At 41.7% G+C, this 72,089-nt stretch overlaps 3 protein-coding genes across 5 annotated transcripts in view; 2 read left to right on the top strand and 1 right to left on the bottom strand.

Annotated features, from left to right (window-relative positions):
* Positions 1-2,145, top strand: part of pdk1 (pyruvate dehydrogenase kinase, isozyme 1) — a 4,393-nt gene extending 2,248 nt beyond the window's left edge. The window contains exons 7-11 of the mRNA XM_080019814.1: positions 109-179; positions 287-385; positions 757-867; positions 1,684-1,797; positions 1,908-2,145. Of these exons, the coding sequence (XP_079875940.1) occupies positions 109-179; positions 287-385; positions 757-867; positions 1,684-1,797; positions 1,908-2,048 (536 nt within the window). The 3' untranslated portion in view covers positions 2,049-2,145. The remainder of the gene's footprint in view (positions 1-108; positions 180-286; positions 386-756; positions 868-1,683; positions 1,798-1,907) is intronic.
* Positions 2,146-3,497: 1,352 nt separating this feature from the next.
* ppp1r9ala (protein phosphatase 1 regulatory subunit 9A-like A) lies at positions 3,498-30,416 on the bottom strand. Of its 3 annotated transcripts, XM_080019441.1 has the most exons (20): positions 30,280-30,416; positions 27,719-29,763; positions 17,727-17,859; positions 17,334-17,454; positions 15,183-15,287; positions 14,715-14,847; positions 13,921-14,079; positions 13,730-13,783; positions 13,298-13,527; positions 11,719-11,812; positions 11,499-11,628; positions 11,209-11,360; positions 10,703-11,021; positions 10,557-10,614; positions 10,400-10,471; positions 9,595-9,790; positions 7,901-7,945; positions 7,036-7,152; positions 5,763-5,951; positions 3,498-5,048 (listed from the first exon to the last, which is right to left on the bottom strand). In XM_080019441.1, the coding sequence occupies exons 2-20, from the start codon at positions 29,588-29,590 to the stop codon at positions 4,890-4,892; spliced, it is 4,338 nt and encodes a 1,445-aa protein (XP_079875567.1). In that variant the 5' UTR covers positions 29,591-29,763; positions 30,280-30,416; the 3' UTR covers positions 3,498-4,889. The 3 variants fall into 3 exon arrangements, with proteins under 3 accessions (XP_079875567.1, XP_079875568.1, XP_079875569.1); XM_080019442.1 differs by lacking the exon at positions 7,901-7,945; XM_080019443.1 differs by lacking the exons at positions 7,036-7,152; positions 7,901-7,945.
* Positions 30,417-35,178: 4,762 nt separating this feature from the next.
* Positions 35,179-70,492, top strand: rapgef4a (Rap guanine nucleotide exchange factor 4a; the record flags this gene model as incomplete). Its single annotated transcript, XM_080018858.1, has 31 exons — positions 35,179-35,246; positions 39,004-39,146; positions 39,285-39,373; positions 39,972-40,118; positions 51,616-51,688; positions 54,733-54,752; positions 56,213-56,319; positions 57,506-57,627; positions 57,770-57,953; positions 58,196-58,280; positions 58,978-59,038; positions 59,297-59,373; positions 59,506-59,652; positions 60,489-60,589; positions 61,764-61,849; positions 62,123-62,239; positions 62,329-62,333; positions 62,942-63,085; positions 63,526-63,614; positions 64,052-64,082; positions 64,181-64,259; positions 65,120-65,266; positions 67,342-67,439; positions 68,136-68,261; positions 68,413-68,591; positions 69,157-69,247; positions 69,324-69,374; positions 69,556-69,643; positions 69,820-69,884; positions 70,011-70,065; positions 70,365-70,492. 31 exons carry the CDS (start codon positions 35,179-35,181, stop codon positions 70,490-70,492), a joined length of 3,003 nt encoding a protein of 1,000 aa, XP_079874984.1.
* Positions 70,493-72,089: the final 1,597 nt, after the last annotated feature.

The raw sequence follows: 72,089 nt of genomic DNA, 5'->3' as shown, positions 1-72,089 counted from the left end.
TTTTAAAACCTGACACGGATCTGCCTTTATCTGCTGTGAAATAACTGTTCAATTTATACTTAATCTGATAGTTATACTTATTTTTCTATTTTTTTCTCACAATCAAAGAGGAATCAAAGCCTGTCACCGTCGTTTATGTTCCATCCCATTTGTATCACATGGTGTTTGAACTTTTCAAGGTGAGTCCTAGGAGTCTAAATCCAGTGATATTATGAAATATGGTAAAAGTTTTGCACGCCGCCGGTGCATTGTGCTGCAGCAGCTTTCTGATGTCACTGTGCCGTAGAATGCCATGAGGGCGACCATGGAGCTGTACGGGGATTCCATTGAGTATCCTGCCATCCGGGCACAGGTCGCACTGGGAAGCGAAGACCTCACCGTCAAGGTGAGAAGCTCTGGAGACTCCGCCGCTGAATTTCCGAATTTGCTGACAGAAAAACGTATTATTACCTGCTAGAACTTCTCTTCATTCATTGTCATGTGTTGAAGGATACTTTTTTTCCCTCTTATTGTTCTTATTAGGCAGTGTAATATTATTGTTCAAATAGAAATAGTTTTGTCTCTCACATAGGACGTAATAAAACTGCTACTAATAATAATAGTCAGACCAAGTTCTGATCCTGTTTAGGTGGAAATTCAAGCGGGTAACACTTAGATTTTGGGGATGCTTAGCAGTCTGCGGGGGCTTGCGTGGTTTCTAAAACTGAGCTGGAGCTGAAGTTAATGTTTTGTTGTTCCGTGGTGGACTCGCCACAGGTGAGCGATCGCGGAGGCGGCGTCCCACTGCGTAAGATCGACAGGCTCTTCACCTACACCTACTCCACCGCTCCCCGGCCAAGCATGGAGGCCTCCCGCGGAGCTCCGCTGGTGAGGCCCACTGACATTAACATCTTAAATCAAGGCTTGGAAGTAACAACATTCTTTTAAAGCCGTAAGGTACCGGTAGCTTTTCCTGGAATACAGACGGCATTTTCCCAACAACCCTTAATTGTGGACCAATCTCTATCTGGTTGATGATTTATTAGTTTTGGTTTAATGATAATAATAATAATAACAATAATAATAACAAAATAATATTAACATTTATTTGTACAGTACCTATCATACACAACATGCAACTCAAGTGCTTTACATTAATAGAAGGCAATCAAATAGTAATGATGATAATCATAACAATAATAAAGATAAATGCAATAAAAAAATTAAAATTAAAAAAATACATACAGATATGTCAAATCAATTTCAGTTTTGGGACATCATTTTAGAAGGATCATAATTATTTCTTGGTGGATGATTTTTCCTTATCATTTAATTATTAGTCTCTAATTATTTGTCTTGGACTACCCCAAGCAATTCCAATAAATCTCAAAATAATCCTCACAATAGATTATTGAAAAGAAAAGAAGGGGAAAAAAATATATTAAACAATTTTATATATATATATATATATATATATATATATATATATATATATATATATATATATATATAGAGTTCTTTTTTTTAAGTTGAGCTTTAAAATGCAAAGTTGTGCGTTTGGCAGCACGTGCAGATGGCAGAGGCTGCTTGTTTCAATACATTCACATTTAATTTTTGTGCTCACTACCACCGATACCAAATATGGTAACCATTGAAAACATTCATCTTGGAGGAGGGAGGACTGAGCTCTACTTTCCCCCCCAGGCTGGATACGGCTACGGGCTGCCCATCTCTCGCCTCTACGCCAGGTACTTCCAAGGAGACCTGAAGCTCTACTCGCTAGAGGGCTATGGCACCGACGCCATCATCTATATTCGGGTAAGTCCATATTATACTGACGACTCCTACGTGCCCTGAAGGAGAAGTTCGGGGAAGTTGGGAGTTTTCCAACCGTTATCCAGTGATTTTATTGAATTTATTTTCCCCAGGCGCTTTCCACGGAGTCCATCGAGAGGCTGCCCGTGTACAACAAGTCAGCGTGGAAACACTACAAGACGATGCACGAGGCGGACGACTGGTGCGTGCCCAGCAAGGAGCCCAAAGACATGACCACCTTCCGCAGCTTCTAGGTCCACGTGGTGCCGTAGAGCAAAGCTGCTGGAGTCGCTTCTTATTCTGCCGGTGCGCTGTTTTAAAGGATACGCTGTTGTTTTTTTTCTTATTAAAGCATCGTCTTGCATGAACTAGTCAGACATATTCTACCCACCAGAGTAAGGACCGTGTTACTTTGGTAGTAGTCCACATGTAGCCTTCAAAAAGCCTGATAACTAAAACTGGAAGCTCTTGGTACAGTACAAAAGTACCAAAAAGTATTAGTGGCGTTATGGTCTTTTTGTTTCAATGTTACAGTGAAATATTGTCTGCTCTGCGCACTTAGTCACTAATGTTACATTTAAAGCATTTTAGGACCTCGGCAGGAAGAAAATCTGAAGCTCTTCTGTCAGCAACTGATGCTGCGGACGACGGAGTTGCAGAGTTGCATTGCAATGACGGTCAACGTGAGGATTTATTTCAAGTTCTGGTGTCAGGAATTTTCTGACGATCTATTTATACGATTATTTTAAAAGCCAACTTTGGAATGCTGCAGATTGACGAGAAATGAGTTTGTTGGTTGTGACGACAGAAAACGTTTTAACACTTTGCTCTTGAGGCAGCATGATAGCTTCTCAACCTTTTTATACAGGTGATACTGTATCTGTGTGATGTCAAATGTTGCTTTGATTATCTTAGTGTTTACGTCGGTGTTTCAACTGGACACAACTTAAGACTTTAAAATATATTGTATATTAAAGCGGAAAAGTGTCGGGTAATCTTGAAAAAGCACCTTTCTGTGTTTGGGTTAGTGTGTCCTTTTTAGAACTTTGGTAACGCAACTTCAAGTTTTCTACTTCAATTTAAGGGCAGTATTCTGTCTTGGGCAAGACTCATTACAGGAAAAGGGAATTGTGTGAGAAAATTCAACTTGTGTCAAAAGATCTTGGGAGTAACAATAATGACTTTTGGGGTACATTGTGTGTGAGCTGTAAACCCTAACAGTGTTATTTTCTGGTTCTTTGTGTGTTGTTTGAAATGGTGGAATTGCCATCAGACCTAAGAGTAGTCACCTTTTAATATGGGGACGTTTTCCTTTCTAGAAGTACAACTATTTACATATTGAGGATTCCGGATCCTCAATTTTGTTTCGGTAAGTGTGGTGACATGACATTGAAGTTGTTTTTTGTGTGATGTCATTAAACATAAAAGACAGATTCTTATTAAGCCTGCCTGCTTCATAAAGAAATGCAACTCTTTGGAGTCCCATAGCTACATAAGCAATGGCTCTGAACACTAAGTTTGATAAAACTGCCTAAATGATGTTGAGGAATCACTTCAGCCGCCATTCCCCTCAACTCACCTTCTCAGTGAACCCTATGGGAAAAACGAGATGTGGGAAGGTTAAATGTCTACTCTGTCTTAAAGGCCGCGACTTAAAACAGAACAGCAGAGACATTGGCAAAAGGAAACACACCCACACCGCATTAAAGTGAAAATTAGTTTATTGACGCTGCTTTACAGTATGTACCAAGGTACTTCCTGCAGTCAAAACATGTTTTACTCTCAGGAATATACAGAATAGCTCTTGCCCTGCTCAAATGGTGATGCAATCTAAAGTATTTAGGTTTGGTGGTGAACCCTAAACATTCATAATCACAAAACTTCCCCTCCCAAAATTATTCAATAGGCACGTTACATTTATGAATTTCCTACGGGCCAGTTACGTGAAGTAATCCTACAAAAGGAGTTCAATAAACATGGTCACAGGAATGATTTCAGTAACAACCTGTACGTTTCTAGGGACTATGGAGTGTTGCACCACCCATCCAGGCACATTTGGGAATAAGCAGCGCTGTCCCTGACACCACGCCTTTTGCTTTTCATTCAGCAAAAATGTTCTCATCCTTGCTATTCTACTTAGTAGAAAATGTATATAGTATAAAATTAACCGTAATCATATTTTCATTGTTAAAAAAAAAAAAAAAATTATGCAGTTAATAGGCACATGTATAAAACTCATTTATACACTTAAAACCTTGTCACCCTTTGAAAGTTAAAAGACAATATAGTGCTTTTCGGTCAACTGTACAACAACTTTCCACAAAAGATTTGTACATGGCTACAGGCGTACTAGAAAAAAAATAGAAAATGTTTAAAAAGCAATAAAGTTTACTTTTGTTGATACCTGTAGGTAAATGTCAGCGTAACCGGCTAGAAATACTACACTGTTATTTCAATTATGTTCTACATCCCTAGTGGGGAGAAAAAAAAAAAAAAAAAAAGTCTTATCATTTTTGGTCACAAACCCGAAAAAAAACCTGTCATACATTATCGTTCCTCTCCCTCAGAGTTTAAATGGTTTGATCTGGGGGAATCTGTGAGAAAGTGTGTTACTGTATAAACAAGAATAAGTGAGAATGGAGAACTAAGGGACTAACACTCACCTCCTGCGTCCAAAACGGTGCACTAGGTACTACATGTTGGTACTATCGTCCAGCGGGCTTCAGCGCATCAGTAAAAAGATTGATGGCTTCTCGGACATACATACACTTTCAACTTTTATCTGTGTCTTCCCAAGCAATGCATTGTGGGATACGTTTCCCTGTGCAGAGTTTGCAGACTAGGACGTGTCGCCGGATGTTCTTTGCACATACTACGGTTTGGGACATACTAAATAGTATACTAGGATGCGGTTTAGGACGCAGGGTACTATAGCATGCAGATGATTCATGACTGGCAATTAAAAAATAAAAAATAAAAAAATAAATCACAGGTGCAATTCAAGGACAGACGCAGTCTGTGGTCATTAGTGGCATTCGCAGGTGACATTAGAAATGAAGTGACTGATTTACAGAAACAGATTTAGAGTGTGTGGCTCAGCAGACGGAGTCTGTGCTGGCCGGCAGTTTCCCGCTGCGTCTGGCCTCTTTCTCCCTTTTCTCTCGCTGCTTCTCCAGTTTCTCCTGCGTCTTGCGCATGTCCTTCACTTTCTTCTTGATCGTCGCACGGTCGCTCTGACTCGACACGCCAAGCGCCTAAATTCAGTGTGGGGAAAAAATGAATTATTACAAATACACGTCATAAAAAAAGTTTGGGAAAACTTTCTTCTGATCAGTGTATTGCATTCCATGCACACATTTGTAGATGACATTTCCCTCATAATCTCGAATCTTGTTTCAGAAAATGTTTTCTGTATTTTCTTTTTAGCCATGTGGTGGCAGCAAAACCCAAATGAAAAAAAGGTATATTGTACTTATTATTTGAAAGAGTACTTGCTATATTTTGTATACATATTACATATTAAAAATCAAGACATTAGTTGTGTTGAATTTAAATCACTTAAGTTGTATTTACTGTGTTAGCGGTTGTGCTAAAATATGCCGACCATAACAACACACTTTAAGTATACTAAAGTACAGCTTAAGTTTGTGTTAATGTTTCATAGTACTTTCAAAATACCCTTTTCATAAGTGTATTTATGAAACTCCACTTTCAGCATACTATAAGAATATATGACTATTACAGTAAAGATGCACTTTTATTGATGACATAAAAGTACCAAAAAATACACTTCAAGTACACTCACAAAAAAAAGTAGAAATGGGTAGAAATATTTTTTTCCCCCACTTGGGAAGACTTACTGAAACCACAAAGTCATGAGGCTCTGGTGGACAGAGTAAGACAGAACTAACTTTAAACAAGTCCAGTTGTGCCTTTTCATCAGCTCAAGCACTGTGTCCCTCTTTCACCTTTAACTTGTCGCTGTCCAGATGCAGGAGCTGCTGCCCGTCCACTCCTCTGGCCGTGAACTCTGGAGTGTACTGGTCCATGTTCATGCCCATCAGCCAGTGGCAGACCTGCTGGGCGGTCCAGTCAAAGACGGGCCGGTTCTGCCACTGGTACTCCTTCCCCGTGGACACCGGCTCATCGTCTAGGGTCTGAAAGCGCGCAGAAAATGAAAACACCGCTGGAAGATAACCTCTTAAATATCAACTCAGAATGACAATATGGCTGCTGCCAAAAATGCGATTTTCCTCCTTGGAACTCACATTTTTTCATGAGAGTTAACATTGTGAGCACATCGCGAACGACATCGGCCAAATAATAAAAGGGGGTTTGAGAAAGTTTCATGACAAAAATATATTTCCATGTTTAAGTGGTGATTAAGAGCCCGTCCAGACTACACTTTAGTTTTTTGGGAGGATTTACCAGGTATAGATTCTCTTCATTTCCAGGGGTGGGAAGGAGCAAGCAGTAGTTAGAGAAGACAGAAATTAAGTCATGTTCAGTGCTGTCTCACCAATGACTTAAAAAAAATTCACTCTAGCCATCCTAGATGTGGGCAGACCACATGGAGGGGAAACAACCTGTTGTCATGGGTCCAAATTGAAATTATTCTACGTAATCGGAGGGGGCCTTGATGGTTAAAATGCCACAAAATGGGCCAAAAAAACAACAGCAGCCAAACAAGCAAAGCAAAGACCGCTAGTGTACTGTATCTATACATAACATGTATGCATGGAAGAACATCACTGCCAATCAACTACACAGAAATACTGAATCAACATGCATAGGGGACGTCAAAGTACTAACGACATTGTTGTCTACTTCTAACGGCTCGCTGAGTTGAAAATGTGAATTAACGTGTATGTATCAGCTAACTTATGCACGTATCACCTATGATGAATTACACTCTAAAAATAGCAAATTTTTACTTGGAACACGCAGTTTACATGCAATAGGAACATGCAGGAGAGAAGTTCAACAAAGCTTTTATTGGCAACTGTAGTTCTGGTCTCAGGACAAACATCTGACTCCAAGTCATCCGAGCCACGCCACAGCCTCTGCGCACTCATGCAACTTCCATTCTCCCAACTTTCTGCTCAGTATTTGGCCACAGCCGTGACAAAGGGACACAGAGAGCATGCTTTGGAGCGTGCCTCCCGCTTTCAGCCGCATCCAGGCAACCCCCCCCCCCGCCCGCAGCTTTTTGCGGCCGCCCGACCAAGGAAGAGCACTCACCTCGTTGGAAGAGAAGATTAAAGTGTGCGAGCGCCCAGACAGATTGGGTTCAGCGACTAACCCCGAGATGTCTGAACTGGGACTGCCCGGGTTAGAGTCGTCTATGACTGACAAACTCTGGAACAAGCGGGAAACAAGGAACGCATTAACCAGACAACCACAGGACCCAACCACAGTGAGTTATTGGGGCGGGAAGTGGGTGGGGGTGGGGGGAAACGCTGCATGCGATTTGAGGGTGAGATACGGGGTAAGAATGGCACTCTGTTCCAGTCAGGATTGTGGTTAAGGGTGAATCAGTGGAAATAGTGATGTGACTTCTACTATTGCTCTGGGAACGCTGCTCTACGTCCTGTTGGACTACGGAAGAGAAGCTTGTGTTTTTTTGGCACAACGGCAAAGGCTTCAAAAAAACCACCCAACAGCCAACTACTAACATAGCTACAGCAACGTCTAAACTGCTATGACATCACTTTCTTCCAACACGTCACACTACGTTAGGGGTATGTGGTAATGCAGTTGAGAGAATAACACCGAGATCTTATTATATGTGCACCGATTAATATAATTAGTCGGTGAATTGTTAACGTTAAAACTCCGGCTGGTTTTATCAGACGAAGATTAGTCTTAATCCCAGTCTGAAGACTGATAGCTTAATCCCACCCGCCCCCCATGAAACACGTCATGGGGTTATCCCCATGAAGCTCATTCAGGAGATAATGCATCATATTGTGTTGCTGCGACACTACCACATACCTGCTATGACTGGGACACACACACTAATTAAAACAATGTTTAAATCACCACACTACTTGTTAGTAATTTTCTATATATTTTATAAAAGTAAAAATAAATGTGTATACTGTACCAAGTCTAATGAGCGACTGAATAAAGAAGACCAGGACAGATTTGTCTGTTTAAAAGAAGGGATGTTTAGAAAGAGGCTCATCTTGCTGAGAACCTTATTTATAAGCACAGAGCGAACAGCCCAACATTTTTTTTTTGTATTGGAAATTGATCGATTGGGTTCCGTTACTAGTTTCTGCCTGATTTTTAAGTTGAAAACAATGCATGGAGCTCATTAAACATAATCATGGAATTCCTGAACAAATTCACCCCAAATCCCACATGTAAGCAGATGCATCTGCTGCGTCACCACTGGAATCAGACTCATTAAAAAGCTGCTGAATCTAGAATGTTTCCAACTTGCACTCTCTTTTTTTAGTGAAAAACATATGGATGCAGATATTCTATCTCACGGGACTTGTCACTCAAAAAACTAACGATAGGGAATGGAACTCTGTTTCATAAAACCAAGATTATATAAAAAGAAAATTGAATTAAACAAATAAAACAAAGATTATGATGTAATAAGGTAGTATAGACTATAGATTTATTTTAAATAGTAAAAAAAAACAAAAAAAAACTGTCATGCCGTTTCTACAAATTCTCTGAAAACTTCACTACTGTGTGCAATGATAATTATTTCACATTTTGTTCAAGTTCTTCCCCATTGAGAACACACACAGCTCTGACCTTAAATTGTGGTTGAGAGTGTAAACAGTTCTTAAACTGAATGAAATCTTTTTTTATTTTAAGAAGAACATATGTGACCCACCGCAGAGTTTAGGTACTTTGTGGAGAATCAGAACTTCAACACAAGGTGTCACTTGTGTGAATCAAGGAAATATTTTTAAAGCTATGGCTTCTTTAAAAAAAGCGATGGCTTGTTAATGACGAGGGTGCGGCAAACTGTGTTTCTGACAATCGTCCTCCAGGTTTTTTTCGAGGGCTCCAAATCTTGTTTACGGAAGTGACGTCACCTTCCTTATTCACGTGTTACGCCGCTTACACAACAACAAATCCGGGGGGGTGCATAAGAAGCGTAAGGTTTAAAGGTTGAACTCTACCAAAACCGTTTCACATTGTGACTTCATTCCACATGGAGGAATGATCTTCACCTGGACGCTAGCTTTAAAGGAAACCATCAATCGGCGTCTCGGTAACTGAACTGTGTTTCCGCCTGTAATCTAACAGGAAAACCTAACTCCACGGTTTAACAATTATCTACTACTTATAAATCCAACTTGGCTTTGAAAATACATTGAGAGATAAAAAAGAAAACACAAAAGACCCTGAATCTGGCAAAATCTCATTTTCCTTCTAGAAAGGTTATTTTTTTCCAACTTTCTCGTGGTGATTTTAAAAATGCGCGACAAAGCAGGTTTTTCCTGCGCTCGGCCACATAGGTGAAGGTATTACAATTAGCAATTCAATTAAACTTGGATACTTGGAACAAAGAGATTTGTTCACAAACCACAAAGCAATATCTTTCTGTTGAGCAATGGTGGTTAACAGATGTCATGGCATCCCATTGCAATTAAACCAACCACACACACACACACACACACACACACACACACACACACACACAGACACACAGAATCTTGTGGAACTTGTTTTGTCTTGCTTTGTTTTGTTTTGTTCTTGTTTTGCCTTTGCAAAGTTTAAATAATCCCCAATTATTCTTTGCAGAGTTTGGGTTATTCCCCCCATACACACCTTATTCTTGCGGTCCTGGCTCTGCTCGCTGCTGGTCTCGGTGGCGGTGTACGGCAGACTGCTGCTGGAGGACGACGGCTCTTTGTCCCGGTCGCGGTCCCCGAACCAGGAGAAGGGCATGCAGGTGGGGATGGAGGACATGGACTCAGAGGGAGACAAGTTGCCTCCAGACTCCTCCAGCAGCTCCGCCGACCCCCTGGCCGTGAGGAGAGGAGGATTAATGTACTGAGACCAAGGTAGAAATATGACTAACTGATAATATTGACTATTAAAAACTCTGTGGCAAACTTCAATGCCTTATTAGTTAATCTCTTCACAGCAGTGAAACCAATTTAGAACTAAATGTTAAGTGAGAATAAATCAAATGGTATTTTATATATTAAATTACTTTTGTTAAAAAAAAACCAATTAAGCTCAGGAGAGATGTTTTTATTTTAAAGCAATATATATCTTTTAACCCTGTATTTCCAGTATTTCAACTTTCTTTTTTTATTTTTGTTACCTAGGGTTTAAAGTCAAGACGTTGGTATACAGTTTTTTTTGTTGCATTTGTAAGTGGTAAACTGCCCCCATACCACAACAAACAAGACAAATGACAAGAAAAACATAAAAGCAGAACTGATGGATAAACAAAGCCTAGAATATGCCACAAATGCCCCACAATACTATTAACCACGACAGGTGAGAACAGTGACAACCAAATAGTGTGTAATGTCGATGCCAATTGAGTGCAAAGCAAATAGTCCCAAAGATTTTTCCCAATTCTTAAAGGTCCCACTCAACTAAAAGTTGGTGAGTACGGTACCTGCTGTCCAAGGATGCTCTCATGGCCTCCTTATCGTGTTTCTTCCCCTTCCCACCTGACTTCCGGAGACCCCTTTGTGATAATGGGAAACGTTACATTCAGAAGGAGTGAAATAGAAGTTAAAAACAGCCAAACAGTAAAAACTTTCGGGTCTTACCCAAAGTCTGGGAAACGCCTTTTTGGTTTAGCTGCTGAGAAATTGTCGTTTAAATCCTCTGCAAAAGTAGAACAATTACTGGTAAATTTGTAGACATAAATATTTGATTTATGTATTTTCAGCTATGACATTTCAGTCTTTCCTACCTTTTTGCTCCTTGCTCTTTCCTTTGGACTCCCTCTTTTTCACATTACGCAGGAATCCCGAGGGGGAGTGGGGTGAGGAGGCGTCTTTGGTGGAAGACAGAGAGGGGCTTTCCCCACTCTCCATGCTGTCTCTCTGGGAGGGGGAGAGCGAGGGGCTGCTGGAGAGCTCCGCCTTGCTCCTGGATCCCTCCCTGGCCTCTACCAGGTCCTCTCTCTGTCCGTTTCCAGGGTAACAGACGGGCACAGGAAGAGACAGACTCTCCTGGATGGACCTTCTTCTCCTGGGAGCCTCCTCCTGGTCCTCGTCATCCTCAAGCTCCTGCAGGGAGACACTGGTTATTGCACAGACATGCCAAAGGATACCATAAAACAGGTTAAAGCAATTTCTACTCTTATATTCTACCATTAAAGCATTTGACCAATTCAAATAAACGCAACTTAGACTGAAGTTGAAAGAAATAAGTGAAAGAGCAGGATAAGAGGAGATAAAAAGATTCTTGACTGACCAGAGAATGGCACGTGTACTCGGCGAGGCTCTCCTTAAGTTTTCCTCGAGAAGGAGGCTGACGCTTGGCTTTCTGGGCCAGCAGGCCCTTGGCTCTGTGGGCACTGGTGTCCAGACGCTCAGTTTCAGGGACCATCTCACTCCAGTCTTTGTCTGCGGCAGAACAGAAAGCAAATACAGCGGATAAAATATAAGACCAGTGGCTGTATATATGTATATGGCTTTAAATAGAGTGATGATAGAATAAAAAAAATCCTGAAAACAGTGTTCAACTGGGGCCATGCCAGGTACCTAGCGAGTCGACAGATTGTGAGCCGGTCACTGGGTCTTGGCTGCACAACATTCCCTCTCCTGCCAAATCCCAACTCGGCTGACTCTCCAAGTGGTCGCCCGGCATTTCTCCGTCCTCCAGGACGTTTATCTGTCCACAAAGCAGCAAAAACTCACGTTAATTTCCCACATTCTCACACTAAGCTGAATTTGTGTTGGGGTTAGAAGCAAAGCGTTGAACCCTGTCCTGCAGGCTCTCCAGCTGTTTGTGCCACTGCTCCCTTTCCTCCAGGACTTTCCTCAGCTCCTCTTCTTTCTTCACAAAGTCGATCTCCCTGCATGAAAGCAAGGATTTGTTTATTTGGATTAATTGCTGTCTCCCATACCCATTGGACAGTGGACAAACTGCTTAGGGAACACTAGGATTGGGCGATACCTAACGTGCATGCGGAAAGGATGTCCCGTCCACCAGGCGAACAGTGACGGGCACCAAGCAAGCACGAGTGAGGAAATATATGTGTAGAATAAGAAAAAAATAATAATTTGACTCATTTTGGGATTCTCAGTGTTAGAAATACGTGGTTTGGCGCGTGAGCATGCAAACTGATTGATATGCCTGAGTCTCACGGTCAAAGCATGAGACTTGACATGCTGGAGCCGCAACTTAATCACCCTCCACGCCACCATGTCCAAATCCTCCACCTGCTTCCTCGCTGTTACACCGCTGTGCACGTAAGTCCACATACATCCTCTCTGTGCAAGCGCAAGTGAATGAGCTTTGTCCGTGCACTCTGCTGCATTGAAATATCGCCTCCGTCCGTCTGTCTGTGGGACCACTGGAATGACGGACGGAGGCAATATTTCAATACTGTGAAAATAGCACATATGTTGGCAAATATTGCGCGCAATTTTCAATATTATCGAATATCGGCTCAAGCCCAGGGAACACTTCATACGTGAAGAAGGGACTGCTAGAGTGATTCTACTGAGGTAAAGTTAGATTTATGACCCAGGATAATGGCCAGTTGTTGGTTTGTTTACAACTGTAAATAAATTAGATGCAAAAAAACAAAAACACTATATACAAGCAGTTGGAAAAGAGAATTGATGCAGTACAATATGTCTCTATCTTATTACATTGTAAGATGATGTTAATGTGGGCCTGTCCCAGTCTGATCCGAATAATAATAAGAAACATGAGTTGCTTTAAAGGGTCAATTTCCTCATTTGCGGATAGACTGAGGTATGTACTCTAACATATGTTTTGGTTTGTGTGGGATAAGGTTGGAACCAACCTAATCTTTCCTCTGTGATATGAGTTACAGGCAAACCTTGCAAAACCTTTGAACGCTGTGCCGTGATAAAGAGCTGTAACAATAAACTTGACATATTCCTCTTTGTTTTGGTCTCATAGTGAGTCGAGGAGAGAACCATTTAAACATCACAGAAGGTCTGAGCCAGCATTGGTAACATTTTTTAAACGATTGTCAGATACTCAAGAATGGGGCAAAATCTTGCCAGCCTGTCTTTGTCACCAATAATTAAAAAAAGATACAGAATAAAATTCTGACTTTATTCTCAGAATTCTGACAAAAAAAAGTTTCTCCTTCCTTTCAAACTGATATTTAGTGCCCATCGCTTGCTTCCTGCTACGTCATGCCATAAAAATAACCTGTTGCAATTTGAAAGGTCAGTGTAAACTGGCTCAAAGTTCAATTTGGTTGTAATTTCAGCATAACGCTTCAACACCTAGTGCTGCCGCTCTCCACTTAGGGAAAAACAATGGATTTGTGGCCGCTTGTGGAAATGGACCAACTCACTTCTGCTGGTAGTCCTTGAGCAGCTTCTTGGCTTTGTTGTACTTCTTGTCCAGAGCTTCGTACTGGCTCTGGCTCTCAGCCAGATGCTGGTTCACGGTCTTGCACAGGGCCTGGGCCTCAAGCCAGTAGCCCTCCAACTTCAGGATCTTCTCGTTGTTCTCATCCAGCTTCTGCTCCAGGGCGACCTCTCGAGCATTCCACGATGCTCTGTCTTCCTCAGAAGCCCTGAGCTATGGAGTACAGTGACAATAGATTTAACATTACACACACACACACACACACACACACACACACACACACACACACACACACACACACACACACACACACACACACACACACACACACACACACACACACACACACACACACACACACACACACACACACCCACCCACCCACCCACCCACCCACCAATTTTGATCATCATACCTTCTCCTTCAGTTGGTTTATTTCAGCTGTTGCAATCCCTTGTTTGAGCTGAAGCTGTTTCAAAGGATCAAAAGCAGAAACATTATCAGGACTTCCTTTTCAGACTGCAGATGTTCTGCCACAAAGACTCAATTGAACCGATACAGGCTTGAACGCAGATTAAATCAATCACATTTAAAGGGGGGCGATACCTCTTTGAACTTGAAGGCCATCTGAGAGGAGTCCATGTTTGAGGGCAAAAACAGTGCTTCTGAATCGGGAAGCTCAAACACCTCCACGTTCCTCCCCGAGCAGAAGCTGGAGCCCAGGGTCTGCTCCTCCAGCGGCTCGTCCTCCTCGTAGTGCTCCTCCTATCAGGTGACATCACAATTGGTTAGGATGCAGTCGTCCTCCCACGCCCACAGCGTGAGTCAACAAGACTCCCAGTGGTACAACGTTCACTGTAGTCTGGAGTGGGGAGTATTATTGATTGATCATATCCAATCACTGGTAGGGCAGCCAACATTAAGCAGCAGCCAGAATGAGACATGTTCTGATGACATGCAATATGTTAAGACAAGCCCTATACTCAGTGGATAACAAGACCGCCAGCCCCCAACACAAACATGCATACGCACGCCTCAGCACAGTAACACCAAAACAATGTGCTCACTCTTTTTACTGTATCTACCACCATCTCTTTGTATAGGAGTGCCCCCCCCCAAAAATAATAAATAAATAGGTAATAGTGTTCAGACATGTTTTTGCTCATACTTGTGCCGCCGCCTTGTGTGCCCAGACTCTCCGTTGTAAAAACATGGCGCCTGTGGGTGCTTGCGTTTTTCAAGTGCGAACATTTCACCACCCCAGCCAGTGCGCGCATGGTTGACCACACCTTGCAAACATTGTAGTGACACTCGGCTGACTCACGACAAACTGCTAATTTCCTGGATCAGCCGAGTGAGATCTATCAGGGAGGGGCCTGGACCAGAGCCGGCTAACTCACCTCCTCTGTGGACTGCTCGTAGGGGTCCTCCAGGTGCTGCTGCTGCTGCTGGTTCTTCTCCTGCTCCAGTGTCTCGCTGATGAGGCGAGCTACTTCACTCTGTGTTCCGGGCTTTTCACGACCAATCAGGAAGCTGTTTAACGCAAAAGGTCATATTTCAGAAATGCCGTTAGCCTGCTATTAAAGCAGTGCAATTCTATTAATGTCTGACTTGAATCGCATGAACGAGGCAACGTTTGGGCATCAGAACAGGGCCGCATCCATTCATTGCTTCATTTGCTTCTGGTAAAACAGTCACACATTATTTGGTTCTTTGGCTTGCTCTCTTCTCGGCTAAATTATAAACTTTCTTATTTGTGACCTCTTGCTTCTTGAAATGAGTGAGCAGATTTCAATCGCCCTCCAGCCAAACCCAATCTGATTGTTCTCCCCCGGTATTCTTAAAGGGTAGACGGGCTGTGAGCTGACCTGACGGTGCCTTTAGTGTTCTTCAGGACAGTGGCGGCAAACAGCTGCGTGACTCCTACCAGACTGATACCGTCCACCTCTACAATCTGGTCGTTCACTTGGATCCTGGAAACACAGGACAGGACATTCAGAAAGCATTTCAGCACTGTAATACAACCCCCCTGTTAGGTTTGTGCAGAAGAAAAACGTTATTCTACATGTACATAGTCAACCCAGTGGCAAACACTACCGGAATTTACTCCCTGGGAAACAGAAATAGCTTGGTTATTTTCCTTAGCTAATTCAGAAGGTTATAAATACAGCTGATTGTTTGGAAAATGTTCTTCCTGGCCCTGGGGACATGTGGCATCCCAAAAACTGTTGTGACATATACGTACAGTGAGTAGTAGAAGTTGCAAGACCGTAACTGCAGCTGAAGAGTCATTGTGACAACTAGGGGGATGGGCATGATAAGTCGACCTGAGCAGTGATACTATTGAGATCTACATACAGCACAATAGACCGGAACGGCACGGGAGAGCAAGGGGGAGGAGGTATGACCGCAAAATTAAACAAGCATGACCATATGTTGCTTTTTTGGTGTATATATTCAACTAAACTATTAAGTGTATTTGGTGTTATTGTATAATTATATTCATTTATATAAGTAATAACCTGGAACTACAAATTTGTCACCAGACCAACCGGCCACACGAGACCACATCCTCCATTTGCACCCTCACTACAAGCACCAAAAAGCCTCCATGCAATTAATAAATAGAGCAAACAACTTTTACAACAATGCACGGTTTTTATTTAAGCCATTTAAGTGCAATTTTCCAGAGAAACTGGCGTCTATCGGCTCCGCCATCGCAGCGCAAAACTCCAACATGCGCAGTGGAGTCCGCTCCTCGCTTTAATTGCTTTGCATGGGATGGAAGAAGGTTCAAATATTTTTAACTGGCACAAAAGGGGGAATAAATAACAGCGAACCCTTGACACTTTTTATTTTCACTGTTCGCAGCTTGATTTTATTGTAATAAGTTTTTTGAGAGAAGGTTTTGTATTTTGTTTTTAGGGCTGGCCCCGAAAGTCGAGGAGTTGAATCATCAGTCGGAAACCTGTCAGTTGACTGATATTCTTCAAGTCGAAAAATTATATGTATATAATTATATTATTATAATATTTAATGCACAGGTATAACATTTCAATGAGGAATTACAAATAAGGAGAATCATAAATATATTTTTATATGTGTGATCCATGTCCAAATACAGACAACTCTTCACGTGCCCTGTTCCTCCAAATAAAACAACTAAAAACAGTGTGTTTTAGTTGTTTTATTTGGAGGTACAGGGACGGAGCACAGAGAGATGGGTTCGTTAAGGGATGGTTAAGATTTGAATGGTACCACTACGCTTACTGATACTGCTTATCGATCTGGTACTTTAACAGTACTCTTATCGGTTATTTTTTTAAGAGGAAAAATGAACAAATTAAGAGCAGAATTAAGACTGCTTTATTCTCTGCGCATTACAAATGGAGAGGGGTGATCGAGGAGGTGATCTGAAGAAAAAATAATATACTGTAACATATACCGTTACCGCCCGTGCTCCAAATTATACTGTGATAAAATTTTCAGGCCATACCGCCCAGCTCTGAAATGACGGCAGCGAGATAGAGCGTGGAAGTGTGGAATTTTTTTACCAAAGCTGGGAACAAAGTAGAGTGCACGTTTTGTGGGATGAAGCGGTGTTAAGAGGCGAGTGTAAAGAAACATGGCTGAACGCGGCGGAAATTACGCATTGGATGGATTATTAACATTTGCCCGTCTGCTACCGCGCCACGACAACATAAGGTGAGGTGTTGCCGATCTATTATTATCGTAATACCTGCAGTTCACGTGTGCGTATTGAACCGTAGAGGGCTTACTGAATGGTTCAATAACATTTTGTGTACCGTTGCATCCCTAGTAATTATGTGCAGTTAATGGTCTAAATGTGTGTGTGTGTGTATGCATGTGTGTGTGTGTGTGTGTGGGGGGGGGGGGGTCAACTTATTTACTGAAATTCTTGTTAGTCATCACCACGGGGGGAAAAAAAAGGAAAATTCCCATCCTAGTGACAACTGAACAGTGTAAGGGTGGCGGCCATGTTTGATTTAGCATCTCACCTCCCATCTTTCTCAGCTGCTCCTCGCTCTGTTATTGTTTTCACGAATATCCCCAGCTTCTCCAGGCCCTGGTCGGCTCCGACTCCCATTCCTATGATGCTGATGCCCAGTCCGTTGTCTCCTGGGGGGCAGAGATGGTGTAAGTTTAGGAGTGAAGGGACAGAACTTAAACAATCAGGGTAAAGACCATTGATATAGTCTGTATTTATTCTAAAACTGCAAAACAAATGCTTACGGGAAGCTCTTAGCAATAGGAAGACAAATGCCAATGTTTAAAATAAACACATTAGGAAGCACAGATCTTGGTTTAATTAAAAACTGAGGTCCTAGAACCGTTTGGAGTCACTTCTGATTGATGGGAATTTATTTCTGGCTCAGTGTGACCAAACATACCTTTCTCGATCTCCACAGGGAACACGTCCATCTTCTCCACTCTTTTCTCCAGCTCGTATTCCGCTGACGCCGCCACTGGGTCCACGTCATCATTCCGACGGTCGTACTCCTCGTTGGAGAAGGTGCTGAAGACCTGCGTTGTGGAAATAGGAAAAAGAGAAAAACCTTTAAACAGAGTAACATCTGTGTTGTCCAAACACATAAATGGCCCAAAAATTAAGACCGTGTGGAGATGAGGCACCATTTGAGGCCTGAAATATTAGGTTTTGTTTGACAAACAAGTTGAACTACAATGTCATACCTCGCGTTACGATAGACGAACACAATGAACCCCAGTTGGATTCTTTAGCACGGGATGTTTAATTCATTAGCAAATACTGTGATTTGATATTGTGTGAAATTCCTTAATATGTTCTGGATACTACATTTTTCCACATCACCCGTTTTTGCAATTGTATTCCTAAAAGATCATGATGGATATGGAGCGAATCAAGATTCCATTTAGAGTCTCTTGATTAATATTTAATTTGTCCGTCAACTAAAAATATGTTCTTATACGTGGCTGGCAGTGAAATTGCATGTTGAGAGGGAGGTAGACCGTCTCATAGTTGCACCATTCAACTAATGAATGACTCTTCTGCCAGTGTTCTTTAGGGGTTGCTGAGGGATGTCAGAGCACTTGACTGAAGATTTGAACCGGTGACCTTCCAGTCACAAGCTCACTTCATTAAACAGTTTTAGACAGCTGATCCCCCCAGCAGATACTAATGAAAGACCACAGATTGTGCCATCAACTCACAGACATTACCTCTTGTATCCATCCTGAAAGAGGCATCTGTCAGAATTTTTGACATCAGGGTAAACTTATGTCTACAATGTTTACAGCAAACAGAAGTGCTGAGCCAGCGAAATGGAATGCATGCGAGCATAAATGTTTTTAAATATTTTTTTTTATGAAAGGCTTCGACAAGCGGGCAGACGTAGCATTGGATGAGTCCCGGAGGCTGTTTCTTGGTAGGACTTCTACCGAAAACACACAGGCTGAGCCTGAGCAGCATGGAAAGTTGGGCACAGCTGGGTAAAGCAACATGCTGGCTTGAAGGCTTGGAGGGGACAGGTGTTCCCCATCACAGAAAAGGAGATCAAACGAGCCAAATTTAAAAGGGAAATAATAAAAAAAGAAATGTTTATGAACTTCCAAGGTTTGATAAATTTGAATTAGCTTTGTAAATGGTGTGTTCTTCTGGCTGTCTAAATACAATGTCTACTTTTGTTTATACTTACCTGGAGTACTACAGCTACTACAGGACTGAAATAGCTTTTGTCCACAATCCAATCAGAAAAATACTCTCTCAGGGTCAAGCTAAGGTGAGAGCTATCCTCCCCTCTAAAGAAAAAGAAGATCGCCATCTGTGAGGATAGTGACCAGGATGTTGTAAATGTAAATTTCCTACGGTCTTCTGGATCACCACACACTCCCTACAGTGATCTGGAGGTGTGAGAGGAAGCAACAGTCCAACTGCCTCGGCACAAACCCAAAAATACATTAGCCATCAAAATTACAATGATGTGTTCAGATGGCAGAGAGTATAGAAGATAAAATCTTTCGGGAATGATTTAAGACAGTACTCAAATAAGAAATGGTGTGCCCTGTGCCGTAAGTTATATCTTGCCTATGAAGCCAGGCTCTGGGGCTAGTATGACCTCATTGAAGTCAAGTATTTCCATACATGGAGAAACTTTTACTTCATGGAGCCTATTCTGACATTTGAGGCTGGGCCCCATGCTCTTTGTAACATGACAGTACTCGACTAGATTCTTCCCCCCTCAGAATATTGCGGTAAAAAAAACAAAAAACACTGCATTCTTTTTTTTTTTACCTGAACGTAACAGCTTCAAAACCATTTTGATGGTACACTGACTTGCAATATGGAGAATAGCACCTCTTTCATTCTCACCCAAACACCTGTTCTTGCTCTATGTAACTTTGGTGTTCGGGTACTAAACCGTGGGAAAAGTGATTCATGCTTAGCTGCATTACATTACTGTTTTTAGCCTGGTAAAATTTTAATGTGTATATATATATATATAAATATATATAAAAGATAAATTTTAAACTTGCCAGTCAAAATCTGAGTTTCCATTAGAAAAGATTAGTGGCGGTCAACGGGTCCTAGAAGATTTCAATTTCCCGGACGAATGGGAGAGATTCCAGTCAAATATTATCTGTGTTTATTGAGCTTAAAAACAACTGATAAGCAGGCTATATAGAGAATGACATCAAGTCATGTAGATGTATACATTGTATTATTGAATATTAAAAATAAAATAAGTCCCGTTGGTTTACACCATTTAAAAAATAAATAAATAAAAATAACAAATATTGCTATTTGAAATCAAATAATTTCCGTTTGTGAACTATAGGTAACAAGTGCAGCTGCTTTAATTAACATAACACTAAAATAAAATTTAGGTCAAATCAAAAACAAAATAAATATGGCAAGTAGGTCTTAAAGTTTGTGGTGTTGTCTGCCTTAGTCGGGACGTCCCATCGACATATTTTACACAACATTTATCGTCTGCTTTGGGTCAGAAATTAAATATAGCAAAACAACGCCAAACAATGGATGTATGTGTCCCAACGACAGATCATCGTTCTGTTTCTCCTCAGAGTTCTAGAAGCTACGGCTCCGTCTCCGCTCCTTGTGTGTGTGTTTACAAGCGCAACCTGTCCATGAGGGAGGGGGCGGGGCTTAGTTCTATATCGACAAACGGGATTGGTCAGAGGTGAAGCTTTCAGATCAGCTTTAGATCGTCCAAACTGATTGGCTTCCCTTTGCAACTTGCCGAGCGCGGAAATGAACAGATCTGCAGACTTTATCAAAATGATCCGCCCCGCACAAATCATTTAAATATGTTGGACTTCAGATTTTCCCGGTCAAAAACCGGCAATTACTGGATAACGGAAACGCTTGTCAAAATGTCCGATAATAATGCGTAGACACTCCACCTCCCCGACGGCGCGGCTGAGATGGGCTAGTGGTGGGGCCCGGCAACCCCATCTCAGCCGGCACTCACTTTCATTGTGCCATGAGGTTGTTTTGTCCTCTGACTCGCGCAAGCGAGTTGATCTGCCAAGCCGAGCACATCTGGTACCCATACTGGTAGCAAGGGACCGATCCCTGCGCCCTCTCTTCCCAAGGCTCCCCTGGAGCAGCGGTGGGAGCCGTGGACTGGGTGCTTGCTGAAGCGCCGATGTCCTTGCAAGGGGTGCGTTAACCTAGGTGTATGTTATATTTGCATTTATAACAGACTGTCTGCAAATGTCACAAAAAAGTTTTATTTCCGCCTTGTTTAAATGCATTTACTAAATACATTCCAGGGCAAATTACAGCAGAGCTCAAGCAAAAGCTGGTTGCACAGATGAATTACGACCAATGAATAAACTATAGCTATGAGGTTAAGTGTCATATACATCCTCACCAGCAGAATTATCCAAACGCAGCGCTTTACTCTGTGACTAATTGATGATGAAGATGAGTCACATTTTCTACTGTACAAATGTTGATTTCATCGTCAAGGGAAACGCATGACTTGCCATTATCAGCCTTCAATATTCAGAGACGTTTTGCAAATATTAAAAAGAGTATGTCATTACAACTACAGATGTACATAAACTCTCTTACTTAATGACCTCAAGGAACAATAAGCGGTCATGTGGTGCTGTACTCAGTCATATCCAACTTTGGAGAGGGAACAAGGATTAACTTCTATCCCGATGGCAGAGCTGAGGTTATGACCTCCAAGTGCTCCCCAGTCGTGAGAAGATTAAAAACATCCTTCGAGCCAGCAGAGGTAGATGTGTAAAGACAGGGAGTACAGCTATAGGAAGAGGAACCCATCTTAGAAGTTTGGAGTGAGTAGGTATGATGTAATCCAGTAAACATTTCCACTCTGGGCAGCAGAGTCTGAGGTCTAGATCCTGCAGCGTGTCAAGACTTGAGAAACAAGCCACAAGCGAACCTCTAATTCTCCGTCTTTCTGTCTCTTTTACTGTGTAGGCATTGGCCCTATCCCAAAATAGAGCCCATATCGAGTTTCCAGGATAATTCAAAAGCAGGCAGATTCATATTATGCATGGAAATCTGTTTAATTTGCCATAGTAAAAGAAGCGTGATCATTTCCACTGCAAAATGTTAAGCTGAGGATTTACCATGAAGGTCTTGAATAGCAACAAGAGCCATACAAGCACTTAGCAGATATCAATTTTGGAGGCTAGTGTGCTCCTATACTCCTCCACTAGGAGATTCTCAAAACGAATTATAGAGATTAAAGAGTGAGGGATCATGTGCAATACTGCAGAACTGTGGTAAAGGCAGGAATGCTGTTCATAAGGCCTCTCTTCTCCAACAAACTATTTCGCCTCCTCCTTTTTTCATATATTACAACAGGCTTCCAGCCATATATCTTTCTGCTAGTACAACACTAGATCCTTTGCCCTGTACTTGAAATATATAAGCTTCAGCTCTGGGACAGAACGAAAAGGGATATACTATAATACATTTTCCTATTGCACAGTGTAAACAAAGTAGCTTTTGCCCTTCGTTGTATTATCTTCTTTAAGAAGTTAATAAGTCTCTGAACAATGGCCATTACAAGGCTGCTATAAATACGATACGCCAACTGTATCCGGCAGCAATTTAGCTGCCATCTGAAAAAGGAATCCATAAAACTAGAGCAGCCAAATTTCATTAAGGACACTGTTTAGAATGGACTTTTGAGACCGCAGTAATTAAGTGTAGAAAATGTAGGACAGCCGAGAATGGGGCGCAGGGATATAACCAGGGCCGCCACTCCACTACTGTTGCAGCAGAGGTTTGGCTTGCCTTCCCACTGCCCCTTCCCTGTGTCTTGCCTTCCCGTTGCCATGGACTCCTCTGGCCTTTCCGAACAATGTTCTTTTCTATGCTGAAACCTAATCACTCGAACACCCTCCCACAAGAAGGACAGAAATCAATCTCTTCATTAGACTTTTTACCCGCCAAAAAAGATATTGCTTCCTCCACATACATTCAATTTAATTAAATTAAGCACTTTCCACAGACATCATTTGAGAACTAAAAAAGACCAATGGCTTACGCGTAACTTCAAAATTGTCACATCGATAAAAAAAAATATAAAGTTAGTGATGTTACACTCAAAAGTAGGCCACTTTCTCCTCCACTAGACTCAACAAGCCAGACTTTTGATTAAAACCCACAGAGGTTTTGATTAATTTCATATGACATTTTTCCAATATATTAATTCATATACATCCTTCAATTGCCATCATTGTACAGCAACCATATCTGTATGCACAGATACATACACGTGTGTACCGATACACACACGACAAAACCCTTTACCCTTTTCCTCAATCCTCTTCCCTCCCTGAAAAAATACCAATGTGGGAAATGAGTCAGCAGCTGTATGAATGACAGAAAACCATGCCAGTGCACCACAGCGAGAGTCCACCACAGCATTACAGAGCTTGTAATGTATGCAGCCATACAAAGAAAACATCAAAACATGCCGTGAATGGGCTCAGTGCTGGGGTGGGGTCCTGATGTCTATAGGATGTATGTAATTTTCATATACCACAATCGTATGCAGTAATTGTGGAATTTTTCCATTCTCAAATGAACTGCCAGATTAAAAAAAAAAAAAAAAAGTATATTATTTCCCAGAAGGATACTTCAAATGCATACTGCATACTTGCATACGTCGAACAGGGTATATGCAATTTTTCACTGTAGGCATCATTTGAACAGAGAGTTGTATGGCAAAGTTAAAATATACATTTTGTGTGGCTGGCACACAATGGCCTGGTTTGTTGTCCTCCAACTCCGACATATCAGACAATTAGCGATAAACCGACTCCAAACAAACACAGGGCGGCTATGTGTTTATTTGTATTTACATAATGATGCGTTTTAAGGCAATCACAATCAGTCCAAGGCTGTGCCAGTTTAGAGACCAGCATTGAGCTGAGTCCATTAGTATTCTGCACCGCCGCTGCAGACCGTCCCCCCCACTAGTCCAGGTGTCTGGAGGGAACCCAGATCCCAGATCCTGCCGGGGCCTCTCTGCTGGCTGGCGGAGGGTGGAGCCTCGTCAGACACATTCCTGTGACCACTAGAAGATCCAGCTCAGATACGAAATGGAAAGCATAACACCAGGAAAAGGGGAAGTGTAGTGATGGCCAGAGACCCATTAAACCAGGACAAACCCATAGCAACCAAAACTTTCCAAAAAGAAAAACTGAATAAACTCGCTTTTCATTTGGTGGCCAATGAAAATCATGCAGGCATCTTTCCTGTTTGTGTCCTCTGACTATGACCTCAGGCTGCCAAATGGATGACTGGCTGGAGCATGGCTGTTTTCTGGGATTTACAGGAAACAGTAAGGAGGAGGAGCACAAGAGACACAGCACTACTGGTAACAAAGGATTAGTTCTCATCACTCAATCAAACAGCCGATATGATTAATAGCATAAGGCTAGTATAGTCACTAGCAAGGCTGTACTTCAACCTGAAAACATAGGTTCCAATTTTCCTTGAGTAGGATGCATAACCTCTACCTGGTGTTTAGAACCAGTGTCTTCAAGCGTAAATCCATAAGATTGCCTGTGTTGGGTGGATTATACTTCTATAAGTCCCAGAATTACATTAAAAACTGCCACGTTTACCTTTGTTTTTAATCTAAGACATGACGTTCAAGACGCACACTTTGTTTTCCCCAAGACAACAAAGTGACTGTCAACAATGGAAACAGCATACAGAGGAGCACATGCATAACGCCAATCCATTGAATGCTTGTTTCTAAAAAAGTTCCAGCTAAATAAATATGGGGAGAAGTTCAAATATGATTATGATTAAAAAAATAAATTAAAAAATCTTTGCGTAGTAGTTTAGTAGTCAATTTCAAGTTAGTGGAATTCACTTTGGGGGATCTTCACTCGGAAAGGAAAAGAATGTAGGGCAATGTAGGGACACTCAACCACTGGAATCTTCTGGCAAGCTAGAGCATTAAGGATTAGCTTCTGTGCTCCACCTTTCATGCGTTGCACACAGAGACAACGCAAATCGTGCACCGAGGGATCCCTGGCTGTGGGACACAGACATACATGGTTTATAAACCAGAGCGAAAAAGAAACAGTTCATTATCTAAGTTACAATAAACTCCTCTGTTCTTCAATATGCCCTGTCAGTTGTGAAGGGGCAGTGTCTGTGTTTGCTTGACCGAAAACTGTCAAATGCATGTCCTGCGACAGCTTGAGGGGGGCGGAGCGGAGCAGCAGGTGCACATCCTGGTTCCTGCCATTTTCTTTTTTTTGTTATGATTAACTGGTTCTCAACTCCCAAGTCCCTCCTTACGTGTGAGATGACACATTTGCTGATTGGGCGCCCCTGATAAAAATGAAACAGATTGCTCCATGTCCGCACAAACGCCATCTCTTAAGGAAATAATAACAAGCGCGTAGCAATGAGTGTCTCACACTATAATTCTTGGCTTAAGGCCGCATTATGGGACTCAAGGTGAACATGAATTCCAAGAGGCGCAGACTGCTGTGTGTGCACAAGACGTGTGGTTTAGACATACTTTAAGCGTCACGCCACTTTTCTTTTTTTTTTTTTTCTCCAGACCAAGACACGCCTGTGAAAATAACTAACATCATAGACCAGGTTTTCCTCTGCAGTTATTGGCAGAACAATGTTTTTGCTGCAACTATCAAAGGAAGACACTTTGGAAATCTAATATACTATTAAAAACGCCTAGAGGGTTTACCAAACTTCTGTACTGACACAGCAGCAACAGGAATGCAGTGTATCTAGTCGAGCATTACACTGCTTTACAGTTCAAAATGTATCATAAATGTAGTACTTTAGTTTAAGCATTTTAATTCTGATGCATCACATTACTGGGTAATTCTGCCCCAAACCACCCAAGGACCCAACTTGACTTGCGTACCCACCTTGGGATGGAATTATGACATTTCCTATGACCCAAATAATTATGCTATTTCGTCAGACCGAAAAATGATGCACAGCAAATCTTACTCTGCAGCAATATTTTACAGCCTGGTCAACAGTCTCCTGTGTCTCTTCAGTCACCACAAGGCTAATTCTGTTGTGGATTGATGTCTCCAGTCGTTTACAAAGACTATGTTCATTCTCACAGGGCCGCTCCCATGTCCACACTCAGGTTACTAAAGGACCTAATCCTGTTTGGAGGCAGGAGCATAAAGCACTTCCTCTCTCCTTGTCAACTGGGACTCCAGGGTGCACGATCACAGTGCCAGCTCAGACTAGCAGACTGTAGAGAATTGGGCAATGCTGGTGGGAGCCTTTTGTACGACAGTCCTCAGGTAGCATTCTTGGTTAAGGACTAAGGAGTTACATTGCTAATCCACATTACCGCAAAGTCAACTGCATGGGCTCAAATCCCATCTAATTATGTGGCATCATAGTTCTCTCTGTCCCTTTTCCAACTCTGACCATTGAATCTATATGGAACTTCCCTTGTGGCTTGACGGGTTCACTTGTCATTTTAACTTTTAAAATTCCAAGTAACCCATAGCAAGCCATATTCTTGGCATTCTGTGGGTCAGGCTGTACTTTGGGCCTCACTGGGAGGACCTCAACTTAAAATATAGATGCATCCTCTGAAGCTCAATGGAGTACCTATCGCACTGTTATTTCCTCCTCTGGCTTTATCGTTTCTGCTGGTTGCTCGACCTAATCTATACACATAATTCCTACAACATAATGCTGGGCACTAATTCCTAATTCACTAATTCAGGGCCTCACTTGAATTATTTGGCATGGCATTCTAAAATAGATAGGCATATTGTTGTGAGCCGTACACTCGGGTTTGCATCCCGCTGTTTTTGTCCCCCCTGTAGGTTAGCTCCTGGTCTTCTGTCCCGGGACCCCCCGCCAGGGCCAATAGCAGGGTGGGGGTGAATCCACACCCTGAGATAACAGCACATTTTAGGGCCTGGATAAACACTGACCTGTGCTAAAGTGGTATGGAATGCACCAATGTCATTTGTTTTCCAATAGTTCTGTGAAAATGTTGATTAGACAATGTGTGATAGTGGGGGATATCACCTATCGTCCTCCACTCCCACCACACCCCACATGTTATGATTAAAGTTCATCGGTGACAACACTCAGACACTCGAACACCGAACAGCCCAGAGGAAAGAATGACTATGGGATACAAAGCAGATAGCAGAAAATATCTGCTGGAATATGTCCTGTTTCGCAACAAAAAAACAATAATAATTGGATTATAAACCCATAGGAATTCTTTAGCTCTATACCAAAGACTTGACATTTTTAAAGAATGGAATCTTATGGATGAATGAACATCTAACCTCCTCACACCCACATGGACAAAGGATGAAAAGTCCCTACGTGTTCAAAGGAACGCAAGGTTGGTTCATAACCCAAGGTAATAAGAGCCGCTCTGAAGCAATAAAACTGCCCAAGATGCTGTTCTCTGGCTTGGCTATGTTTATTTACAGTAGTGCACAGAATCCATAGCTTTAAGCCACAGTTCTTATGGAATGTTAAAGTATCATAAAAACAACACAAAAATCATCAGAGCATTCCGAGACCCAGAAAGCTGTCCCCCACTACTCCACAGGCCACATCTCAGTGATCAGTTTATATACCCTTCAGTTTTAGTTAGGTAAACCAAATACAAAGTGATAGCCAGTTTGATGATAAAGCACAGCAGTCATGACGTAATCAAGCTCTACAAAAGCAATCATTTAGAGACTCCAATTTGTTGTCATTTGCTTGTGACAAGACAGCTATGGCAGAAGCAGGTGATAAAGCAGCTTGGCCTGGTGTATAACAGCGACTTCTGCGACATGTTTTTGAAGCTGGAAAGGAAGTTGCAATTCTTTGGGGTAAAAAAACAAGATGAAAACAAACACTTACCAGAATGGGTTCAGTAGAGAACTTGATTTTCCTCTGCGGGGGTGGCTCCTCTTCATCTGACAGCCCAGGAGCCTCATCATAGTCTTCCTCGTACTCCTCACACTCTTCCTGCTGTTGATACTCAGCCTCCTCTTCCTTGCCTTCTTCTCCATCTTCCTCCTCCTCCTCCTCCTCCTCCTCCTCCCTCAGGACTTGGTCCACATCTCGGTCATCTACAAACGCAGCATTCTCGATGCCGTACACGACAGGAGAGCTCCTGTCCCGCAATCTATGGCTCACCCGCTCACTCTCCTCCTCAACCACCTCATCGTCTTCATCATGATTATCATCCAAACTGCGACTTGAGGAGAATGAAGTTTCTTCCCTCGTCCCCTCTTCAATCTTCTTTTTGTCGTCTCGGGTTCTACTTGAATCCGCCTGGGCAAAAACACTGTGTGTTTTCTTAACTTCCTCTCTCACAGTGATGGACAAAGCGGGGACACCATTTGGTTTATCCGCAGGCAAGCTAGCATTTGACATAGGGCATTTTGGGCTTTCCGCTTTCCGCTTCTCAAACACATTATCGTCGTCATTCTCATCTTCATTTTCATCGCTCTCTGATGACTCATTCTGGACCACCACAAGCTCTGCCCGCACCATGCCCACCCCCTTGGGATCCAGCGAGGAGGCCGGACTGGGTGGATTGTCCCTGTTAGGACTTTGTGCCACATGCCCATCGCTCTTGGCACTCTCAAAATGTTTGGCCCTGTTGGGGCTTTGAATGCTGCTGTCTAATGACGGAGGCAGCTTTTGATCCTTTGGACTAGAGGGCTTGACCCCGTCTCCTTTCGCAGATGGTATACCAAAGCCATCGCTAGATACATACTTGTAGTCATTACTGACTGGGGCTGTCTGTCCAGGTGTGAGGGGTTTGTGTGTGGCATCAATTGCTGGAGAGCCAGATTTGTAAGCCGCATTAGTGACTGGGAAAGTTGGTTTGAGGGCAACCGAGGCCACGGGGGATGATACTTTATTATTTGTATAGGCGCTAGGGGAAGTAAATTCGGTTGTGGCATCAATTACAGGTGAAGAGACGTTAGTCGATTCCTTCGAAGGAGCAGTCAAAGTGCTTACTTTTGCACATTTTGCAGTATTGGCTTCTTCTGTGTCATTGTTCCCCATGAAGTTTTCCAGACGCCTGGAGATAGGGCCAGAATTCAGCGACACCCTAGACACATGCTTTTTCCCCTCGTCAGCCTTATCATCTGGTTGACATTTATCTGTTGGTGTATGAGTTTGCTCCGATTTGATGACGGTCTCAGTGGACCCCGACACTCTCCTTGTACTTTTTCCATCATCGGAAACACTGCCAAGGGATACTCGGCTTGCTATCCGGTTGGAAGACTGCTTTTCGGCCACAGGCTGCTCTTTGATGCCCCTTTCAAAGAGCTTCCTGGTCACAGAAAATTTCTCGGCCAGAGCCACTTTGTCAATCTCAACATCTTCTCCCTTGGGACTTTTATCTAAATTTTGCGACTCTGGGCTTGTGGCGCTGCTGAGGTTAGTCTTGTGTATGCCGGCCGGAAACTGCACTTTCATAGGGGACAACGGAGAGGTCTCGGGTTTTACAGGCGACTTTACATCTTGACACTCTTGCTGCTGGCCGTCCATCTGCAGGAATATGTTTTTTATCTTGTGCACTCGGTTCCCAAAAGGCCTCCCCCTGGAGTCCTCCCGGGTGTCACTGGACCCGTTTGCGTAGGACCTCGCGGCACCCTCGGATTTTGCGCCATCAAAGGAGCATTTAATGGCGTGGAAGTCCGACTTGTAGGCGTTTCTATGGGGGGACGCGCTCCTCAGGGTCCTCTCTCCTTTGGCCTCGGTTTTGAGCATTTTGCCCGGGTTTCGCGCACAATCCGACTCAAACGGGGACAATATAGCAGTGGGTTCCCAATTTGTGGGTGGCCTTTTTCCTTCTTCGGTTGCTCTAAGGTGACCCGGGTCCAGCGGAGCCTCCTCGGAGCATTGTCTCAACTCGTTAACACGCACGCACGCGATGGAGTCATCTGGAGAAGAGTTAAAAAAAACAAAAACAAACAAACAACAACAACAACACAGCGGGTAAAACGTCACATTAGCGACCGATTCACAACATTTCAAATGCTTCCAACGTGTTGTCTAGTTGTGTTGGTCCGCGTACTGTACCGCACGCCAGGACTAGCTCTACACGCACAAACACACACACACACATACATACATACATACACACACACACACACACATACATATCGAGGGCTCCGTACTGTCGCGCTACGACTCCTGCGACGTCAATAATCGCGCCCCGCCGACTGTAAACTACTTTTGATTCGGGGGGGGGGGGGGTTGTCGAAGCAATCAACCAAACACGACGCGACGTGGGAATTCGGAGACAAACGTTCAAGTTAGTGAAGCAGTTCGCCACGGTTCTCGCGTCCGCGCGCGAAGGACTCGTAATTCGCCCGGCACGCGGACGGCAACTTTTTAAACGTACGGACACACACACACGGACACACACACACGGACACAACTCTCCTCGACCTCACCATTAACGCGTTTGGCCGTGTTGCGGGCGCTGGGTGGTCTCCGTCCTACGTCCGACGCGCGTTTACCGAAGTTGTCCCCGCTGCTTTTTTCCCCACCGCCATCGTCGCCCCGCTCCGGCGTTTCCCTGCCTCCTCCTTCCTGCCGCTCCGGACCTGTCGCGGGGCGCGCGCGCGCGCGTGCACACGGGGCCGGCGCGCCACGAGATCAGACAGAAGTCGGGAGCGCGCGCGCACATTCCAGGGCGCGCACACCCCCCCCTCCCGCCCCCCACCGCGTACATCGCACGCACGCACGCACGCACGCACGCACGCACACCGTCCTTTTTCCTCTCATACGGCTGAAAAATTAAAACAGCGTGGGAAAGTTGTGCACATTGTTACAGTACTGCGCATTAATGCATATTTAAAAAAAAAAAAAAATTTTTTTTAAAAAGCCTCACCCAGAGACAACGTACAGTAGTTCTGCTTGTGCACCGGACTGTGCAGTTCAGACCGTTTTGCAGCCAAAATTGCAGCAGGCTTGAGGAAAGAGGGGCCCCCCGCGCCCTATTCATAGACAGCTTCAAAATAAACCTGTCAGTTTGTGACCCGTTTCAATCTGCACGGGACGCTTTTTTTTTTTTTTTATCCTTCAAAAATATTGCTTCTTTGCAGAAAGGGAAACACGATCACAGCCTGCCAAGGTTAAATGAGGAAAACCTTGGATTTTAATCAATGACACATTACTCATTGAATGGTTTTCATCAGATAGAAACGGGTATGTTACAATAGTTGAAATCCGTTTGAAAGGAAGCACTTCAGTAAACTAAATGTTGGCTGAGTAACTTCATAACTTGATAACTTCATGAAATATTTAACAACCCACAATGTATGCTATATGTCTTATTATTTTATGATAACATTCGGAACTTTTGTAAAGCTACAGATATGTAATTTGTGCAGGGATGAGATGAGGACAAGTACAGTCTGTTTGAAGAATGCCCTAATAAAAATGTTCTTTCCAGACGCACTCTGTAAAATGACTCCTTTTGCTGGGAATGCCATGTAAGGCATGTTTAAAGTCATGCTAAATCAGCCTCATCAATTGTATTTTTAGACTGATGAAGTAAATATTTTCCTTAAAACCGACCACAAAGACATCCAGAGTAGGAGTTTAAGAGCATTTCCTTGGTGGCTCAAAACCTAGATTTCAAAAATATCACCCAATCAAGACTGAGTGAGATGGAGAGAGAGAGAGGGCAAATCATGTTGAATGAAATAGGCTTTCATTTCCCCTTTACATGGCCATACACAGTCATTTAGAGTTAAAAGTGTCACATGAAATACATTGACGTGCTGGGACTTACATTATTTGAAAGCGATAATATCAACGCTGCAACAATGTTCATCGTTTTTCAGCACTCAAGCTGGAAGCCCTGTCTTGCCTGGTCGTCTGGAAGGTTTTTAGGATGGTCATGTCTTGCCTTTGTCCTGTCAATATTGTGAATGACCATTGTGCTTTAGGTTTGAGTAATACGTTTTTATATATGTTGACTGGTTTACTGGTTACTCTGTTTTGTATATTTCACTCATATGAAATAAGAATGATATAGGAGGCCTGATAGCAGATTGGGGTTGATGCATGACATACTGCTTGTTTCTGCTTGCTTGTTGGTTTGATACTGTGGCAAATGCACTTATTCTAAGTGGCTTTGGACAAAACACGTCTTATACATAAACATATAATACGTAAAAATACAATTTTCTGCTGTGCACCTTTTATATGTTAAGTGTTAAGTTTTACTGAGCATGCATGCAACAAAAAAGGACCAAACCTGTTATCATTGATACTACTCAAATAACAGTGAGATAGTAACAGAAACAGACTTGGCAGCCAGAGCTTAAACAGATGGTGATCTATTTAGTGGGCCATAGATTTTTGTTAATCACTGCTATTTTTTCAGTTGCCTCAAGTGTAATTCCATCTACATATTTAATAGCATGAAACGTTCAACATAACCTCCCCAATACATACAGATACCAAAAAAACATTTTTTTCCCCTGTACAGAGTGAACGATATTGAAGTCTGTGTTTCTTCGCAGTGCATTTGGAAACTTAACCCTCTTATTTTACCCCTCATTAACCCAAAGTTTTCAAAAGTGTAAAACAGTATTTTTGCTCAATTCGAGGAGGCTTGTCTGATTTCTTTGGAATAGTTCCGATCTCCAGGCATTTCCTTGGGAGTTATCTGCTCCCACATTCCATCTGTGACATGGTTATCTGATGTGTGGGTTTTCATGTAGCGCTTCACATCCACTCAGACACAGTAGGATGCTTTGTGTTCATTTGCTATACGAAAATGCGTTCACATTTGGCTCTCTGTACGAGGATGATGTTAAGGAGCATTTTGGTTTCATTGGATATGGACTGTTTGCAGTACATCACTTAAGGTTATTTTCCACTTAAATCGAACTCAAGATACATTAAGCAATACACACTGTTTGCAAATGCATCAGCATCTGTACTATGTGTGCACAGGGTTGCATATGTGTGTGCGCGTGTCTGTGTGTGTGTGTGTGTGCGTGTCTGTGTGTGTATGTATGTGTGTGTGTGTGTGTGTGTGTGTGTGTGTGTGTATGTGCGTGTGTTTGTTTACCCTTTCAAGCTTGTTGGATTGTCTCCGAGCAACAGTCACGACAGTGCAGGCCATATACACACACACTGTCACTGGGCTATTTCCCAAGGGGGAACATGGAAAACCACAGTCAAACTGATGGTCCCTATGGCAACCCTTCAATGGAAACAGGAGCAGGAGAATATGCTTCGTCAAACCTGCCGATGGAGCCTGTTAGATTGAGGGAAAGACTCAATGCTGACAGAATTGATGGTGCAAAAATACTCGAATAAGTCAAATTTGTGTTTCAACATTTCGCTCAGATGTCAGTGGGTTTTCAGGCACTCAGCACTACACGATTGTGGGAATGTTGATGGATAAAGATACCACTGAACTTGTCAACTGTTCTATGTCGAGGAGTTTAAAGAATTTCGTGCATATCTACATTTTCATGCTTTGTTAGGGGCTGGTCTGCCGCAGCTGTGAGTTGTTGGTATGCAGAATTAATGGAATGCGTGTGGTTCCCATGCACAGCATGCCCCAGCCTGAGCTCACACGTCCCCGCTCCCCCATCCCCACGCCTCGCAGGGAGGGACTGTGGTGGCATGTGCAAATTCACTTCATTCCTAAGGAGTGCTCTTCTGAAGCAGAACACACACAGGCACACAATAATTCATATCAGAAATGTAGGAATATCTCCACTTATGTGTTTCAATGAATGCACTGGGTGTGTTTCAGGTACATTTTTATTAATTTAATATTGAAATCAAAGTGTAAAATGATAATTTTTTCCCTATAATATTAGCATCTTTTATATTTTTTTCAGATTAAGATTAAATTGTTATTTTTCTCTTGCTCTGCCTATAATTTGTTTTGTTCAGCCTTTGGAGTTGCCCTTTTTTAAAATCATTTTGTTGCACTGTACTTCTATCATGTAGATGAAAAACAAGTACAAGTATCTTTGATCTTGACTCCTGATATCTTCCAATTTGGATTTAACTTGAATCATAGCTCCTATATGGGACCCTCTCCTGCACTGCGTGACCTGCGCTGCTCTCCTTTACAAGGAAATGCTGCCATCTTCTGTCCGATTTAGCAGGTGATAAACTATGAAGACATAAGATCAACAGTTTATAAAATGAAAGACACATTTATATCATTTTTTTTACAAGAGCGTTTTCTTTATTTGATTTTTTTTTTCATTTTCATTCTGGATGTTGTATGTTGAATGCAGTCTGCATAAATAATTATCGGAATTGATATGTGCTAATGTGGGATTGTTTTGATAGTATAGAGCCTTATCGAAGTAAATTCGATTTTACTCAGAGTATAAAATTGCATAAAAATCATTTGACCTATCAATGATTTGAATACTCTTCTGCTAACACAGACAGAATCGTGGAGAAAAGGAGGGAGGGAAGTAGCAGTTTGCTTTACTTTTATCACTCTGCCAGTTTGTTGCCAAGGTAACTGAAAGGGAACAAATGCACTTTGTTGTATGCCTCATCTTATCACACAACATATTGTTCTTTGCGCTTAAATGGTCAGCCGCCAATGTTTTAACAACAGAAATATGATTCATTTTTTGAAAAGAGGGGAGGTTTCACCATTCATGGCGGACCCCGCCATCAACAATGCAAACAGCATACAGAGGAGCAGATGCACAACACAAATACATTGGATGGCTGTTTCTTGTAAAGTGGCAACTAAATAAAGTATAAAATATGGGATTTAAAAAAATCTAAATAATCTTATGGATTACCACTTTAAGTGCGCCCCCCTCCCCAAACACCGTTGTGGTGTTCCCGTGCACCTGCTGGAGGCGTGGACTGGAGCAGACTGTGTGGGATCAGGTCAACCTCCTGGAGAGGAGAACCAGAGCAGGAACACCACCTCCCCGTGTCCTCCTCCCTCAGCCTCCTGGTCCTCCTCTCCTCTCCTCTCCTCTCCTCTCCTCTCCTCTCCTCTCCTCTCCTCTCCTCTCCTCTCTCCTCTCTCCTCTCCTCTCCTCTCCTCTCCTCTCCTCTCCTCTCCTCTCCTCTCCTCCCCTCTCCTCTCATCCCCTCTCCCCTCCCCTCCCCTCTCCTCTCCTCCCCCCTCCCCTCCCCTCCCCTCTCATCCCCTCTCCTCTCCTCCCCTCTCCTCTCCTCTCCTCTCCTCTCCTCTCCTCTCCTCTCCTCTCCTCTCTCCTCTCCTCTCCTCTCCTCTCCTCTCCTCTCCTCTCCTCTCCTCTCCTCTCCTCTCCTCTCTCCTCTCCTCTCCTCTCCTCTCCTCTCCTCTCCTCTCCTCTCCTCTCCTCTCCAACATGGTTGCAGCTCACACATCCTCGCATCCTTCTGCCTCCGCAGGGTGGATTGTTTGTCTGGATAAAAGGTGAGTTTTAGTAATTTCTAAGTCCCTACGGACAATGTGTATGTGTGTGTGTGTGCATGTGCATGTGCATGTGTGTGTGTGTGTGTGTGTGTGTGCGTGTGTGCGCGCGCGCGCGCGCGCGTGTGTGCGTGTGTGCGTGTATGTGTGTGTGTCGTTCTGGGATCGCGGGGCGGCTTTACACCTGGAGCAGCAGTGCACTGCAGTGCACCGCGTGGGACGTTCGTCGACACCGGACAGGGTTCCGTGGTGGACGCCGGCGTCCGTGGCGTCCGTGGTGGACGCATGTCGTGGTTCTGGGCGTGGGGCTGGGCGATAAGGACAAAATCGAACATGAGATAAGATATCATCTACACGCGGTTAATACTTGAGAAACAATCATTGGTGTTATGTATATTATGACCAAGCACATAATATGACATTGTGTTACGTTGAGATATTACTTTACTGTAATGTGGCTTCAAAGACACTTGTTAAATAACTATACCTCTATACCCTATCTAGTTTCATATCGCGATATCGATATTATATCGATATGTTGCCAATCCCAATTCTCCCACATCTTTCAATGTGTGCTACAACGCGTTTTATGTTCCTTCCATAGCATGGATGTATTCAAAGTATTCTGATTTTTATTATAATATGGATTATGATAAAGATGAAACAATCTGTTTCTTGTGTTGCTTGAATTGACCACAGTATCCTAAAATATATACGCTGACCAAGTGCAATATTAATTAATAGTGATGAATATCTTTGTATATCTCATAAAAGTTTATTCGCAGTCTGCATTTGCACATAATGACCTCTGGGCCTAATAACTGTAGGATAATTTCCCCCAAAATGTATTCTACAGCATTACATACATCATACATCATCATATTATCTCTTTAAACTTTAATTGTTGTGAGATTGTTAGCTCAACAGCATGATAAAACTAATTAATCATTTAAAACATGTATATTTGTGTTGTTTAAATGTTTCTTTCTTCCTGCTTGACATCTGGCAGTGAAAATGAACTCAAGCAGTCCAAATCGTGCCTCCCAGGAACAGCGTTCACAGAACTTTGGACTCTTTCTTAGACGCATTCATTCTTGTATTTGACTTTGCAGAGAGGTCTGTTATCTTATGTAGTGCTATGTAAACGATTAACTAAAAAGAACACCGTGTAATTCGGTTTCATGGACCATAGTTGAATTGGAACCCTGATGTTCCAATGAAACAATGTAATGTCATATTTTTATTTCAGAAATAGAGCTTAGCCATATATCTTTGTTGATTATATAAACAATTTTGACGTATGGATGTATTGTTCACAGACAATCTCGGGTGAACTGTAATGGAGTGTCAATTGATATGTCCTTAATTAAGCTCATTTTCCAGATAATTGCTTCATCTTACTGAATTTTAGTCCACTCCTCATTTTGTACCTTGGACACTGTTTTAAACAATATCATGTTCTTGTAAGTTCAGCGGCACAAGCAGTGCGCCACGTATGCTGGTACGGCTGGTAGGAGCGCTCTCTTCCAATCGTCTTCAGGGAGGTCAGAGAACAAGGCCAGCTTCACAAACGCTCCCCGGGGGCAATCGCTTGCAGACACGGACCTAAAACACACGCCCCCGTTGGAAAGACAATCTGGGCCCAAACTCAGCCTGTCTGATTCGGTTTCATTAACAGGAGCCAGGAAGCGGCTTACCAACGAAATGAAAAAGTGGAAGACTGCGTCATTGTTGTACGAGAGTTGTTGTTTGAGTTCCCTTCCTATTGTTGCAGTTAATTCAAGGGTCTTCTTGGATGTATCAGCAGGAGGGAGAGAACGAGAGAGAGAGAGAGAGAGACTTTGATTTTTAAGGTTCCTTTATTGAGAGTGGGAGGGTGAGGGAGGGAGAAAGAGAGAATTTGACTTTTAAGGTTCAGGAGAGGGAGGGGGAGAGGGAGAGAGGGAGAGGGAGAGAGAGCAAGAGAGAGGGAGAGAAAGAGAGAGAGACAGACTGAGCGAGGGAGAGAGAGAGAGGGAGAGAGACAGAGAGAGAGAGAAAGAGAGGGAGAGAGAAAAAAGCTGAATATATTGCATCCTGATGACAGGTTCAAAGTACATTTCCTCCAACCGTGTAACAGAGTACAGCCGGTGTGTTTACACAGTTGGTTGCGCCGTTACCTGGAAGGACATCCGGCGTGGCTTAGATCAAATGATGTGGAAGACTTGCGTAGCACTCATAACATTACTAATTGGCACTAAACTGATTCAGCATTTAAAGCAGCAGGAAGCAAAACAACGTTTTCAAGGCGTTTCCAACATTGCACATTTTCTCCTAATATTTAGAATTAATGGTTGTTTTATTGTAAGGCCTGCTCCATACCCCAGTAAGGCTGCAAAGTTGCTCCAAAATGTCCCTTTTCACCCCCTTGTTGTTCTCTTGGCTCGGTTCTCAACAGAAAAGCAACCTGACCGTGGTTTGTAAATGTCTGAGCCCGTGTTTACATAATTGTGTGCTGTGTGTAGCTGCAATCTATTTGATAAATTGCATTATGCTTGGATGCTGGAGGGATAGAGTTTTTGTTCTCTTACAAATAGAAATGTGTGAAAGAAAGACAAATATCGGCAAATGAGTCCATCGCACTTCCATGAAGACACAGACTCATCAAAATTCAGCTGAGAGAGATCACAATATGGATTTTGCGAGGGGGAAAGTACCAGGGAATATTTCGTCAAAAGTTGTCAGCATGAAAGACTTGCGTTCCGGAAAGTATAATTGGTCGTTTCTACAGTATCAAATATAAAATCTCGAGAAGTTATTAAGATTGCACAGACCGTTTCTTTTAGACCATGTACCAGCACTAAGTACTAACACTTGGGTCCTTGCAGATATTAAGTACCAATGGGATTATAAAATAAATAATTGACCATAGCAGTGAGATCTCAGATTGTCAAGACCCTGTTTATCTTTGTCAGCAAAACAACTTGTAAGGCAAAAGGTTTTTGATTTGTTTTATGTATTAAGATGTAATTTACTGAACTACTAACTACTCTATTGAGGGTAAATGAAAGATACAATGAAAGTGTACGATGCTCATTCCTGACATTGTTTGGGTAAATTAAATGCAAAAATAAGTGCTTTACTTATTAAGATATCACATCCTGGTGAACAATCCAGTAATATTCTACATATTTATTATGCAGCTACACCCTTCTGGTGTTCCTTCCCTGGTACGAAAGTTAAGAATATCAAGGTGTCGGCTCATAAATGGGAAAGTGTTTCACCTTGAGTTGTACTCAGAGTATTTAGCGGAACTATTTCAGTCATGACAGCCCAAAAGAGATTTCCTCGGGGATCAGTCTGTATCCGGTTCAGTCGACAGAGTTCAGGACTCTTTAAATTTTAAATATAGGCCAAGCTTCTGGTGGTCAACGAAACACATTATATAACATTACATCACATTACATTGCATCACAATATGTTGCAGTACATCACATTATATTACATTACATTACATTACATAACATTACATTACATCACATTGCATTACATAACATTGCATTATATTACATTACATTGCATTATGTAATTTAGTCCAAAGCCACTTACAATGAGTACATTTGTGACGGTACCAAACCAACCTCATGTCACAGTCACAGCCAGCTAGAAACAAGCAGCATGAGTAGAGCTGGAGAGTTTTTTATTTATTTTTTTTTTAAATAAAGAAACACTTTATAATGCTTCTTTTTTTAACACAGCATTTAATCTCTTTTCTCCCCAGACCGGCGGAGCGTTCCGGAGAGGATGTGGACATAATCCTGACGCGTCTCAGAAACGTGAAGGCTTTCGAAGGGTTCCACCCGAGCCTGCTGCAGCAGATATGTCTGTGCGGTTTCTACGAGGGTCTGGAGAAAGGCATCACCTGTGGGTTCAAGTTCAAGTTCAAGTTCAACCAAGACTCTCAACCTGTTGTCGGAGGAGTGGTCAGATTGGCGGAAATCGTTTTTCTGATCATTGTTTTTTTTTTTGTTTTTTTTTTGCATTTGTGGTCTGTCTCTTCAGTGTTTCGCCAGGGAGATATTGGCACAAGTTGGTACGCTGTCCTCTCTGGTTCACTGGATGTCAAAGTGTCAGAAACAGCCAAACATCAGGTAAAACTCCAATCATTTCCCCAGGATATTTTCTACTAGAATAAACTGAAAGAAAATTTGATAGAAGGATGGAGCTGAATTGTACTCGCATGGCAACTGGCTTTTCTAACTGGTCATTAATCATGTTAAATTCGTTTTAGATTATTTATGCATGCTTACAGTTTCTTATAATGCAAGGTAAATAATGTCACGTTAACTTCATTTATTAGTTAATTGTTGGTAAAATTCCTAAAATAAGTCTCGCATGTAAACGAAACCCTCATCTGGCCTCAGGGTCACGTGGAAGCCGTACAGAGCCTTTAGCTGCTGACCTCGGCGGGCAACACTGAATATATTTTATTCCCCCAATCCCACGTGCGTCAGTCACCATCATCGGGTCCTGATCCGGGCGTTTGTTTTCACTGTTCGGAGCGAACTCGCCGCCCGAAAAACACAAGGCGCCGGGCGGCCCACGGCGAGCACGCCGCCTCACCGGAAACCCCCCGTCCTAGAAACCGCGCATTTCGTCGGCACCGAGAGGCGCCCCCCGGTCCCCCTTTCCCGCAAACCCCCCGAAGGAGCCGTACCGTTCAGAGCGCTGCGTCCGGCCCTCCCGCAGGACGCTGTGACCATCTGCACGCTGGGAGTCGGGACGGCGTTTGGGGAGTCCGTTCTGGACAACACGCCGCGGCGCGCCACCATCGCCACGCGGGAGTTCAGCGAGCTGCTGCGCGTCGACCGGAAGGAGTTCAGGTCTCTGTGGCAGGTGAGGGTCTGCATCTACTCTGACACTAGTATCCGCAATAGATCACGAAGACAAACATTGGGAACTAAAACCGTGGGAAACTTCTCTTTTCTTTACCCGCTTCTTATTGGGATACATTTTTGATTTGAATTTGTGGAAAATACACTACATGTATATTGCAGTTATGTCCCATTTAATGGATATGTTTAATACTTCCAAAGGAGTTAGGTATGTTACTTCCAGTCTCTGAACACTAAAGTGGAATACATTAGGTTAAGAGAAGTGGCCTCTTTTATTTATACAGATGTGATTTCTACCCTGCTGAGGCTGTTATTTTAGGGGAGCAAGGTCAGTCGGCACTTCAGCTTCATGTTATTAAGATGGATGTTTAAACGGCCCTCGTGCAAACCTGGGTTTATTCACGGTGGTTCAGGTTTTCTGGACTTAACCGCTGCTCAACCAAAGCACTCTTTTTGAAAGCTCCGTGTCTTTCTGCCTGTGTCAGCTATAAGAGAGAAAGATGTATTTATATCATTTTTCTCCACCAGGTGGGGCAACAGTATAACTTTAAAAACAACTTTGTTTACTGAACTGAACATGTGTTGATTCGTTAAATCATGATTTTTATTTGTTTTTTTTTATTGAATCACCATAGAAACACATGGCAGCATGTCTAAATCTCATCTTCATGGTGACTCAGATAAATACCTCCTAATATACCAAATTACTGAAAAATATTATTAAAATATAAATAAGATGGAAGCATCTACTGATAGCATCTCAGGATGGACTGAGGACACCTTTATACTAACAATCCAATTCTCGATCCTAAATTTTAAGCACTGAGCGATACTAAGGATGAATCTGATTCATTACTTTTAGAAATACGTGTCACTAGAAACTGAATTTGAATCATTTGTATTTGAATTTGAATTGCTCAACTTGAATAACTCCCAATAAAAAAATAAATTTGAATCACGTCATTTGAATTTGTATTGTTTAACTTCAATAATTGCTTTGAAAAAATGAGTCTGAATAGCATCATTCGAAATTGAATTAATTCGTTTGGAACTGAATTACGATAAACTTCAAACTGAATGTAATATTATGAACATCTAAATCATTTGCTCTGAAACTGTATTTGATCCCAACTGAAAATCCATTCAGTTCTCACAATTCAAATCCAGTTCTTGCAATTCACTTTCGGTTTACTGAGACACAGGTCCGGGTGTTCCATGGTTACGCACAGTGTTTTTTAAATTGTTATTGCATTCAATTACAATAGATACAACTACAATAAGAATACACTGTTAATATTGGCTATGTTAGGAGAAACAATAATATAAAATATTAAATAAATACAATATATATTAAAACATAAATGATTGAAATTCAGTTTCTGGTGACACATATTTCTACCCATAGTAGCATTCTATAGGATTTAATGATTGCCATACAACCCACTCAAATCTGTCAGGAAAAAAAAGAAAACCAAGTCACTTTGATATCTGATATGTCTCTTGGTCTCATATTTTTGTGTTTTCGGGGATATCCCAAACCAAGACCACATTTTAGTGTAGTACTAGACCAATATCCAATACAAATATTGATATCCGTCCCATCCCTAATAACAGATAGAAGAGAAATTACAAGATTTTTAGTTTGAGACAATACCATGAAGAGGGAAACTGTTTTTGGCCGTAACAAGCCGACGAAAAATGTGGAGATCAATGGGGTCGGAGGTCTCCATCCCTCTCGCCAGAAGGTTTCCAGTCCTCCGTCCAGAGCTGGAATGGTGGATGTCACACTGTTTACTGTCCCATCTTTCTCCCTGGCTTCCCCCCACCGCTGTGGGCAGGGAACTGGGCTGGTTTCCTGAGTACGAGGGCCTGCTTCCTCTGAGACAGGAGGGCATAGGGTGCTGTAAAAAAAACCTGTGTGTGTGTGTGTGTGTGTGTGTGTGTGTGTGTGTGTGTGTGTGTGTGTGTGTGTGTGTGTGTGTGTGTGTGTGTGTGTGTGTGTGTGTGTGCTGTATATGTGTGTGTACATCTTCACTTCTCTCCCGGTACTGAACCCTCAATAAGGTTTATGTCAGGTCATCCTATTCTCCTCTGCTTTCGCGTCCTGTTCTATTTCTATCCCGAACTCTGATCTTTGCCACCTGCGCCTGTAGTTATTTTAAAGAACAGTTACATTTTCTAATTTATTTTCTAATGTCATGTCCTCCATCGTAATGGACACAAAGCCTGTTGTTATCCCATTTTTTCTTCTTACGGATTTTACATGTGTCTTACAGGCAGAGAGAACAAATATTGTATTCATACAGTGGTTGTGCTAATTTTATTGCAAACCAATATTTTATTTCAAATTGAGGCCAGTATTGACAAAAGCTGCATTACATTCTACTCTCTTATTGTTTTGTACGTTTGTTGTAGATATTGATGTGTACAGGAAGTTATGCCTCCCTATCTGGGATGTTAGTTTATCTTTTTGATAGGCGTCCTTCATCTTCCGTATGCAGGTCAGGGATAAAGTAACCATATTCCCCAATGAAACGTTGCTGTCCTTGATTTTTCTGGGAGCCAAGACGAATTTCTCTCAGAAATATTGTGTGCTTGAGGCAGCCTTATTCAGAGAAAAAAGTCAGAACGCCAACAGTCGCTGAGAAAGCCAATCATTTATGTATAGGGGACGTGTTAATTATTCAGAACACACTTTTACTTCTTCGGCATTTGCTTGTTCACCTCAGAGGTCCACAAAGCACACTCTGTGTGTAAACCGCACAAACACTTCAAAAGATTTAAGAGTTCTGCTCTCTGCTTTTTTTTTTTTTTTTTTTTTTCAGTCCAGACAAAGTTAAAACGCTTAGATTGGCAAAAAAAAAGGTGTTCCATGATTCGGATTGTGAAGGGTTCTACCAAACGCTGTGCTCCTTTACTTGTGTTTCTAATCACTGCTCTGCGTGACGAGTCACGTAAGGAGTGGAAAAGTCATCAAAACATCCCAAGTGCACACGGACAGTATACACATTACATTTCACTAAAAGTCATTTGATGTTCTCTCCAACCATGTTTGTTTTCTCCATTTGTACATACTTGGCTTTGTATCCGCTTGGCATACATCAGGGGTGACATCTCTTATTGGAGGAGGCAAGTGTGTGTGTCAGTGTGTGTGTGTGTGCGCGCGTGCATGCGTGTTTGTGTATGTGTGTGTGTGCGCGTGTGTGCGTTTATGTGTGTTTAGCAGAGCTGGCGTGAGCGTCTGTCAGCACACACACATCACACACACACACACACACACACACACACACACACACACACAGAAACAATGGCAGAAGCCGAGATTGCCCGATCATCAAATCTCCTCACTTTGTTCCCCTCGCTTCCGGCGGCCGCCGAAATTGAAACAACACAGTTGTGATCTTTTCGGATCACAGTCACGCACACGTGGTCCTGCAGCAGCTCTGACTCGTTGCGCCGTAGATGAGACGCAGTGTTGATCCAGCGAGGACGTGGTGCGTTGGGGTCGCGGCGTTCCCAGGCGTACACATGTTTTGATGGATGCTCCGTGATATAATATAATATAATACAATATCTGCGTTTCCAGCGCTCGTGGTCGTGTGTGTTTGCATGTTTGGGCCGGAGGCGACTCTGCAGGGTGCTGAGCAGGTGGGAGGTGATGGGCGATGTGTGTGTGTGTGTGTGTGTGTGTGTGTGTGTGTGTGTGTGTGTGTGTGTGTGTGTGTGTGTGTGTGTGTGTGTGTGTGTATGTGTCTGGGGGGGTGGGCAGTCAGTGGACAGAGCTGACGAACATGAAGTGGCAGAGCCTCAGCAGTGGGGTCAAAGCTCCAAGTTGCAAGCCAGACCCCACCCCCACCCCCCTGGCGTCCAGCGGATACACACACGGAAACAACAAGGAGATTGCATCAACAACGCTTGTGTTTATTTCCTTATCTCCCCTCGCAAGGGTTCTAACGTAATCAAAAGCCCGGAATGTAAATTCCAACAGGAAAAAAAAGGGGGCTGGTTATTTCTTTACAGATTCCGAAAATTGTTAATTCCCCGTAAATGTTTTTTAGGGAGGCGGTTTCCGCGGGGAGATTACTTCAGTGGGGTGGACTTGGATGTATTTAGATGGAGTTAAAGATAAGGGATAACGCTGGTGTGTTACATCATTGCTTAAGCTCAGAATCAGTTGTGCACTCTTGTACACAAACACACCCACACAGTGGTGCAAAGTCATTTGTACACAAACTGGTTTGAAGTTAAATAATTCAGCTGCCATGCCTCAATATTGGGTTTAGCTTTTTTTATTTCAATGGATGGTTTGCACATTGTGAGTTGTACAGGACAGACACTACTGCTCTTGAAAGGTGAATTAACAATTGCATTTAGCAGACGCTTTCATCCAAAGCGACTTACAATTATTCAAACACTGACGGACGCAGCCATCAGGAGCAATTAGGGGTTGTGTCTTGCTCAAGGACACTACAGCATGCTAGCAGGAGGAGCCTGGGATTGAACCAGCAACCTTGAGATTACTAGACGACCAGCTCCACCTCCTGAGCTACCATCCCCCTTTAACAATTAATTAACTATTTTCAACGTGTCGGGGTAATCAAGCAGTTTTTGTGAGTCACGCTACGTGACGCTGGTCTGCTAAACGGCTCGAGAGTTCACATGTATCATGGTGATTCAACGGCACGCACGCACGCACACACACACACACACACACACACACACACACACACACAGTGCATCTGCACCTGCTCTGTCCTGATCCCTGGCCCAACGCTTCATATCTCTTTTGTCCCACTTAAATAGTTTGGGTGATGCTGCTTGAAGTCCATGTAGGCCTATAAATAGATGTAAATAATTCACTATATATAGGCATCTCCACTGTAGACATTCATGTCTGTACATTTTTAGCTTTAGACTACTTTTAATGGCTGGTACTGTATAAATTGGTACAGTTTATACAGTATATGTACTCTCTCTCTCTCTCTCTCTCTCTCGCTCTCTCTCTCTCTCTCTCTCTCTCTCTCTCTATATATATATATATATATATATATATATATATATATATAATATATATATATATATATATATATATATATATATATATATATATATATAATATATATATATATATATATAATATATATATATACTCTGGAGGGCATGTTGCTAGTTTCTTGTTTCTCGAGGCTGAATGAGTTTAAAATGTAGCTTTGATCGCTAACAAGGTCAAAGATAAGACACCATCTGCCCTCCGTCCTGGGAGAGGAAGCAGCTCCGTTGTAAGGACAGGAATACTGTCTGTCTGTCTGTCTGTCTGTCTGTCTGTCTCTGCATCTGTACGCCTTCAGGTCGGAACTGCAGCAGAGAATGAGGATTAATGGATGAAAGAAAAATTAAATTAAATACTTGCTGATAGATCTCTGTGTCTCTGCAGGGAGCATTTCAGTTTTTCAAGGACACTTTTTCAGTGTTTCCTGATATCAGTATTTCAAGAATATGTTTTGAAGGAAACACGGTAGTTCAATGCAGTGTTTCAACAGAAAAGGGGAAATGTCTGAGAAATTGCAGGTTAGTGCAGGGGGGAAAAATATCTATATATTCTCATCTATTTAATAATTCAAGCCCTAAATTATTGTGAGGATTAATTTGAGAATTATTTGAGAATTGCTCGGAGCATCTCAAGACTAGTTATTCGAGACCAATAATTTAAGAGAAATAATCAATGAAAATTATTCTCTGAGGAAGGACCATGCTCTAAATTGATGACCCAAAACTGAAATAATAATATCACAGGGTATATCACAGGGTATATTTACTTATTTTTATTCATTCCAATTGTTTCATTTTTCTTTATTATTATTATTATTATTATTATTATTATTATTATTATTATTATTATTATTATTATTATTAGTAGTAGTAGTAGTAGTAGTAGTAGTAGTAGTATTATTGTCGTTGTTATTTTTATTATTATTATTATTGTTATTTTCTTTATTTTTCTTTTTATCATTACTACTACTAACACTATAAACAATAATGAATGACTGTTCTCCAAAGTAAATGTAACCAAACCATGTCTCCAGGCAGTTATTTTGCCACTCTAAGCTTTTGGAAAGCTACCTGCTGCTGTGATGTTTGCTTAGTACTTCTACTACGGAGACAGAGATGGAGAGATGGAGAGAGGGAGAGATGGAGAGATGGAGAGAGGGAGAGATGGAAAGGGGGAGAGAGGAAGAGAGGGAGGGAGGGAGAGATGAGGGAGAGGGAGCGATAGAGAGAGGGAGTGTGTACTCATGGGTGCGTGATGGCTGGAGTAGAGTAAATCACCTAGCAACAGCGGGCCGCTGGCTGGCGCTGCACTGTGCTCTGGCAGGCTGCTCTGTCTGGAGAAGTCAGTCTGCTCTGCCAGAGCAGCATGTATGGGGGGGGGGTGGACCACGCCACAGATGAAAACACCGCTCGTCTGTCACGTCAGGACTCTGAGTCTCAGGGCTGGACTTGGACTTGAGTGTTATAACTGAAGCGAGTCGTGGTGGAGGACGGGGGCAGTTTGATTGAGTGCATGCATGGGCCATTGGTGTCGTCTCTAGGTAAGTCTAATGTCTAAACTTCTGAACTATGCAGTGATTTTTTTTTTTGTCGGTTATGAGGATAACCGAATAGAACTAGCTAAATATAACTTATAATGCACAACTGTAAACAACATCTGCCCGATTTTTGAGATAACATTTGAAATGTAAAAATGCCAGTTTTCAATTTAAAACAAATTTGAAATGTCCATGTCTGCATTTGTGGGAGTGTTGAAATTGAAAGTTGAAAAAATGATTTTAAATTTTTAGGGCTGAATCTCACAATTGAATTTGATTATGACACAAAGGGTCACAATTCGATTCAATACTGATCCAATCCGATATTGATAGGATGGCACACAATGCAAATATACTGTCAATATTAATAATATTTTCCAGAATAAATACTCGCTAGTACTATTTAGTCTTATACAGACATTACATTTTTAGGTGTATTTTTACTCTGGGGGTATTTAATTTAATCAGAAAATGGTTGCATTGATCAAAGTGTTGATACTAGTGAAATTTGAAATAAATTCAGAAATGGAATTAATAGAAATGAATCTTATTAGAGTATGTTTTTGTTTTTTTTCCAACCCAGCCCACTCTTGGGAGGGGGCCGCCACCCATTGCTCCCCCAAAGTGTCGCCTTGTTAGAAAGGAGTCGGGAATAATTTCAGAGTGCCTTGAGAACGCAGAGTTTATTCGCGTTATGTAATCTGGGTGAATTATTCAATGTACAAGTGTGCATTCATGCACGGCCATGCTCAGCGTGCGAGAGGCGCTCGAGCGTGGGCTCCGGAGGGACTCGAACCCAGAGACAGGACTCCATCATCTGTAGTGACACAGATGAAGCTTTAATCTCTATTGTAGGGCAGCCATGTAAATCGGGAACAGGTGTGTGTATCAGCATTTCTTTGTCGGGTGACACGATTAGAAACAGGAGGTTGGAGCGATGGGACAGTAAGCATTAGAGGAGGTTTGGCTTGTGAACAGTGTGCAGCCAGTGTATGAGTGTGAATCAGGCGGAGCGGTTTGTTGAGCCTCTGAGTCTCCCCGGAGGAACGGAGTGACACATCTGTCCGTCCAGTCGTTCATGGAGCCCTGTTCTTTATCGGTGGGCGTGACGTGGTTGTTTCTCGATGAACGCGCACGGCAAATTTCTGCAGGATTAGAAAAAAAATAAATCGGGACATCGGGACATTAAGGTGTGTGAGAGGGTTCGATTTCTTCCAGCTTGGGTTCGGGGTTCAGGGTTCCTCTTTGGTGTTTCAAGATTCAAGATTTAAGAGGTTTATTTGTCACATACATATACATACATTCATACATACATTCAGTGAAATTAAATTGCAACGCACCCGGAGATTATGCACAATAGTTTCTAAGCCAAACATAACAGCTACTTAATTTCTACCTAGCAACTAACTGAAACTAAGTGATTCCTAAAACGTAATGCAGTTAGTGAATAGATGGTGGTGGTGTATTATTTTAGTTCTTATTCCCAGGAAACTTTAATTGGTCGCACACGTACGCTCAAATTGACTTCATTTGACTGCCAGGGAGTTTAATTTCAAAGTGTAAAGGATTTGCTGTGAAGCATCATCCCCTTTCCTTAGTTTATCTGGAAGACTGCGACACGTACATATACCCTGAGATAAATATGACATTTCCCATAATTCCTATCCGAAACAGTTCAAAGTTCACCCGAAAAGACTTCCGAGTCATTATTGCCGGATAGGAGGGAAGTTCATTTTGATTCCAAGTCTGCGGGTGGAATTATGCGGCGTTCATGTAACTACAGTGCATGTCGGCGCAACGTCTGATTATACAGATCACAACAGAGACCTCTGAGTCCCTACGTGCACTGCCCCTCACGCTCTCAAAGAGGGATGTGTGGTCTCTAATAGGGGGGGTCGCATTGCGGTAGATGCATTAAGCCATTGAACTGAAACGTTGCTTTTGCTTATTCCGCGCTGTTAAACCGCGGTCAACCCCGTGAAATGGTCCTGTTTGTCTGTTTTCCAATGCGCAGACCCTTGCTTTGGGCTGCTCAGCATTTCACACACGCTTTCACCCCACCGCAGGAAAGTGTGCACTTCTTCTTCTTCTGTTACTCACAGCATTGAACCGACCGTGTGCAGAGTCCCGGATCTTGATTTTAAATTAAGACCCACAGTCACTCGGGAATTTAATTCCGTTCTCCTCCCAGACTCTTTAGATATTAAGACTTTATCACACGCGTTAGACTTGCAAAAAGAGCTCCTTTACAATCATAAAAAAGATCCGCATGGCTTCGCTAAGTCTCGACATTGTCTTATTGTTGATGTAACGGTGATGTAATGTGCTGTCGTGAGTGACTGCCGCGTCGCTGCGTGCAAACGCAGATAACGGCGTCGAGATCGGGAATCCTTGTGCGCTTTCTGCACGAGGATATCGTCGATAAGTCATAAGTGACGGCCCAAATCTTTTCAGGGAGGGAACAATGGAAACTGTATTTCGTGAGATATCAGAGTGGCGGATTCAAGCGTCAGTGAGCGTGATCATTCGCATAAGGCTGTTACCACAAACGGGAAACATTCCACCGAATATGATGTGGAAGTGGCGAGAAACAACGACGGCAGAAAATGAATTTCGATGAAGAGGACCAATCTCTGGGGCCGTTTCCGCGCCATTGCTGTAGGAAATGGGACTTACAATCACCTTCTGTGCGGCAGATAAAAGTGCTATTGTCATCGCTTTTGTAGGATTTGATGCCTCATTCGGCTCTTCACCAAACGTTGCAGGGGCAAGTGCAGCCTGGGGTCACGGGGGCATCATTACTCACAAAGTCAACTCTGAGTGGTTTTACTCACCTGACAATGGTCGTAATCCCGCTCTAAGGCAACATCCCCCACTCCGGTCTGCGGCTGCCAGCTTGGCCCCTACGGGTCCCCGTCATGGTCCCGCAGGCCCCGCGTTTGACCACAGAGCCGCAGTGTGGCTTTGTGACTTCATCGGCACGATTAGCGTTGGAGATACCGCTGGTGTACCTTCACTTAATCTTCGTCTTCCCTGACGACCCCGAATCCTTTAATTGACGGTGAAGAGGGATGGAAGTGCCTCGGACACTGAAATTCGGATGCATTTTCCTGATCACAAGTATAAAAAACACATGATGTTGTTTGGAATAGTTTCAAAACCATATGGAGCAAGGTAATTGTGCTGTACTTATGATGTTGCCATTATCCGTGTGTTTTGGACGGTCCCCAGTCGATTCTGTTTTGCAGTAGATTAGAGCGAAGGCTTTCCGGAGCTGAGGTCATTGAAGCGTTTTTTTTTTAAATGGCTTCTTAATTGACGGGGGAAAAGCCGTGTCGCCGCTGAGGGGATCCTAATGTGATTAGCTGACTTCAGAGGCTGGAATTTAATTTAAAACTTGATCTCTGAGAGCACATTGTCATCTAACAGCTGACTCTGGGAGTCCAGCATTCATTAGGTGTCTCCTGACCATTATACAAGGTGTTGAGGATCAGTAAGTGGTCCACAATGGGCCATTTATTGATTTGGAACTGCCCGTGCGCTTGCATACACACCTTATACTTATTCACAATTCCTGCACCTTTATATTGAATTTTACAGTTTGATTCACTGGGTTAGAATTTAAATAAAATTAAATATGTTTCACAGTGCTTTAATGTGCCTTTTATCGAATTCCTTCGTGGTGATATGCCACAATAACAGCTCCGATGCAAAATTCTATGCCTTCATCTAAGAGGTTGAATCTCTTTATTCTGCCGCTCGGAGGCTTTTTTTGCACGCGGCTATTTTATCGCCAAAGCTTTCTGAGGTAATGTACGGTGGTTTGACCTCCCTATGTGGGGGCACGCACAAAAATATGACATTTTTTATGAGCTGCGGGGGGCTGGTAAATGTTTATTGCATAACAACAATATGCTGGGAGGCACAGCGGCTGTATAAGCCACTTACCGTTCCATTGTCATGCTCTGATTCCTCTGTACTGTACGTGTCTCTGCTGCTATGGGAGCGGTAAGGACAGTGTACACTAATACTGCAAGACAGATAGAGGCTGGAAGGGCCAGTAATTGGTTTAGCGTGTGAGGAAGAAAATATACTGTAAGTAGCATAAAATAAACCAAATGGATATAGAGAAAGACACAGTAATGAAGCCATATTGAGCATATTGACATATTGAGTCATTTGATAAATTGCAGAAGTAATTATAGCTTCACTGATTTTCTCATCCTTTCAAGAACACTATGAGAACTACGAAACCCTAAATATGTATTTCAAGATTCAAGATTCAAGATTCAAGATTTTTATTTGTCACATACATATACATACTTCCATACATATATGCAGTGAAATGTAATATTTGTATAATAATAGATTAATAAGGCTGTGTTTAAACATGTAAATCATGCTAGAGAAATAATAATAAGGTTTTAAATGTAAACAAAACATCCCCCACTCATTCCTCACCACAGGACAAGTTGTATTACAGTGATTATTTAACAATTTAACAAAGTGTGATCTGCTGTATTTTTAATATTTCAAAACAACAGATTCATCTTTTTTATTACGGCCTCTGTAACTATTCCTCGTCAATGTTTATGGTTTGGAGTCAAATCTTATATGTAGGCACAAAAGCGGTGCTCAACATGAGTACAGCCTCAACTGTTCTACATATATTTTTTAAGGTGGACTAAATGTTTATTATAATCAACATGGTCTGTGATACTTGAAATGCTTCTCATTAAGTAAGAAAGATGCGTGTATTTCATTATCATCCTGTTTATTGGAACTATTCATGTTGACACGCATGCTAAAAACAATACAGGAGTAGAAAATTCTCCTACTTGTCACACTGGAGCTAATATTTTTTTTGTGGTTTGTTTTTAATCTGGTGTTCCCTTTCCTGTCTCTTCCCAGAAACATCGTCAGTGCATGGCTGGACTGCTGGCCCCGCCGTACGGTGTGATGGAAAGTAGCCCCAGTAGTGACAGTGAGATGCACTTTTTAGTTTCACATTTTTGTCAATCATTTAATTCAACCTTAATCGTGATTCTTTTCCAAATCAATTTATGTCGATTCACAGAATTTGGAGCTGTAACTAATTGTGCACCTTCTTTATAGAATTTGTCATACTTGCTTATGAAAGTGGAATCGAATTCCATCGATTCCACTTTTGTTTGATTGATTGAGGACTATTTTAATGAACTTAAATGAATAACTATGAATATTATATTATTATTATTATTATTATTATTATTATTATTATTATTATTATTATTATTATTATTATTATTATTATGCTGCACAGCAGGTTCTACATTGAGTACAAAAACAAAAACCGTATTCCTTAAAATAGTCCGGTATACAGTATATCCACTTTTTCCACACATCTTAGACAATTGATATCTTTTATGCAAGATAACTACTGCAATTAATTGCTAATGTGTAAAAAAAATAATAATTTACTGTTCTGTCAGTACTTAATATTAAACTTGACCTCGGACACTGTCCATAATTACTCATATTGGATTTTACTTAATATCATTGGAGTGATCAAAACAGCGCCCCCCCCCCCCTAAAAAAAACACACACACACACACACACACACACACACACACACACGCAAAAAGGGGAATTTTCCCACCCCCAAAAAAAGATGTTTTATGTGTTTGTTCCTAGATGGAGCGCAGTTTAAAATAGTAGAGTGACGGCTACGATGTAGGACTCGACCTTCCCTGGAATTCAGAGTTTCTGTCTTTGTTTTTGGGCATCATGATCTGAAAGTCACGTCTAAGAATAGCTGGGTATTTCCTCGCAGATACGATTGTGACTTCAGCCGCTTTGATTCACTCTGCTGCACCCCCCGCAGGGAACAGCACCAGCACCAGCTCCACCGCTGACACTGAGATATTAATGTTGCCAGGGGACAAATATTCATTATAGAAATGACAACAATTACATTTAACAGAAATATTGTTGCAGTTGATACAAAGATATCATAAGATATTATAAAACTATCAATTTATCTTTCTTTTGATTGCATAAGGGCAATTCCAGGTGACATGACTGATAAAATGCGATGGTGGATTGTGCAATGATGAATAACTGAACAACTAAAGTTGTATTAAAGCCAGCTTCTACAGTGGCCCTGAGAGCTCAATGCACTCCAACTTAAGGAAACACATGCAAATAGACAAAACACATGCAAATTACGAAAAACACAAACGCATTAACAGAAAACACAAACGCATTAACAGAAAACACAACCGCATTAGCAGAAAGCGCAACCGCATTAACAGAAAACACAACCGCAACCGCATTAACAGAAAACTCAATCGCATTAAAGGAAAACACAACCACATGAACAGAAAACACAACCGCATTAACAGAAAACACAACCACATTAACAGAAAACACAAACACATGAACAGAAAACACAACCACATTAACAGAAAACACAACCACAGAAAACACAACAGCATTAACACAAAACACAATCACAAAATCACATTACGGAATTGAGCCACACAATTAGGGAAGTGAGACATACCAGATATACTGATTTAACTGCAATGAAATATATTAAACTTAATTATTTTTTGTCTGTAATTATATATAAGAATTTATACAAGCAACAACCTGAAGCCAAACTATAACAGACCAGTCACACCACATGAGACAACCGTGTCCAAATCCTCCATCTGCTTCCTCCATGCAATTAATAAACAGAAAAAAAACAACTTTTATATCAATCTACAGTTTTTATTCAAGCCATTTAAGTGCGATGTTCCACAGAAAACAGCTTCTACTGGCTGCGTGATAGTGTGGTGAAGTTTGCGACCGATGCAAATCCTTTGGGCGAACGAAACTGAACTGAATCACTTCCTGAAACGATCCGTTCATCAGTCAGCTCAGTTGAGTTCTCAGTCAGTTGCGATCGAACGTGATTCAGGATCACGTTTATCCCTGCGAACTAATCAGTCATTCAGTGATCAACACGGATTCGTTGGCAGGGATGAACCCGTAAGTGTAGTTCACGAACTTGGCAGACTTGCTATTTTTCTCTGGAACATGGCAATTAAATGGCTAAAATGAAAACTGCGGATTCATATAAAAGGTTTTTTATTATTATTTTTTATGAATTGCATGGAGGAAGCAGATGGAGGATAATTACAGACATTAAATAATTTAATTTAATATATTTTATTGCAGATAAATCAGTGCATCTGGTGCAGCTCAAGTTCAAGTTCAAGTTCACTTTGGTAATGTGGTTTTATGTTTGTGTTTTCCGTTGATGCGGTTGTGTTTTTTGTATTTTGCTTGTGTTTTGTCTATTTGCGTGGGTTTTCTTTAGTTGCCATGCATTGAGCTCTCAGGGGACCGCAAGCTTCGCATCGAATGCCGTCGGATGAACTGTGTCTGAGTTTCACGTCACAAATTTTGTCAGGGAAAAGGAGACTCGTTTTTTCCCAGAACAACAATTCCTCATTTCAATCATTTCCTTTTTGATAGTGAGTCGCTTACTCTGCTGAACATTTACCACGTTCCATGAATAAGAGTTTAAAATGATCTTTATATAGTGTTTGCATTGTGCGAAAATGAATATATACACACACTTCACTTGCATAAAAAGAGATTTATTGATAGTGAATATGGTGCCATCTGATTATTTTGAAATATGTGACTTATTTACTTAGTTTTAAGCCCTATTTCTTAAAAACAAAACTTGAGCAACATGGCTTCGGTTAGTGCTGTCGGACCAGAACTTGACGCATCGGACGCCGTATTCCGCACAGCAACGCATCACAGCGTTTCGTGCGCAGAATCAGAGAATGGATGGACTTCTGTTGATTCATCTGTTTTGTAGATCTGTTTAAAAGGTAAAGGAGGTGAATTGTATTATATGACTTGTCATTCCATCTAAATATTCACCTTTTTCCTTTACTGTGTTTAGACAATAAGCTTTGCATTACTGTATATAAAATTATAGATTATTTGATATTAATACTTTTTATTTACATTTTTCCCATTCAGAAATGCCAGACAAAGAGAACATAAGCAACAACTCTTTTGGTTCAGTTCCTGAACTTCAGAATAAGGTAATATGTCTGACACTGTATATAATTAATAAACTATATTAATTCATATCTTGTTCTGCGATGTTCTGCAAACTTTTAATATGTTCTTAACACTGTGTGGATTCCCTGTGACATAACGACATCAGCGTCTCCCAGAAACTATACCGATGATTGTGGAATGTGGTGTTTAAAGTTTGTTTAAAGTTTGTCTAAATATAAAGAGGTGTCCGTGGAGCTCCAGTTCCTGCACCACCTCGGCTCCAGAGCTCATTTCCTTTAGCACAGACCACGCCCCTGATTTATAGACGCTCTGGCTTTGTTCAGAGTTCAGATGGCACGGACAGACAGAGCTCTATATAGATCCCAACGTTACATAACTAAATATTTTGCGTTGTGTTGAAATTCGTTCATTTTTATTCTGAGAAAAGCCGAAAGGGCGGTATATTAATTTCTTGTTATGCAATAAAATAAAATTGAAAAAAAATCGTAACCATAATACCACCACAGCGTCTCATAAATAATACGTTCTTACACTCGACCTCTGAGGACGTTGATCAGCCAGACGGTTTTTTACTGATTAATAAATAATGGGATCTTAAAGTCTTTACATAAATGGATCTTTGAGTGCAACTGCGAGCTACGACGTCCACTGGAGCGTGGAGTTAGCAATTTAAATGTCACACACGCACACGCACACACACACACACACACACGCACACACACACACACACACACACACACACACACGCACGCACGCACGCACGCACACGCACACACACACACACACGCACACACTCACATAACTATAACCCCAGCACTCTTCTCTCACTGACAACTTTATGTAAACAGACAAAACTGACAATGTAGACATACACCCACACCCACACCCACACACACACACACACACACACACACACACACACACACACACACACACACACACACACACACACACACACACACACAAACACACCTACCTTTTCCTGAAATTAATTCATTAATGTTATGAATTGTAATCAATTTCCAAACAAGGACTGGAGCTCTCCGTGTACGTAATTAAGTGTCACTTGTCATAGAGTGTGTTGTACTACCCAGCGGAATTTCTTATGAATTAATCTGCGTTGTGTCGGAGTGGTAACGTCCTCACAAGGATGTTGAGGCAAAAATAGTGAAACTATTAATAACATTTATTTGTTTGTGTTGATTTCTATTTCATCACAATTTCCCATTCATCGTGTTCATTTTACATTCAAGTAATTCCTTCGGTGCATTGTGTTTTGCAGAAGCCGCACGTGGAAAGTCCAGCCAAACCCCGTCCTAAATCTATTTCTCAGGTATTAAACTTGCTCCACCATGACACCGCCTCCTCCTCAACACGGCTGAGCTCTGATCTTCGGCTCCATTTCTAAATCTTCCCTCCCCTGCGTGCCGGTCAGGTGCCCTCAGAGAGGATCCTGCGTGCGGGGACGGTTCTGCGTCACGCAATCCTATCCCGAGCGCCGCACGTGATCAGAGACAGGAAGTTCCACCTGAAAACGTACAGGTGGGTTCCAGTCGCACGTCCTACACGGAACGGTCTACCTCTCTATGAGATGAGATGAGATGGGATGGGGTGGGATGGGATGGGATGGGATGACATGACATGACATGACATGACATGACATGACATGACATGACATGGCATGAGATGGGATGGGATGGGATGAGACGGGATGAGATGAGATGAGATTAAATGAGATGAGATGAGATGGGATGAGATGGGATAGGATGGGATGGGATGGGATGGGATGGGATGAGATGAGATGAGATGAGATGGGATGGGATGAGACGGGATGGGATGGGATGGGAGGAGATGGTATAGGATGGTATTGGATGGAATGGGATGGGATGAGACGGGATGGGGTGAGAGTGGTTGGGGTGGGATGAGATGAGACCTTATTAACCCCTGGCTACAGAAGCAAAAACAGTGAAACTCAAGAAAGAGATAAAACCAGATAAAGATTAACACATTTATACACGTTTATCTACACATGGACATGGTTAACACGGAGTGCACTTGTACAGCTAAATTTAAGATAATAATTAATATAGTATCTTCTCCGGGGAGGGAAATTCTTGCGTTCAGTTCTGTTTTAAGTCTTATTGTCTTATGTATGTATGATTTTTTTATGAGTTAATTTTACATTTGCGTTCGAAATTAAGGACATGATTATAATGACTATTTTAACACTATTTTAACAATTTTTTTTTTGACTCCTTCACTGTCTTTTAACTTTTATATTGTGCATTTGTGACGCACTTGATAATGTGCACTTGTGTTTTTGAAAGATGCTATATTAATGTTGTTTAAATAATAAAGTATTTCTTCTTCTTCTTCTTCTTCTTATTATTATTATTATTATTGAGGCTGTGAATTTCTTGCAGGATATAATAATAATATTAATAACCTTTATTTGTATAACACAAGTGCTTTGCATTAAAAGAAGGCCAACGCATTGCAACAATAAAAGCAAAGCAAACATGCAACACATTTACAAAGTAGAATAATAAAATAATTAAAATAATCAAACAAATTAACAACAGAGTAAGAGTAAGCTAATTAGAGAAAATTGCATTGATAATAATTGCATTAATATCAGCACCTTAGGTCGCACTGTGTTATACTGTTGGCACGGTGACCTGAGCCTCCGTCCACTCCAGATTTAGTGAGTTTGTGCTCCGTGCCGCAGGCAGTGCTGCGTGGGGACGGAGCTGGTCGACTGGCAGATGCAGCAGAGCTCATGTGTCCACTCTCGCATTCAAGCTGTGGGCATGTGGCAGGTGCTCCTGGAAGAAGGTGTTCTCAACCATGGTATGATTTGGGATATATATATACATATATATATATATATATACATGTATATCTATGTAATGCACAGAAAGTCTTACCAGTATGAAATGCCTTGTGTCTTTTAGTTCATCATATTTCTCCTTATATTTTATTTGGGTCTCAGTGGATCTGGAGGCCAGCTTCCAGGACAAGTATCTGTTCTATCGCTTCCTGGACGATGAAGAGGAGAACGCTGCTCTGCCCAGCGAGGAGGAGTGGAAGCAGAGCCAGGAGGAACTGCAGGACACGCTGCTGCTGCTCGCTCAGATCGGTCCAGACGCTCACATGAGGATGATCCTCCGAAAACAGTACGCCATCGTTTTTTTAATTTGATTTATTTTATTTGATTTATTTTGATATATTTTGGTAAATTATATTCTGATTCTTTTCAGTGTCTGCACATCACTTTGGAGCACTGTGTTCTGAAATGTGCTATATAAATAAAGCTTTACTAACCTACTTATTTATAATGAGTTTAAAAAACAATGATAAAAAAGCATAATTTGCATGACAGTATTTAAGTTTGAATTACATTTTTCCTGTTCCCCAGCCCAGCAGAGAGAACTCCTGACGATTTGGAGATCATCTACGAAGAGCTGCTTCATATTAAGGCCTTATCTCATTTATCCACCACTGTGAGTTGAGATTCGCAGAGAGACATCACACGTACAAGCCTTGGCACCATTGAAAAGTAATGTGTTTTCTGAGGATTTAAATAAAGGTTATTCCAGTGTACAGACGCTGCAGCCGGCTCAGTCTAGTAGAAGTTCTCATCTGAATGTGTATTTTAGACCCTAAAACTTAAAACATTTTCAGTCCAACTACGCTTGCAGCAAACTGCAAGGACTTCAAACTGAAAACAGAGCAGCCACCCCGGTGTATACATTTTTTTGGAACCCTCATTTTGGAACCCTCATTTCTGCCATAAAACAATAGAGTTTGGGATTATTTCTGGATTGTTATGGTCCATTGAAATAAATGCTCAAACACCTTTGAATTAACACCTTTTTGGATGCAGCATACAAGCATATGTGGTGGTATAATTCATTCGCGGCACTTATCTAAACTGCCCCACTGACTGAGCTGCTGTCTTTTATCCAAAATATTTATTTTGGATGCTTTCAAATCAAAACTTACATTTATGATGTGTTGCTATGGTTCCACAGTTTCACAACACTAAAAGAATAAATAAATAAATAAATGATAATAATATTATTACTACTACTACTACTACTACTACTACTACTACTAATAATAATAATAATAATAATAATAATAAAAACTGTTCCAGTAGTGATCTGTCTCTGACACCAATCTGTGCTGGTATTGCAGGTGAAGCGGGAACTGGCAGGAGTGCTGATCTTTGAGTCCCACACGAAAGCTGGAACCGTGCGTAAGTAACGTCAAACCAACCCCGCGACACAATAAAAATGTTACACTGGGAGCAGAATCCTACTGAGGGGGACCTTTTTTCACGTCCAGGATATGTGTCTTAACAGAAAGCATCCTATAGAGTCATAATGCTCCTTCTGTGATTTCTGGAGTAGACCAGACTACTTTACTTTCTGTTCCAGTTTCTAAGTCTTGTTTTAATGAGATGCTTGAAAACTATGACTGCAGCTGGATTTCAATGACCTCTTGTCCTCCCCAGTGTTCAGTCAGGGGGAAGAGGGCACATCGTGGTACATTATTCTAAAGGGTTCGGTCAACGTGGTCATTTATGGAAAAGTAGGTATTCCTTCATATCGGGTCAGATCAACATGCACTGGAATTCACTGTAACACGGCGAGGTCAGTTTTCAGAGACACCTTTCCGGCCGGTTTTAAATGACCCCCTCGCTCTGTCTGCTGTGGCCCACAGGGGGTTGTTTGCACTCTACACGAGGGGGACGACTTCGGAAAGCTCGCCCTCGTCAACGACGCCCCCCGTTCCGCCTCCATTGTCCTGCGAGAGGACAACTGTCACTTCCTGCGGGTGGACAAGGAGGACTTCAACAGGATCTTAAGGGCAAGTCTCCCTTCATTTCAGGCCGTCGTCATGTAGCTCTCAGTAAATCTACAGCACTATCGCCGCCTGCTGGTTAAATGCAAGCACGTTTCCCGTTCACTTTGATGCATCACAGCAGTTCATTTCAAATGATTAAATAATGACGTGTATCTTCAGGCTCGATTTAATGACCGGACTGGCATTTCTGTTATTTATTTTTATTTTTTTTGCAAACGCTTCCTCCCCTAGACATTAATAAAAGCCATTTAGTTTGTTCTTCTGTTTCTAGTTTGTGGTCCTGTTTTATGGGTCGATTTTTGGTTGTTGGTGTATGTTTTTACCTGATTTAGTTTTAGATTATTTGAAGTTAAAAGTGGATCACACTAATCCACATGATGTGGGACTAAGGAAGGCAGACAGGCTTTTAGTACACGTCTGCACGCATAGGTTCCCAAAAGTTTCCCACGTAAGCGTCCAGCTGCCCCAGGCTGGCGTGGTTGCGGGCCGTCAGAATGCTGACGTCCAGGCTCTGTCTGTCCCCCGGGCGAGCCAGATAATCCTCCCTTCTTAGCGAGCCAGTGCTGATGTCACACCCCTGCCTCTGCTCGCGGAGAAATCACGGCCACTTTTGCAGTCTGACAGCAGAACGGATCAGTGGGGGATGCTTGAATCGTGGTGCAAACATTGTCTTTGTTGTAAAGGCAGCTATAAATACAAGTACGGTGACGCTCCTTGTATTTCACCAAGCTGCGCATCGCTCCTCCACCTTGACATTTGTATCAGTTCTGCCGCTGCGTTGCAGAGCTGTGGTGTCATTTTATGACCGGGACTGACGTGTGTGTGTGTTTACTGGGAAGGATGTGGAGGCGAACACGGTGCGTCTGAAGGAGCACGACCAGGACGTCCTGGTCCTGGAGAAGAGCATCAGCGGTGGACGCAACTCATCCTCCCACCACAAGTAAATGAGCCCTGCAGACGAAACTCGCATTTCTCGATAAATTGATATAATGTCGACATTGTGATATGGGACCAGATATCGTTATATCATGATATACCTAAATGTTGCCTCACAGGCTGCATTACAGTAAAGTCATGCAATTTCCTGAACTTCATAGACTGTTCTAGCTGTTCTAATCAACAGCTCTACCTCCTTAGTCATAATATCCACATTGCTGATGATTGTTTCTCTAATTATTTCTTATGAAAGCACTAATAGTCATCCCCAACATATCATAACATTATCGATATTGAGGTTTTCATCAAAAAAAACATTGCAATTAAGCCAATATTGCCAAGCCCTACTTTCGATGACTGCCCATTCGATCCAATCATTATCATTAACTGTATGAATTATGCTGAAGTGACAGGCAAGGCATAGGTAAGTTATTCTTTCTCTTGTTTCAAAAAAACGTTTCTTATTGGGTCTGGGCAGAGTACTGCAAAGTTGTATGGTCAGCAAGTAGCATTATGAGTAAATCTGAAATATGTTAAATCCCAATTCAATCAGATGTACAATTTACCTTATTGATAAGGAATTTATGTATCCGTCAGAGACTGTGGATTTTTTGAAAATATATCCTTTTTGTTCTTAAAACAAACACCAGGATGGCATGGCTGATCAATTCAATCCAACGAGTGCTGTCCTGATAGAGGCATCTTTGTACTCATTTCGGGGGCGTTCTAATAGAGAGGGACACTTTAATTATACGACTCCCTTGCTTTACAGTCACTGTCACTCGTGCAGCGTCTCCTTCTAATCAACTCTTCTCCTCTCACTTGGGTAGTGGCATGGATGTCAAGCTGGCGCCCTCCCCCTAAAATGTTGAAAACACACCGTTTCGCTCCGTTCCTTCCTGGTGATGTGGAGCGCAAATAATGAAATCAGCCCCGGTCGTATTGTTTTGATTCCCCGTAATGGCCTGGCTGTGCTCGTCCATGCCACTTTACCCAAACGCCCCTTAATCTCCAATCGGCGGAGACCCCTGAAAACCGGATTGTCATCAAATGAAGTAATTATGAGCGCGTGCTGAAGTGACACAGAGAGGTGGAGGGCCGCCGGCGTGCCACGAAGCGGCAAGGGGGAGACGGAGGTTGTTGATTAGTGAAGGGTTTGCTTCACTGTGTCGCTCCAGATACACCGTGATGTCGGGGACGCCTGAGAAGATTCTGGAGCACCTCCTCGAAATGACACGACTGGATTCCCATTTCACAGAGTCAGGTATTCCCCGGTGTACAGTATTGAAAGCAGCACCGATATCAATTTCAATGGATTTTACTGTGGTTCACGGTCACCTCCTGATCCGATTGCCTCCTCCCTCATGTCAGTACTGTCGCGTGTCATGCGTTTTTATTTATCACAAATCACAGAACTGATCCAATTAGTTCTGGTCTGGAGGTAACGGAGCCAGACCAATGACACTCCCTGATCTCAGCTGCTGCTGGCGTCACTCAGTGTCTGGTTTGACCTTTTCCTCCGCCTTTCCCTTCGCAGACCTGGTCCTGGACGACTTTGTACTCATGCACTGCGTCTTCATCCCCAACGCTCAGCTCTGTCCAGTGCTCATGGCCCAATATCCTTTGATGGAAGCCGGGTTTTCTTGGCTCGATGGTTCTGTGGCTCTATTGCTCCTCAGGTTGCTTTTCACAGGGCTCAGTTTGTGTCGAGTTTTGTTTCCTCCCTCCTCTGAACACATTCAGGCCAGGTTCGTGTGAGAAACTAAATTAAATTGGTTGAATGAATGTGTGTCACCCTGTGATGGATTGCCGGGAGACCACCAGTGTCAGCCCCTCTGTGACCCCAGACTGGGAAAAGCAGAAGAAATGTGTGTATACATGTGCATAGAGAGAGATGTCTTAAATATGACATATATCACCTGTAAAGGCATTTATTTGAGCAGATTGACATATTTTTGTGAAATAGTTAGAATGTCGAGGGATTTTAAACCACTGTTAGAAATGTTGCAATAAATAGAATGTGATGAGGTTTGTTTTCATCAGTTGGGTTGAGGAAAATTAATTGTTATTTATTTATTTTTAGTGTTCCAATCTTAAGCCATAGGTATTATTTTATTTTATATTATTTTGTAAATGTATTTTTTATTATATATATATATATATATATATATATATATATATATATATATATATATATATATATATATATATATATATATATATATATATATGTAATCTAGATTATATATAATATATTGAAAAAAATATCTAAAAATATATATAAATAAAATTGTATATATACACATACTGTGTACCCGGCTGATGTTGTGATCTTTAACCACTGGCCACCTACCAGGCTCAGGCCTCTCGGGGCTCTGAGCAGGAGAAACTGGACTACACCCTGAACAACAAGCGCAGGGTGATCCGCCTGGTGCTGCAGTGGGCGTCCGTGCACGGGGAGCAGCTCCAGGACGAGGATGCCTCCCTCGCCTTCCTGGAGGTGAGACCCACCAGCCTGGGACACATCCACACTGTTTCGTTTCACGGTTATGGTTCATAATGTTAACAATTGATAGGATGACCCAGACCATCTAAAATTGTTTTGTTTTTTTATGCATATGTGATGGACCTTCATTACATTCACTGCATGGAATTATGTATTAATTGGCATTCATGATGATATGATGTCCATTTTATGTAGAATTCCCCATTGATTATCATCATAGTAAATTCCTCAATATTGCCAAGTCCTCCTCGCCTTCTGGATACTTGTACTATACGTACTGTATGTGTACTATTCCTTTATTTATTTATTTATTTTTATTGTTGTATTATCTATCTATCTACATATATATATATAAAACATTTCTTCAATTGTTTGATTTTTATTTTTCTAGTTTATTTTTCTAGGGTTACCTCACATGAAAATTTGTTTCACAGGAGTTTCTTGTGTCAGTATCTGCTGATGCACGAGTGATTCTACCTCTTAAAGACACACTACCCGACTTGGAGAAAATTGTAAAACACAAGTAAGTAACACAGTTTGTCAATGTCCAGGTGGGAAATACGACTACGAATTATGATCATTTAGTTAAAGTGCCCACATATCAGCAGTTTGTAAAATTGCGAAATCAAGCTAATTTATTTCCACACAACCGACACTGCTTATCAGGCATAAACATAAGCTCTTTGTGCTTGGTGTGCAAGTATATGATACTTGTTTTTTGGACTGAATAAGTCGTCACTCTGGCACAGAACATGACTGGATAGTGAAAGGAGTTCCATCAGGAATAGACCAATAAAAGTCAGTATTTAAATGGTAAAATAATCTACTTGTATGTACGTTTTTTGAGGGCTACTCCCTTATAACAGTGGCTGTGTGTCTTAGAATAATGAAATTGTTGTCGTTGGAATAGATAAAGTGCCATCTAATCTAATCTAAACATTCCTTTCATTCATATTTCAGCACTGAAAATGCCAGTTCCTCACAGAAACAGGTGTGTGATTAACATCGCCCTTATCCAGAGAACTTTCAAAATGAAACGTGTGTCTGTCGTGATGGCTTTGGGTGAAAGCGTGTTAACATCTTTTCCAGCACAAAGTCCTCCTGAGAGAGTTCAGCATGGGTGACGAGAAGCTGCAGAAACGACAGCCGATCAAAAGCTCAGATGAAAGTGAGTGAGTGACATTTGGGACATTTCCAAGAACGGTATATTGATATTTGATTGACATACAGTATTTTCAATTTAAAAAACAAGTTCAATAGATTTGAAATATTTCGTCATTAACATCTATTTCATTGGGATCCCCTTCCATGCTCTGTGATATCATACAAATAGCCTACTGTACACGGGACTTTTGGGACCTAAATACAGGATCAAGGGCCAAAAAAGGTGGAGAACCATGGACAGACAATACTGGCAACTCTATCATCGTATAATAATATTGTATCTGATTTGTTGTACTACAGCTTTGTATTTAAGACTAAATAGCCAATTAGACGGACTTGACTTGGTTATTTTCAGATATTCAAATTTCACGCTTGTGTTAGTATATGCTTTATAAAGGCAGCACTATCTGTCTATCACTACTTAGTGATAGACAGATAGTTTTATTTCAGAGTCAGAATGTAATACATTTTCATGTACTACTAATTTGTCATGATTAGGATTGGTGCATTACTGTACAAACAATTAACATTAAAAAAACTGTCTGAAAAAAATAGTCAAATATGCAAAGATATCCAAATAAAAAACAAAAATAGCCAAATATACAAAATGTGATTCTATGCACAGGATGAGTTAAGTTAAAGGGCAACAGCTCAACTTAGTGGCAGTATGGTATGGCTATCTGGTATAAAATATGAGTATAGATGGATATACTGTGTAGGATGGATAAATATGTATACAATAATACAGACATGGATAACAATGTATCAGTAGGTCTAAATTATTATACAAATATTTCAGTGTCTGGCATTAGAAATGACTGTCGTTTCTGATGCAGTGGGTCGTGCTCCTGTGTGTTCCCCCAGTCCTTTTCAAAGTCTACTGCTGCGACCACACCTACACCACCATCCGGGTGCCGGTGGCCGCCAGCGTCCGGGAGGTGACCAGCGCCGTGGCCGACAAGCTGGGGTCAGCGGAGGAGCTGCTGCTGGTCAGCCTCAGCTCGGCCGGAGGTGAGAAGAACGGCAGCCGCACGCTAATCAAACCACCGCAGGAATCCTTCTATTTCAGGAGGAACCAGCGTGGCTTCGTGCCCGTCCATCGGAGGCTGATTTAGTGGGAAACAAATGGGTCTCTTTTCTTTTTTTTTTGCCTCGGCGCGGCCGAGTGGCAGCAAGGTGCCAGGGTTTAGAATGTGGACGGCTTAATTAGCTTCCGGAAAACCTCGGATCAGTGTTTCTCTTTCTGCTGCAACTTAACATTCTAACATTCTAGGCGGTCCGGTCGCCGCTCGGACCCTCTGTGTGGACACTCCGCTGTCCCTGCTGAGGAGCAGGGATACTTTGCATGGGCTGTTTTTGACCCTTTCAGTTGGTTCATACTGCTTATTATAAATACTTTTTGTCATCTTGGATCTGCAGCGTTGAACTCCAGGTTCCAGCTGTCCTGGTCATTTTCATGTGTCAGAAATATTAGCTGCAAACAGTCAATCATGGCAACTCCAGGCATGTCGAGCAACAGTTATTCAAGGGAGTCATTAGTACTGCGAATATTTGTCGGTCTGTGTAACCTTTTTTTTTTCTTTTGGAGGGATAAAAAAAATGAGCTCTTGATTACATTTTATTTTATTTTATTATTATTATTATTATATATTTTTTAGCCTGTGCTGTCAGCATGCTGCGCAAACAACACAGAGTATTTGTGCCATTGCATTTAGGACAGAGTTAGTCTGCAAGTGGAATTCAAGTTCTCAACCTGCAATGCAACTCTTTATTCATTCTTAAATCATCAAGTACTGCTGCAACAACTCTGTCCTGTGGACGACCTGTAGGATGACAAGGCACAGTTTTTTGTTTCACAAAACTGCCACCAATCCCCCTTTATGGGGAACTATCTCACTATCTATAACATGTTTTGGTCTTTAAACAACTAATCACTACTCTAAGAGGGGGAGAATCACCACGAGTGAGACAAATAAACATATAACCAAACAAAAACATGTACATTGGAAAGCATAAACATAGAAACATCAGACGACAACATGTATCGACAAAACAGTGCTAATTAAGTCCAAACTGGAAAAACTCGAACAGCAATTGGGAACGTGGCCTCTTCCTGTCATACAGTATTTATGGCAGTAAATGAGGGAGGAAAGGAAAGGGAAGTAGTCAGGAGGGTGTTGGAGGTGGGTTCAAACCAGGTGCTGGTGGTATGTGTGTGTGTGTGTGTGTGTGTGTGTGTGTGTGTGTGTGTGTGTGTGTGTGTGTGTGTGTGTGTGTGTGTGTGTGTGTGTGTGTGTGTGTGTGTGTGTGTGTGTGTGTGTGTGTGTTTGTGTGTGTGTGTGTGTGTGTGCGCTTGTGCATGTGATGTGTGTGATGTGTGATGTGTCCACCAGTGAGTGTACAGGACTTGTCCCAGTTAGTTGTGGCCTATGAGGTCGATATTATATGGTAGCAAGGAGACCCTGCACCCCTGAGGCTCACACATACAACCGGCCTCCATGTGCAGGCACAAGACGCGGACACAGGCGCAGAACCTGTGCCGTGGACGGCCGGTATGGGCTGCAGACCCAGGGCCAGGTCCAGCGCCACGACAGAAACCACCCTGCACCAGATGCAAGCCGCCAGGACTCGAACCCAGCCCATGGGGGGGCCACCCGGTCGCCCCCCTGGCCAACCACACTCCCAGCCTAACCCACCAGCTCCCCGCCACCCCGAAATACCCCAGTGCTCAATGTCTGCTGTTGGAAATTGCGGTTAAAATTGCAGGGTGTGGGGCTGCGAGTCCTCCAAGCAAGTCGAAGCCCGTATCACTCGCACCCCTCCTGCCCCGCAGACCCGGGTCTGGTGGAGTGTTGTTTGGAGTAAGATTTATGTGCAAGTGTATGTGTTAAGCTAATATGACTGGAATTAAAATTTCAGGACGGACATGAAGAACGTCAGGGCATGAGCGTGACGGGCAAGATCGCAGCCGCCCGCCCGTCCCCACCCACATAGCTCGCACCCCACCCGTCCCGCAAACCCTAGGCCTATCGTGTGGTGTACGTACTGATTTTGAGTTCTAGTTACGATCTTTCTTCCTCCCTCAGATAAAGTCGTGCTGAAGCCCAACGACATTTCCGTGTTTTCCACACTCGGCATAAACGGCCGCCTGTTTGTCTGCCCGAGGGATCAGATGGATTCATTGGTTCGTACATGCCTGAGGAATGCACGCGTGTATGCACACACACACACACACATACAGATACACACGCACACACAGACCTACATACACACACACACACACACACACACACACACACCACACACACACACACACACACACACACACACACACACACACACACACACACACACACAATGTTTCTTCTAATTATGCTTTGACACTCATTTGCTTAAGACCAGATATTTGATATCCTCGTCCTGTGCATATTTCTTCAACCCTGTTGATTTTGACAAAGCATTTTCCCTCATGAATTGACAGTTTATTTGCAAAACTTGACGTACTTGTAGTTATTGACTTGGATCAATAAATATCGAGTTAAGTTAGTTATGAAGTTAGATTACGAGCATTGGCCTTTACAGGAATTGTCCGCAGGCTTGAATATGATAGAAATACAATGCATTTGATGGTTATGATTTAATCTGGTTTAAAAGATGATGACGCACTTGCCCTTGTTTGCAACCATTGTGGCGTCTCCCTGTCGGTGCCTTCCTTGCTTTGCCTTTATTTTAAAATGTTTATGTTTTTCTTTCAACCCAAAAATTGTTTATGGTAATGATTGTCTACGTTTTTTACAACTAATAATTGGATGGATGACATGAAAAAGAATGTGTGATTAAATGTGAAATGTTTAAATGTATTTTTTACCGTATCTCCCAGGTGCCTTTACCCGGGCAGGAGGGCCCATCCACAGGCTCCGTCGCCAGTTTTGAGTTGATGAGCTCGAAAGACGTGGCCTTCCACATGACTGTGTACGACTGGGAGCTCTTCAACTGTATGCACGAGGTACATATAATATATTTACAAATAAATATTATTAATATTATTGTGAATGTTGGTCATATTAACTTATGGGTACATCCAAAATAGCATTAAATAGTATGTACAGCAGTATAAATATAGCGTTGAATTCATTCTTAACTGTATGTCCTCCTAGCACGAACTCATCTACCACACGTTTGGGAGACACAACTTCAGTAAAACCACGGCCAACCTGGACCTCTTCCTGCAGAGGTTCAATGAGATCCAGCTCTGGGTGATCACCGAGCTCTGTCTGTGCGCTCAGCTCTGCAAGAGGGTGCAGCTCCTCAAGAAGTTCATCAAGATTGCTGCCTAGTGAGTGGAGCCCGTCCCGAGTTAGAGGATAGCTGCTCATTCTTATTCGCATCTTACTTTGTTATTGTTATTATTATTATTATTATTATTATTATTATTATTATTTTGTCATATTCCATTTTTTTTTATTGTACAATGTTGATTTTTACATTTAATTTTCAGATTTATTGTCATTGTTAGGTTATTTTTTTACAGTTTATTGTCAGTTTTTACATTTAATGTATATTGCCAGATATTCATATTTTTATTACATTTTTAGGGTTATCAAAAAAACATTTTTTTTTCTTATTACTGCCTGTTGTTGATGTGAGATTCTGTTACATGGCAATTTCCCTCCGGTGAATAATTATCTATCTATCTATCTATCTATCTATCTATCTATCTATCTATCTATCTATCTATCTTTCTATCTATCTATCTATCTATCTATCTATCTATCTATCTATCTATCTATCTATCTATCTATCTATCTATCTATCTATCTATCTATCTATCTATCTATCTATCTATCTATCTATCTATCTCTCTATCTAACTATGTTATCTTTGTTTGTATGTTTTCAAAGCTGTAAGGAGTACAAGAACCTGAACTCCTTCTTTGCCATCGTTATGGGAATGAGCAACCCAGCAGTGAGCCGACTGAGCCAGTCCTGGGAGGTGGGTTCCTGTCCACTGCATGGAGCGGCTCCAGATGAGATACATTCTAACTTTATGTCACATTTTCTATGCACAGAAACTTCCCAGCAAATTCAAGAAGTTTTACGGGGAATTTGAAAACCTGATGGTACGTTTTCTTGTGCTTGCATTCTGAACGCGTTCAATCTTTCGATGGATTCTGTCCATGAAATTCTGCCTTTACACTACTGTCACGGCAGTGATGTATTGATGGAGCAGCGTTGGCTCAGTGGATGTGTCCATTTGGCACCGTGATGGCAGATCTCAGGTCCATGTGACTGTTTCCACAGGACCCGTCCAGGAACCACCGCGCTTACCGTCTGACCGTGGCCAAGCTGGAGCCACCAGTCATTCCCTTCATGCCGCTGCTAATCAAAGGTCAGTATAAGTATTACCATGACCCCTCTCTCTGGTGATTGCAAATGGTCATATATTTACGTGATTTTTTTCCCCGCTGATTTCATCAGCTTACCTCCAAAGAAAATCAGAAAATATGGTTGTTTCTCTTAGCTTAAATTTAACAGACGCTACATTTCTTTTTTTTTTTTCTCCAGACATGACATTCTTTCACGAGGGCAATAAGACATTCATCGATAACTTGGTCAATTTTGAGAAAATGGTGAGAAAACGATGAAGGAGATCTCTTTCTCAAAAATCGATCTGAAAAATGAACAATTTGCAAAAAACGTTCTTGTAATTTGTTTAATTTCTCATATGAAACTGATCATAGTTGTGTGTCTTGCAGAGGATGATCGCCAACACCATAAAAACTGTGAGATACTGCAGAAGCCAGCCATTCAGTGAGCATGTTAAATAAGAATCATAGTAATAAAACATAAAAATGTATTATTATTATTATTATTATTATTATTATTATTAATAATAATAATAATAATAATAATAATAATAATAATCATCATCATCATCTGTAATAATAAAACAATTCTGATTAAACTGATTAAAAATGAATCAAATATTATTGGCCCAGACATCTCCTTTATTTTGAGTGACATTTTTTTTAATTTATATACTGATATTATTTATTTATTTATTTATTTATGAAATTTTACTATATATTTTTTTATCTAAACCATTTTAGGTTCTGATTCCTCTCAGGCCAACAAGAACCACCCGGAGGTGCGCAGCTACGTGCGCCGGCTCAACGTGATCGACAACCAAAGGACATTAACTCAGCTTTCTCATGGCCTGGAGCCTCGCAGGTCCTGAACGGGGGAAACCACTCAGGGACAATGCTGCTTATTATTTTGGATTACATTCGCATACACTGACATATACAACATAACAGCTTCTATGTGTAACTGTATATGCCAAAATTTGATTTATTTTTAGCAACAGGAAGCACAAACCGTGCAATATCGAGACACAGATCATCATCTCAACGTTAGTCAGTGAGAAGGACAATCCACAACCAAATGACAAATTTTGGTATTATAACGTATTATATTTCACACTTGATTTCATGCGATGCGAATTCTTAAATGTGCCGATTCCAGACTTTCTTATATTCGGTCGTTTCCAATCTTTTTGTATCAAATTATATTTATAAATATTTAAGTTTATGGATTTCTTATGTGTTTCAATGTGTTGTAAAAATAAAAAGTATTTATTTTGACATGCAGCATGCAGAGGATTACGATGTTGGGTTGTATATTCACGTAAACACATTCCTATTTGAAATTCTGTCAGTGCTGGAAAATGTTTTTACCTGCTTGTACTATTCTGTAAATATATATAAAACCTTGGATGTAAATTTTACGGTGTTCTCATTATTTAAGGGTTTGTAATACAGTTTCATTAAGCTTGATCACACTGACAAGTTCATTAAAGACAAGGATTACACATCTTTATTTACAGTAAGATGTCAGATTTGCAGTGGTGGAAAGGAACAAAGTACAAGAACATTTTTCAGTTATCTGTACTTGAAAGTATATTCTGTTTGTACTTTTTACTCTTCTACAATTATTGCATGGGTTGCCTTGCATTTTTTTATCGGGATTTATATTTATCAGAATCAAGCCGAATAAAAATTGCTTTAGGTCCATATCCTTAGGTCCATTACTGTGACACCACCTTCACTTTTTTTTGTTTAGTATTTTTTTAGTAGATTCAAAAGAGATTCAAAAGATGTATTTGTCACATACATATTGCACGGTGTACAGCATGTAGTGGAATGCTTTTTAGGCTAATTCCAGAGACTGCAGGGCAGAGAATTACAAAAAAAAATGTAATTGAAGAAAGTAAAATAAAAATATTAAATATGAATACAAATATAAATTAAATTAAAAGTAGGAGTAAGGTAAAACAAAAAAAATCTATATACAAAAAAACTATACATCTGTATAGTATGACATTTGAATGATAATCATATTATGCATGATAGGAAACGTTAGTCTCTGTTATATTATAAGAACTTTTACTTTAAGGACTATTTAAAGTACATTTAAGAGCAGACTACGTATATACTTTTACTTTAAGTAGTATTTAGTGTGGTAATTTCATTTTGTCTAGGGCAATTCTGTGTCAGGGTATTTGTACTTTTACTTAAGTTGCAGATTTATAAGAGAATTTCCGAAATGCAAAGTCCTCGATCTTCTGATTCATCGCATTTTATAGTGATATCTAGTAATTTCCAGTGTTTTCTAGTGATTTCCAGTGTTTTACAGTGGTTTCTAGCCATTCCCAGTGTTTTATAGTGATTTCTAGTTATTTCCAGTGTTTGATAGTGGTTTCTAGCCATTTCTAATTATTCCCAGTGTTTTATAGTGGTTTCTAGTCATTTATGGTGTTTTACAGTGATTTCTGG

This window comes from Zeus faber (assembly GCF_960531495.2).
Source record: "Zeus faber genome assembly, chromosome: 18".
Lineage (NCBI taxonomy): Eukaryota > Metazoa > Chordata > Actinopteri > Zeiformes > Zeidae > Zeus > Zeus faber.
The sequence above is the reverse complement of the archived record's forward strand: the minus strand, read 5'-3'. Positions and strand labels throughout refer to the sequence as shown.

Bases quoted from the DNA above. Each gene is read 5' to 3' on its own strand.
- ppp1r9ala (XM_080019441.1), bottom strand. From the start codon at position 29,590: ATGCTCAAAACCGAGGCCAAAGGAGAGAGGACCCTGAGGAGCGCGTCC. The intron at 11,022-11,208 runs GTCAGTCAAGAA...GTCTCCCTGCAG, and splicing joins AGTACACGTGCCATTCTCTG to GAGCTTGAGGATGACGAGGA. The intron at 7,946-9,594 runs GTGTGTATGGGG...TCTTTTAAACAG, and splicing joins GCCAGGACCGCAAGAATAAG to ACAAATCTGTCCTGGTCTTC.